Source organism: Lytechinus variegatus, chromosome 3 (assembly GCF_018143015.1).
Source record: "Lytechinus variegatus isolate NC3 chromosome 3, Lvar_3.0, whole genome shotgun sequence".
Classification (NCBI taxonomy): domain Eukaryota; kingdom Metazoa; phylum Echinodermata; class Echinoidea; order Temnopleuroida; family Toxopneustidae; genus Lytechinus; species Lytechinus variegatus.
The window spans coordinates 58,646,493-58,702,719 of NC_054742.1; the positions used below are offsets into that span (position 1 = coordinate 58,646,493).

A 56,227-nucleotide genomic window follows, 5' to 3' on the forward strand; every position below is an offset into this window, starting at 1 on the left:
TCATAACCTTGTTCATTGAATGAGTGCTCCTTGTTCATTGAATGAGTGCTCCTAACGTGCGTCCAAGACTGAAGAATAATTTCATCTCCGTCGAGATAGGCTACAGTACCCTTTGAAGATTACAGCAGATGATAATGATGATGATGCTATTGCGACCCCATTCTACCCCATTTTGAAGAGTTCCCATGTCTGCCTCATATTACATGTAGCCTGGAGGTGTCTTGGGAGTAAATTCATCTACCTATGTAGGTTACTCCCCTAACGCCTGGCTTTGCTTTATATGCCTCTCTGTAGCAGCGAGGGTTACCTGTGTTGAACCTAGACCTAAATCACCAATTTTATTTTTTGTTTTTCGCCCAAAGTTATGTACATGGGCAAGTTTTATGTTGACCCCCATTTTTTGCATTTTTTTCTTAATTTTCATTAGGCCTAAATAGTAGTAAAATTGAAAAAAGTTAAGAGCAAGTGCGTTCACTTACCCCGTCTGTTTACGTCGCCATTTTTATTTCTTTTGTTATCGATACCTAGATACACACGCGTGCAGAGCTGCAACTTAGATTTTAAAAATCCTTGCATTTGCCGATTAGAAATAGAATATCACGATTCGTAAAATATTTGTTTCGGTTGATAAATATCTTATATTAATTGATTAAACATTCAGACATTTTGCGATTCCTGATATCTATCGGCAGATGCAAGTATTTTTTAAATCAAAGTTGGCAGCTCTACAGTATAGAGCAGCCAACTTGGATTAGACGCCTCCAGGCTAATTACATGGACGAGTCTTGGGCTTCGCGGGCCGGAGCTCCCTGGGTGGCTAGGCGCAACGAAGTCGATGAAGAAGTACAAAACTACAACCACACACATATTTAACAACATGTGGGACTGAACTTAGTATTTTATATGTAAATGCCATGTTCAGCCAAATATATGATTGTATACGACATAATTTACAAAACGGTTTATCGAATTCAACTCAAAGGAATCATACTTACGACGAAACTGCAAAAAGATACAGAAATAACCATGCTACAAGACAAGTAAGTGTCGTCATCTTTCTTTCTTCTGCGCTGTGCTACGTCTCCTTGATGAATCTACCAATAGTGTCGCCGAAATGTCCAATTGCAAGAAAAAATATCTTAGTTTATCTAATTGATAAAGATGGAAAGGAAAGATATATGATTAACAAACACTATTCCCCACTTACATCTTTATAAACGATTTGGTTTATATGGAATTCTAAAAGGCAGATCAATTTATAAACTTTATAACAAATATCAGAAATATGCAATTCCCCTCAGGCCATTTTGGCAAGCCGACCAAAAGTGTACGCGTCCCGGACTCTTTGGAGTATAGTGACCACATCAAATTAAAAGTGTCTATTCTATGTGAAATGTAGGTCTACACAGATTCTAAAAAATATTTGGCCTACATAAAAAAAATAGCAGCTCGCCTTTCGCGTTCACTATTCATTTATAATTTACTTTTGGTATATGTTTCCATTCATGCAAATACTTTCATTTTAACGTCGCTATCGAACAGAATCCAAAAACAATGCAAACTTTACTTGGGGTGAAGAAAATGAATTAGAGCCTATTCTAATGGCAGTACGTGAATTACTATCAAATGACCTTAATAGCAAAAATTTTCCTATGTTGGAATGAGAGGAAAAGAAACATGATGACGATATAGTAAGTTTCACAGAGGTGATCAAAATAAATTGATAAATGCTTGTATTATAGTGATAATAGTCAACAAATGAACCGGTTTTGAATTTAATTGAATTGAATTCCTTAATTTAATTTCATATCTTCAATTTCTATCATAAAAATAAAAAATAAAAAATATAAATACAAGAAAAATTACATTAATCAATATACAAATCAATCAAGCTTACACTTTCAAATTTAAAGTAACAATACGAACAATAACAAATATCATTGATAAATCAAAACCTTCTAAAAACGTAATTAAAGTATATAAATGGTTGTCTTTGTATGCTGCAGAAAAAAGGAAATGGAAAGAAAAGAAGAGACCAGCTGAGAAGCGAGGCTTGTGCGACGGCCCGGTGCGACGCTGATCTCTCGAACAGAAAGCAAAACGTAAACATGGTAATACTAATAGGAGATTTATAGTGAGTGTATAAACAGAGTAAAATACATGGTCATGGATGATTAAAAAATATGACGGAACAAAATGAATGGGGGATCCACGAAGAAAGAATAAGATACAACAGAATATTAAGGGGGAAAGGGGAAAATAATAAAAACGTAAAGAGGAAAAAAGGGAGTGGGAGGAAAGATCAGAGGTGAGCTAGATCTGTGTAAATTCTAAATATTCTAAGTTTGTTGGGAGTAAGAGGCAAAAATTGATTTTTTTTTACTTAAGTTTGAATGTAATAAACTTAAACTTTCTTTTTTATTAAAGGAAGAGAATTTCCAAATTTTGGGTCAGTAAATATGAACGTATTCTGTGAAAGTGCTGTACGAGTCCTTGGCAGGTGATACAAATTAATAAGTCTGGTTGAGTAATTGTGCACTGTTAACCCCCCCCCCCCCCCCGATTTTACAGAAAAACAGAGAGAAGGTTTTGCAGAAAGCAATAAAAGAATCATTCTGTAAATTCTTAAAACATGAATTTTTCTGCAATTTAACAGAACAGGTCTGTTTAAAAAGGGAAAAAGGTGTTTCATTAAAGGAAATTTGTAAGGTTCCATAAAACCAGCATGCAACTTTAAAAGTTAAAAGTAGGCTGGACAAGTGACAAGCAATTATATCCCTCTCACTCTCAACTTCGGATCGACGCCCGTGAACTCAAGGTCAATGAACTTTGACCATGCTGTGGTGTCACCTTAAAATACGTTACTGAGATTAATATTTTGAATTTTCAAGATAATATTATATCGAATATTGACGTCACATTCCAATCAGCTTACATAATTAGGTATCGTCAAATCTAGAAACATTGTCAGGATAGAAAAAAAAGTAATTTGGGTCAACAAACTGACTTCAACTTAAAAAAGAGTTTAAATTTTAAAGATAAAAATATCGAAATTATGAGTTATCGAGGACTCTCTCGTATTACCCACGTACGCTGCTGAAGCCCCCCCCCCCACTTCTTTTTCTCCTAACTGCGTACATAAACGTAAAAAAATGACCATATGATTTTTGCATGGTCACCCCCCCTTTGAAAACCGTTCCGCGGTCCCTATGCGCTGCATGTTGAAGACGCTGCGCCGATCAAAAGCACTATACAATTATATAATTTATGTATTTATATAACATGCGAATATAGCCAGATATTCATTTTGAGCGGGCACTCGATTGAAATATACATGTATTTTCACGTGAAATTAAATAAAATATCCAATAAACGACACTCGTATTTCATATCTTTCAGATCATAACTAATTCATGTACATCTCTCCACTTAGCCTGGTAGGCATAATAATGACACACCCTTAGATGAAATTCATGCTAAACTTAAAATAAACGATGACTGTTTTTTAATCGACATTAATCATGATATTGGAGAAAAGAAAAAACTGATTACAATGTTGGCCACCCAATGCGCTACTTGGTCAGAACAAGAAGGTATAGCTCGGATATCTATTCCACAATGTAATCTGTAGACTACAAGTGCGCCTGTATCCCTTGTTTGTACCCAGCTCTAATCTCTGTCATCTCATTCTTTTTAACTCCCGCTACTGTCCCACTTTTCCTCTGGAAAGCAAACCGTGCTTCACACGTACTCTACAAATAGATAGAATCCCTGGTGATGGAAAAGCACACGCACTTGTCCCTTGATACCAGCGCGGCCGTATGGCGCCCCGTGGAGTTATAGCTTATGCTTCTCAGATATCGATAAGTGTGATCTAAACATGTTGTGCTCTTCTCCTCGGTCGCTATATAAACGCATGAGTATGCATTGAGCAAAGAGTCTTCGAGTAGCTGGCTAGCAGTTGCATCGATAAGCTTTCAGATGCCAAGCTTGTTGTCATGTTGCTTCTTGATGTACTTGGTGTGGTGTCATTGGTCATGGCTACCTACGTTACAAGGTAAGTAGCCTTCATTCATTTTCATAAGAGCCGCAGACTCATTCCGTCACGTGCGATCGCGGCGCCAATAAAGTGATTTGATAAGATTTGCTTCCAAACATTTAGTATGTCCCTCTAATTTGCCGGGATAATTTGTTTAGATATCGTATTATTTTTTTCTCATTTCAAATCGAATGTATCCTCCCCCAACACAACCCAACTAATAATTCTGGCGCCACCATTGCCATGCGAGTAGTTCTTAAATGTTTGATAAGTTTTATTTTAACAATTCATTTTCTCCTTTTTAAAGTAGTTTGAATTGTCTTACATATTTATTATTTGAATTATAGTTCCTTCCTACTAAAAATCCAGAGGTATATCCCTGAAAAGGCTGTTCAAATCCTTTTCCTAAACCTCCTGTATGAAATAAAACCGAAGGGAAAACTCGCTTTGAGCCTAGCTTCTATAAAAAAAAAGAAAAAAAAGAGAAAGAAAACAAAACAAAAAGAAACAAAAAAGCAGTGGCAAACAGCAATTTTTTAACTGGTTGCCAGCCAAACCCAAACTAGAAGAAGAAAAAGGAGGAGATAAATTTCCTTTCGCTCAGTTAATTCAGAATGCAGGCAACATGATTGGTGACATCTATTTATCGTTTAATCTTTATTGGATGTTGTTCTTAGAACATTGTCAGTTTAATGAAGAACCTAACTAGATTTTTCGACTGTCTGGGGTTGGTAGCAAATTGATTAAGATTAATCTCCTCCATTTATAATTCTACATTTTCTCATTGCTCATTGTCCACTTTGTACAGTCGAATGCATTTAGTTTGCGTTTTTCAATTTCAAACCGAGATTCCTCCTGGCTCTCCTCACTTTTCTGCATTTAAATCACTGTTAAGGAATAAAATACTTCCTCTAAAAGAACACGAAATCAGATTTTATTCGTACTCGTAAATCACAGGCAAATAATTTTAAATGATGCCATTGTCGAATATCGACTTGAATATCTGTTTATATAAAATTGCCCCTCTGGGAGAAATTGGTACACCCCCTGGCGTTAAAATCCTATTTATTCGTGATGGAAAACATAAGGGTGGGTCTCACGCAGACCTAAAATTAGGAGTCGAGATTAAATAAATTCTAATAAAATGTTGATGGATTTTCATTTTAAGATAATTTCCGAACTAACTATGCTTATATGCTGGAAGCACAATTCTATTTTTAGTTGTTGTTGTTTTTTGGGGGGTATAAATGTTTTTTTTTTCAATAGCTACAGGCAATTTGAAATGATATGTGATACGTCGTTCGGTTGAATTATTATTTCGTTTAAGAATATGGCAGCAATATAGCAAAGAAGCGTAGAAGATGTGATTGATGCAGTTTCCCCTTTTTTCAATTAGTCTAATCTTCAAAATCGAAATTTATCGTGGAAGCATTAAAATCCGTTGAGGATACATTTCATCACCGCATTTGCTTATTCTACAGGCACAGACCCTGATTGGAAACTTTGATCAACAATTGGGTCTCCACGCAAAGACTAGCACATACAAAACTTGCTGAGCGAGAGGTCCTTCAGTACGCAAGGCATTAATAGGCTGCATATTCAGACCCTAAACTCGAGTGAAGGGTTTGCACAGCATTTTTTTTTATTAACATAATTATGCTTTATTAAAGAGTAACTCAACCGATAAGAAAACTGTCCCTTTCAGTAACAGTATCATTCTTGAAATGGTATATGCTATTTATCAGATCTGATAAATAAATCAATCGCAGCTCTAAAAATCATGCGCAACTTGATTTTCAACCAATCAACAGCGCGCATTTGAGACTTGCAATTGATTTTTTGACATGCGTTTAAACGCAACTCTTTCTGCAACGGGCCCCAGGGGTTGCAGAAAGAGTTGCGCATGATTTTTAGAATTGCGATTGATTGCAACTCTTTCTGCAACGGGCCCCTGGCATCGTAGTTACCTATGCTGAATTGCATATGAATATAAAAATACCGTAGTAAAAATTGTACTGTGTCTTAGCAGTGGTATTATGCACATAATTAATAGGTACACGTATATATCACAAATACTGAACGCAATGAATAACCTTCTACTCCGGCTACTACTGTACATGTATAATTATTATGCCATATCTTTACGAATAATATGTAGACCACGTATACAGAATTAAAGCAAATATTAAATTGCTAATAGAAAAAAAGAAGACGTCGAGAGTGAGAAGGGAAGAAGAGGTGAAACCGAGGGCTCGTAACTCAAAGCTGAGCAATCGTCGTAGAACATTTTTTTACGACTGATTGCATTGACTACAGTGTACAATTAATCGTGAAAATCAAGCGTACGATTAATCGCTAACTTTCGTGTTACGTGACCCTTTCATTGGGTTGAAAAAAGTTAGAAAATGGGATAAGATGACAAGAAGAGAAGAAAAGGTATAAAGTCTGTGAAGATATAAAGATAGAGAAGAAGGAAAAGAAGATGAAGAAGAAAAAGCATGCTGGTGCTAGCTCCATGGAAGAAAGGATGAGGAAAAAAGAAGAAGAAGACGAGGAAGTAAAAGAAAAAGAATAATAATTAGATAGGAGAAGAAGAAGAAGAAGAAGACGAGGAAGGAAAAAAGACGAGGAAGAAATAGAAGAAGATAGAGAGGAAGAAAGCTGAAGAATAATCATGTTGAAGATGAATAATAACAATTGAGATAAAATTTCACGAAATATGCATCACAATAATAAGTATGCCTAGTATTGATATAATCTTGATTTATGGCTCAGCAAATTAAGGAGAAATATTCATTGCTGGTTTAGATAAATGAGAGAGAAATTAATACCCATGTATGGAGTTACTTTCAAATATGAAAATCAATAATCTGGGAAATTGAAACAGATTTTAAAAAATATAATAAGGGGTTAAGGGATTATTTACCCTGCTTGCCACAATAATTTGCAAAGTCCCCTTTAAGCAGAGGCGGAATGATGCTAAAAATTGAGGGTCATGCGGTTTTGTTGTTGTGCACTATATACTATAGGGGGATATACATGTATACTAAGCGAACTGAGCAAACGAGCCAAACAGTCTATATATTCAAATCAATTCATTAATGCTGTAATAAAATTGGTTCGTAAAACATTCAAATCAGTCAGAGCTTTAAGATTGTTCATGAAAATTTGTAAAATTCCCAGGGGGCAGTAGGCCTAGCCTCTCCCACTTAACTCATCACCATTACGCTAGTACCCTCAAGACTTTTAATGCGGCGGCATCCGGCTGGATCTCGAGACATTCTTATTAAACATTTATGTTTGGATCTATTCGTTATTGTAGATCTCATCAATATTTGAAATTACTCTGCAGATTAATGAAGGAGTTTGGAAGGGTCCATACTTTGAATGTTATCTTGCCTCGTTCCGTCCGGGATTTTTTTATTTGAAGTTGATTTATTAATTTGACACTATTTACATATTTATTCTACAGGTTATAAAGAAACAAATCGCATAAAAAGTTACACATAATGATACATATACTGTTAAAATGATATCTCTCAATATTGAGAAACATTAAATAAGCAGATCATATCATCTAAGTGATTATTTAGTTTTTAACCTTCAGATCAATGAATCACTGCCCGTTTTTATGTTAAGTTATGTTTTCAAACAGAAAATAAAATTTCTTTGCGCTTTTGCTGGAAGAGGTAAAATGAAAACAAAATCTTTTTCTAGATAAAGATGATCAGTTATTACAAATTCGTCTCCGATTTGAAACTGAATTACGTGATTCACATATAGGTGGCCATCGATATGACTGGAGGTCATAGTCAAGTCTATTTAAAAAAATGTATTTCAAATTGTGTTTGATGATTCTGTTTTAATTTCCCCCTTGAGCAATGGGGGTGGTGTTGATTAAGCGCATTTCTTAATGTTACGCGGGAAATCATGCAAGACTGGAATATGTGCTATGTCAGCTACATGATGGGGATGCATCATTTGCCCAGGAACATGACACCAGTCGAGTGTAAAACCACTGAGTTATAACACTTAATGGTATGTCATGCGTTACTTATACAAGCACCTTCATGAAATGGCCCCAGGTAAACTGTAAATTGCAAAGGCATAGCAGGTGGCATACAGAATGAGCGAGCGCCATGGACACGATGAAACCCGGGAACTCACGCTTCCCTGGTGAAACTATCGATATAAAATAAAACATTAAAAACTGGATAGAGCTACAACGCACTCTTTTGAGGCCACCGGAAACAGTCTTAAAAGTACACCAAAATGTAAAGCACGCGCAAAGATCCACACTTTTTTTCCTGTGCGCGCGCGCGTGTGTGTAGGTGTGGGTGAGAATTTATTATCGAGAGTACCAGTTATCGTAATCAATCTTAATGACCTCTACGATCTGATCCCTTATGTGGTAATGGATTAGAGTTCGGTACAATTATTTTGTTCAAGTGTTTGATTTTACCTAGTACTTTCACTGGAATGTATTATGATTGATATCTCTTCACAATATATAGACATGGACCTGGCCAAGGAGGATTATCTGTTGTTACTGGGGGTGCTGTGACAATGCTCGGCACCCCCAGTAACAATAGAATAATCCTCCATGACCAGGTCCCTGAATATATAGCCCTCAATAATACACCAAAATGAATAACAAGCAAGTTATGATACAGAAAATGGAAAATCAAAAATTGATTTGTAATTTTTACATTTACGCATAGTCATTAAGATCGAGAGAGAGAGTCTATATCCGTAATTGTTTTTTTTTTCAACATTAGCATATATTAACATCCAAGGGCGTCTAGGATTAACTTGCGGAGCTAAAAATATCTGACGAGCAGAAGAAATCCAATGAGGTCAAAGGTCACCACCCTGATGAAAAGAGGCACTTTTTCATTTCATAAAAATAAAAATATATATTTTTTTTAATTCCCACCCGCCCCGGTTTTGCCACTGATTGTCGCTCCTACCCTTTTTATCATAAGAACGAAACAATATGTATGAGTTTCATGATTTTTTTTTCATTTAACCCTTGATGTTCGGATGCACATGTGACCATAACACATAGATGAATCCACAAACTTAATTTTATTTATGTGACGTTTATGTATAAGATGGCAAATGCCTTCGGTTTGTACTTTCTTTGAATGCTATTTGGGTGTAAGGGAATTCTGCAGGTAGGAACAGCTGCTGCATTAAAAGGACTGTGCACTCTAGTTGTTCTTTACACAACTTGTCCTTTCTGTTCAATTTAGATCATTCAGCGTTAAATTGGGGACTTGGGAACACGAATACTTTAAGTGTGTAGTGTATTAGACATGTTAGAGAAAATGTCAAACATAGATGAATGGGTGGGGGTGTGATTACTGAGGTGCATCGTACTTTGTTGCATAATTATGTCTACCATCGCATCCCCCTTAAATAAAAGGGACTGTATTAACTACCATTTTTTGTTCAGTGTAATTTTTTTTATTGATTTTAATAAAATTAATTGCATATCAGCATATGTTGGTTACGTTTGAATTCAGAAGATGGTCTAATTCTCAGATCGCCTAATTCACTTGGTTTACTCTCACTTTGGTCCAGCTTATCCTTTGGTACAGTATTCACTTAGTCTTGCTGTAATCTATGCCCTTTTTTTATTCTTCGACAGTATATAATTTTACACTGTGTCAATATTCATGAATAAACAAAGATGAAGGTGTTCTGCCAGGAGTTTGTAAATTAAAAACTCTTATACAAAACGACGTGACTTTGTTTTTTTAATGATTTTATCAGTTGGGTATATTTGTTTTATATTACTAAGACTTGACCTTTGTTTATTTGTGATGTTGTCTTTCTAAGTGTACAGAATATGTAAAAACGACAACATGTAACAGCAGTTGTGGTCATCTCTGATCAGATATTTTGTTTTATAAACGGCTTAATATAGACAGATATGAGCAGTGTTATCTTTTTTAAATGATAAAACAGGGTTAAATAAAAACAGGGTTAAATTTTTGTATTTTTGATCACGAAAAGTAGCTCTTCATATTCCCAATTTCTAATTAGTGATCGAAGGAAAGGGGAGTACAACTGGTAGTTGTTTATGAGGCGCCAAATGCCTATACCTATTTATTACTCAACGTGTTATGAGATTTTGCCCTTCTCACCCCCCACCCCCCCCCCGATATTTTCGAATAAAAATTGCGAATTTTCACAAAATTTCTCCCAGAGTGTGTACCATAATTAATTTCAATCTTGTGGGGGCGTGGTGGTCTAGTCTAGTCACTCTCGTCTTTAAATCTGAGGGACGTGGGTTTGATTCTCAGCCATGGCGGGTTTTCCTTCGGCAAGCTTTACCCATGCAGGTGTGAGATGAATGGGTTACCGGGGTAATAATAGCCTTGTATCCTCAGGCACAAAGCGCTTTATAAATCCAGCTTTTATTATCATTATTTCATTATTATTATTATTATTATCACTATTTATAATTATCATCATCATTATCTAGAAACACAAAAATCCCAATCTCTCAAGCTCATGAAGAGATTATTTTGGGGGACTAGTCGTGAGTTGTGTTTGTTTCCAAAACGTCTGCATGCGTGTGGTTGACATACGTGCATTTATAAAATGCGGCGGAATAGAATGATGATTGTAACTGGCATTATATATTTATAGAGGCCTACCGTTGTCATGATGCTATCGAATAAAAGACAATCATGCATTATCATATCATTTCTGAAGGTATTTGGGCGTTTAGACCATACGGTAGAGTATAAGATTGTGTGGGATAGTTAATAATGTGTAAATAAGAAGCACTGTTACTCAACACACAGCAGATTTAGCAACGATATAGTAAAGAATACAATATACAATTAATATATATATATATATATATATATATAATATATAATGTATAATGCGCTTACTACGGGTGATTGTAAGCGCTTTGTGTTCTGTTTATGCTTATACTTGGGGGAAAATACATCTATACAATAAAACCTGGTGTTCATCTCCGATTGACCGACCCCCGACCGACCCACAACTGTGGATTACTTATTAAACAGGTAGGTTTTGAGTAAGGTCTTAAATTGACTGTGTTATAAAGCTTGTAATTACTATAATGTAGGCCTAATGCGTTATTAGATTCATTTTCAAATTGAGTGATAAAGGTATGAAAGTGAAAGAGAGAGGGGGCGAGAGAGGGAGACAGAAAAAGAAGCAGACAGAAAAAAGGTGATTTAAATTATGCCAAAAAATCAGTCAAGGAAGCCATTTGCAAGTGGAATCATCATCCGAGTTATAGTTTGCGCTTGATTAATATTTCAGCAAAGCCGGTCGTTGATCATGTTAGCCAACATCGAATCAATAGTGTTTCATTTATGTATTATTATTTATTTATTCTACATATTCAAAAAAAGTAGCCCAATCAACATGAACAATTGTAAAATACAAAGTAAATACAGACACATGCAAAGAGAGCAAACTTAGAACTATGTAATTATGTATTCAGTGTATTTATTCAAAATGTTACAAAATAGAATAAAAAGAGTTGTAGGTTCATCAACATTATAAAAGCAGTATGAAACATTGCATAAATTAAAAAAACCCAAAATATGTAATATCAAAAATGCATAACGATGCAGCAACCGACTACAATACATAACACACATACACACAAACGCACCCACACACTATCCCCATATTTTCCCTTGAAACATACACTCATCTACATAAAGAAAAATATCACATCATATTTTAGGCAACAATTTAATCTAAGTGTATTATTTTTGACACCTCATCAAAGTCGACACACATGTACGCCATAATAACCATGACAACTAGCAATCAATAAAGAGTATGCCAACGTCAGTTATAATAGCTCTGACAATCAACTTCGGATCTGAGATTTCCCAGCCGGGGTGGCGTGGGGGGGCATCTGCCCAATTATTCTTCATCATGTATCTTTAAAAGGTAAAGTTGGGTAAAATGAGTATTTCCAGATATATCCCAGTTAATAGTTTTTGTTACAGTGGGGTTTGTGCATGTGTCAAAAACTCATACCGGCAGGTGGGATGCAGAAAGTGTTTCCGCATTTTGTAGGCGAACATTGTATCCAATTGTTGCATATTAAAGCTTTAGATTAAGTATGCATAAGTTTTCCAATCATTTTGGAAATATATTTCGCAATTTCTAGGAAAAAATTGTTTTCCATCATGTTGACATGTCGAAAGATTGATTTGTACAGTTGTTTTGGGTTTACCAAGGGAAGACACAAACCGAACCTGTTTGAGGACTAGTAGCTAATGATTCCACTTGCAAACCTAATGAAATGGTTATGACGTTTTTATATATTTTTTACTGAAGCCAATCACCCTCAAACACAATATTTGTCGGCCGATCGTTGGCAGAAGAGCAAGGTGGAATAGCACACATTTTATCCCTTGATTAATTTTAGTATCATATTATCTGCAAACAGTCAATCAAACCTCGTAATGCTCTGATGATGAAGACCTGCTTGTTCGGTGTTTTGATAGATAACATCGCTGAAAGACGGGTTCTTTTAGCAATTGCGAATCCACTTTGGACAAAACTCTTTACGAGTCCCGAGAGGGGGAGGGTTACTCGCGTGTATATCGCATACGGGAATGTGCTGCTCCAGTGGGTGGTTTATTTTTGCAAAAAAAATCTTTAGACATGGCTCTTGCTATTGCAGGAAATCCTTAGCCATGGGTCATATTTTTCAACTGAATAATCATTAGACACGGATCCGTCTCTGAGAAAAAAAAACATACAAGAATCCACTGGAAAGGCCCCCGTAAAAGCCAGGGAAATGTCTATGTTAGTCCGGGTCGAGAGTTTGAGTAGCTACTAGCTGGGACCCTGGGACGAGCAGATTCTACATTTAGTATTTCCACATCTTAGCAAGATAGCAATGGACACCGGGGTACGTCACTTTATGCAGCAGCATTGTCTGCGTCACGGAGTCTTTGTTTTGAGTTCTGTCGACTGTCAAGTCACTTGTATTTATACGTCACAGAGCTCATAATGTATTTTTAGTTTTAATGCGATGGTCTCATCGCTAAAAAGAAGCAGGATTAATCTGAAGAATGGGTCTACTTTTTAGAGAAAATCCTTAGGCCTGGGTCTGTATTTTGAGAAAAATCCTAAAATCCTTAGACATCGGTACATATTCACGGTCAAATGACCCTTAGAAATTGGTAAGGGTTTCAAGCCTCGAGCCTGACACCCCCGTCCAATCATAATCCAAATACCCCCCCCCCGGTACGAGTAAATAAATTAGACAGAGGTGTTTTTCACTTCATATTCACCTATCAAACTGCTTTCGAAAATATCATAGAATACCACATATTATGATGGAAAACCCCAGAGTAAAGAAAAGAAAAACTGATCGGTTTAATCATTTCAGATTTTACTGACTAACTAATCACAGAATTCAGACTTTACGTTGTAATAATTATGTCCTATAATGTCCTATATAAATATAGGCCATAATTATGTTCCCGAGAACTCTATTTAATGTAGTAGGATTCAATGGAACAAAATTGATTAACCAATTTATTTCTCCTATCCAGACATCCTGCGATGGTATTTTCTCCATTTTATGCACTTTAATGACGTAATTGTTCAGACAAAATAGCAAAGAGATATGACAAGGCGACACAACACTCGTGTACCTCACGAGTGGGAAAATTTGCATTTACCTGTATGTTCATGGTTGAACAGTATCTCTCGTAGTGTTCAGCATTTTTAGAACTTTTCCTGATCTGTAGCAAAACGTCCCTAATTTCACTGTCATTGCCCAATAGACCATTCTGAAAAGAGCAAGGCAAAATCTGAGAGTTTCATTTTGAAAGCTAAAAGAAAAAATACTTACGTAAACACATGGCACGATTGATATGCATGCAATTTTTTGAACCCATAACGTTAAATCCCTATATGCTGTGATCAGTTATTCAGTTATCATGATTTGACGATCAGGGCTTTTTTGTTTTTGTTTACTTTGGGTTTTCTACCATAATATATTACTGAAAGTTGTAGATGAGTTCACGTTGTTATGGGCTATGCGCACGTGTGTGTGATGGGTTTACAAACGTGCATCAATCATATTAAAAAGTTGTAACCAGGGCTCGAACTTCGAAACTCTGCAATAATTCGTTATATTACTGGCGTTAATATCGATGATAACTACCTTATGGCGCTTGGAATGCAGGTGCTCGCTGCGATACCCAGTGCAGTATGCATGATGGCTTACAGCTCAAAATCAGTGATCGAAATGAAAAAAGGGCAGTAGTCCTAAATAACCAAACAGTGACGATTCACCAATCAAACTTCCACGTATTTCACGACAGAAAAGGAAATGTTAGGTGAATTTTAAGTAATCATTGAATCTTTCTGGTAAGATATAATAAGAAAAGCCAACCTTAATGGAATCACCATATAGAAATAAAATCTTTTTAGTTACACTTTTTTCCTTCGAAGCGACCTTTAAATGAGCTGGATTTGGAGGCTGCGAGATTACCTTCCTACAATTTGTTTTAGATTTAGAATATGATTTATTATTTTTTGCTGTGTAACTCTTTCATAATTGCATTAGTTAATAAACTTTTCTGTAAATATAACAGCACAAATGCATATTAAGCTATCTTTGGATTTTCATTCAATTCCTACAGAGGCGGCTGCAAGGAGCTCCCCCCGGATTACGACAAGAGCGCTCGTCCACATGCCGAAGGTAATATCACAAATTATAACCAATGATAAATACACAAGAAAAAAAATATTTACACTGATGTACGAAGAACACAAACGAATGTTCAGTTGTTGTTTTTCGATTCAGACCGTTCCTTGAATTCTGAGTGTTTTTTTTACATATATGGGTGGTTTATATGGTTTAGTAGCTGATTGTTTGAATTTGAGGAAATCGTGTTTTTATTTATTGATTGATGAGGTGATGCAGTGATGTATTGATCAATTGATTGATGGATGGATGATTGATTGATTGGAGAATGTGAGTTACTTGGTGGACTAATGTATTGTTTGATAAATTGGTTTATAGAAGGATATATTGATTGTTTGCTAATTTACTGGGAAACCTGCGGAAAGATTTCCTCGTATGGGTTTTTTGCACTCTAGCAAGATACCATTAAGAAGGAAGATTATTTATTATCTATTGATGAAATCAGGGCAACGATTGCTAATTTTATGCAATAGGTTCACGTTATGATCCAAGCATGCATGTCATATGACGTGATCAAATATAATAAACAATAATGAATAACTTGATAATAAACTACCTGAATAAAAATTGATATTTTTAAACTGCGCAATAATTGTTTTCCTTCCTGACACGTTTCACTCTGTATCATTAACTTATTTCGATTTTTTTTTGTAATAGCAAGAAACAAACACGAGAGGGCACAAAGATGGCTAACTTAAAGGACAAGTCCACCCCAAGAAAAACTTGATTTGAATAAAAAAAAGGAAAATTCAACAAACATAACACTGAAAATGTCATCGAAATCGGATGTAAAATAAGAAAGTTATGGCATTTTAAAGTTTCGCTTTATTTCACAAAACAGTTATATGCACATCTCGGTCGGTATGCAAGTGAGGAACTGATGACATCACTCACTCACTATTTCTTTTGTATTTTATTTTTTGAAAAATGAAATATTTTTATTTTCTCGTCATTGTCATGTGAAATGAAGTTTCATTCCTCACTGAACACGTAGAATTTCATTATTTTAATATTTTGTGCTTCAGGCAAGGAGGTCAAATTCGTCAAACTTATAAAAATTGAGATATTGTTTAATTCAAACTATAAAAAGCAAAAGAAATAGTGAGTGAGTGACATCATCGACTCTCTCATTTGGATGTAACTGGCTCGTTCATATAACTTTTTTGTTAAAAATAAGCGAAAATTTGAGATGTCATAACTTTCTTATTTTACATCCGATTATGATGAAATTTTCAGCATTGTGCTTGCTTGATTTTTCTACATTGATTCGAATCAACATTTTTCTGAGGTGGACTTGACCTTTAACAATGGATCATTGCGATTTAACGCTCACTATAATATCACACTGTGTAGACTTAGCTTTACAAGGTTGCAGTATTAATCATCATCATAACATACATTACACTTCCTAGAAGTTTGCCCATGGCCTCTGTACTAGTCATTAATATGATGCTACAGTAGATCAGCCGAAACCGACCTCGTAATGTCCAAAGCCATTACATAACCCCCAATGGCACATCATCAAAATCGGTTTAGTTTGTCTGATTGATTGTAGCATAAGAACGTCGTATGTCAACTACAAACCAATTAAAGAAATCATGAATCTTGAAATTATACACAATGTTCAGATAAAAAATAATATTGAATAAGATGAATAAAATTGCACGTCTCAAACACCAGATTATAAAGAGAATGACAAGAAAACAAGAAAAGTTAGAAATGAAGACGTTCGTAATAGTATATGATTCTAGACTTTGAAGGTTAATAATGACAAAGTGAAAAGACCATGATAATAATTATATATTTCATGTTATAAATTTTATAGTTAATAGTTAATGACCTTGAAAGCATTATTGAGCAACTACGATGTAGTTCATGTGTATCTTTCCGTCATTATTTAACAGACAAGTCAAGATTTTTCACATTTTTGGTTGCATTTAAATTCAAAGGAGAATGAAACTTTTGGAACGACATAGCTTGTGTGAAAACAGAAAAATCAAAGAAACAGATCAACGAAAGTTTAAAGATAATCGGACAAATAATGAGAAAGTTATGAGCATTTGAATATTGCGATCACTAATCCTATGGAGATCCTTATATTGGCAATGCGACAAAGATGTGTGAAGTCACTTGTGAACAACTATCCCTAACTTAAGTATATATTTCACTTAAAAAACTGCCTCTTTAATCACATCTATCTAGGTCATGTGTTCTTTCTATAGGAGGGCATGTAATACAGATTTTAAAAATACATCATGGATAAGAGTTTGTATCACCATAAGAAAAAGCAAAAAGAGACATTTTGGGGTATTTTATAGTCCATCAAAGGGAAAGTTGTTCACATATGATATCACACATTGTCGCATTGCCAACGGGAGGATCTCCATGGCATGATTGTAATATTCAAATGCTCGTAACTGTCTCATTATTTGTCCGATTTTTCTCAAACTTTATCTGTTCTTATTCTATGATTTTCTGTTTCGACACAAGCCTGCTTGTTCCAAAGGTTTCATTCCCCTTTAAGGCCGACAGATGATTTAGCAATATTGCTATCATGAACTTTTCTCTGTACTTTTAATTGAACATTGTCGGATGCTTACATTTAATTTCATAAAAGTGATAGGTCACGCTTATGGGTCAAAATGAGAGACACTTATTATGTGTCGCTTTCTTACTAATAATTTGCAACATTTACAGCGCTTCATACAATGATTTTTGAAACGGCTTGAGTACGGCGACCCTGACCGAGCGTTCAAGCATTCATGGAATCTCTTCCTACCGAGTACCCATTTACTACACCTGGGTTGAGAGTGACAAATGTAGATAAAACAATATTCCATAGGGCACGAGAGCTTACGTGGGATTTGATCCCAGGGCCATTTATCCGTATAGTTTGTACCAAATTAATATTCAATTACATCAGTGCCCTTTTTTTCTTCTTTTTATAAGTTATTTAAACGATCTGTTGTTAAATTTTATTGCCAGTTGTTTACAGAAGCAGTGAAAGCCATAAATAGTACGATATTGACTGTAGGGTTCTTGTTATTTAAACAAGTGATATACATTTATATATAGGTATATACATACTCATTCAAGTCGGCCTACGCACTTCTCCCTGAGACTAACTATTATGCGGGCAAGTCTAAATTGTAAATCACATAGCAAACTGGAACGTGACCTTAATTTATCACATAATTTTCGGTTTCTGTGACCAAATACCTTGTTAATTTTTAAAGCGGGTTATGCTGGGTTTTGAACAATAACAAATAAAATAAAAGACCCTACACAGAAAAAAAAACCCAACAGAGTACGTTGTGACCGCCTTTTCACACACTCAAAGCATTATTTAGAGCTGATTAGATTAAAGAGCATGAGGCCTTAACTAATCAGCTTTCCATAGGTTGAATCTTATCCATGTGTGAAAAGGCTCCTCGACCGGTGCGATTGATGATATGAATAGTCATTCTCATATGGATGAGGATTCCTAATTGATTTCCTAAATGATTATAATTTTATCGCTCCACCAATACAATAACCCGGGACAATAACACTTTCACAAACACACACACGAACACACTCGCATTCACACAACCGCGGCAGTCACCCACCAACCCTTCCAGTGAAGTTGAGGACGTGTTTTCCAGAAAAGGGATGTTACTACATAACCGAGGACCGTTCGACTTTAGGAATCTTTACAGGCCCGTTAGTATCTTTTTAGCGATACAACCGAGTTCTCTTGAAATGAACCTTTTGCAATGGGACCATGTACGGAGTACCGAGGACGCCCTCGGTGTGTGATGTGTGTCTTCGGTCCAAATATGAAGTTTATGTGTGTGTCCTTGTTTTCGATAATTGGTAATTGCACGCGCACATCAATACCCGCGCCGCCCTCACCCCCTTTATACCCACCCACATACACACACACACACTCTCCCACCGGCACCATCGTATAACCTATACATATTCTCTCACAATATAACTTAAGATTCTATAGTGATATTCTCCTGTCAAATGCATTATTAGTATGCACGCGAAGAGTGACCATTGAAAGCCTTTAAAATGCTTTTCAAGATCGATCTAATCACAAAATGCCACGAGCAAAATACGATATTTATCAGCTTTTCGCTTCATTGCATCTTCCGGAAAAGGAATAGAAAGTGTGATGTGTTTCGCGCCCATGATCGAAGAGGTAATGAAGATGAGGAGAGAAGAGAAGCGCTGACTGTCAGCCTGTTTCACACATTGTACAGGTTCACTTATAACGATCATTGTGACAAATCATGAGATGAATATTATAGATGCTTAGTTATCTGCAAAACTTAAAAAAATACATCACACGTCGCCATGGCTCCTGGCACGTTTCTGTTGAATCAGGCTACCTCTATACACGTCTCTCTACAAGAACCCTGTGCATTTCAAAGATAATGAAATGGTTGTTATGATTACAGACCGTACCCCCCCCCCCCCCCCCCCCGATTAGTTTGTAGAACTGGTATTGCCAGAATATTTCAGCATCCAAGTACTGTAAAAACAAATACACTTTTCCGTGTATTAACAAAAACAAAAGTCTGTTTCAACTTTCAATGGAAGATTAGCTTTTTTGTGAGTTTTGAAATATCGGCAATCGTTCACACCCAAAAAAAGCGGGTTCAAATTTGAACCAGAGTACAACAACCCTAGTACCTAGCACGAGGTCGGTAGCAGCACCCAAGTGGTGCAATCAATGAGTGCTAACACAGTCGGTTCATTGGGGTATTAGAAAATGTGTTCAATACCTTTGGTAGAACATTAAACGCGTGAAACCCTGAGGTAATGGAGCTTCCAAGGTACGTTTATGTTATATACATGTATATAAATGATACTGTCCATCGGTTAAAGTTGTAAATTAGACAAAACAATTTCATTATCCCATTTTCAATTAAATTTACCAGAGACATTATTTCTGTTAATAATTTTGAATCATAACATTTTTTGGAGTCTCTCCTCTTTTGTCTAAAGAACCAGGCACTTTAAAGGAAACCAAAACCCAAGAAGAGAAGTAATCTTATTGGAAAGAGTAAAATGAGAGGAACAATTTAAAAAAGTTTCATCAAAATCGGTTATGAAATAAGCAAGTTATGGGAGTTTAAAAACTCTTCTTGTACTTTCTATGGGCATCCTCAAATTGGCAAACGTGCTTCAAAATGGCTGATTTTGTGGACAACTCTCCATTTGTTTTGTACACAAATTTTCAGATTTTCCTCATTATCTCTCAAATTGCATCTTGCCTCCTCTGAGCATAACATATGTCATGGGAAAAGATAATCCACACCATATATGTCAAGGTCAGGAGGAGATAATGTGAAATATGTAAAATAAATGGGAAAATCTGAAAATATGTGTACAAAACAAATGGAGAGTTGTCCACAAAATCAGCCATTTTGAAGCACGTTTGCCAATTTGAGGATCCACATAGTAAGTACAACAAGACTTTTTAATCGTCCATAACTTGCTTATTTCATAACCGATTTTGATGAAACTTTTGTTAAATTGTTCCTCTCATTTTACTCTTTCCAATAAGAATGCTTCTCTTCTTGGATTTTGGTTTCCTTTAAGCCCCAGTGGGATCCAAGGTATGAATAGCGTTGGAAAACCTTCCCGCCTATGGTGGCGACGTAAGCATGACACCCCTCCCCCTCTCCGATCTGGGTGCTGCATGGCTGGGGGAACTGCCCAGACCCCATCTCCATCCCTGCTGCGTACAGCCATTCTTTTGATTTCAATTACCTGCACGTCTCATATCAAAATGACACATTAACCAGTGCCTAATTTGACCAGCATTCATGCATATTGTAACAATATCCTCTCACGTCTGAGAATGATAGGCAACTTCACGACACATTAAACATGGTTAAACCCCAGGGAAGGAAAGCCAATCTTTATAGATGAGGAAATGTCAACTGTCTGTCTCTTGTCATCGCGACACCAGAGCTCAAGACTTCTTCATGTTGTAATGCAGCGTAATAGGATACCTTCAACAACGACGTCTCCGGCTTCCTTGGACCCCAGTATTTATGAACGAGTCGTAGCAAAGAACGGTGAACTACACAGTGTGATCACATTGGCCCGTATTCTGAAGTTTGGTTTAAACTTGTGCTAAAATTATTGAAAGCCGAAATTGTATTTTACAAAAATTGTCAAAATTATGTTCACATTCTATGTTTATTATATTCACTGCTCTTTCGTCATATTGCGGCAATAGCGAAGCAAACTGATTCAGTCATTATTCCCCGATATTTAGGAATGACCTGGGTAATGGAAGAGTCTATAAATCGAACCTGTGCTGTTTAAGGTTTGTGTTCTAATTTAGAGCAGAGTTTTATTTCAACCGGAATTCGATATACAGACAATTGTTACTGCGTGAAAAGGCTCTAATTGAACTCAGAAGTCTTTGAGAAAACACCCCGAGAATGCGTTCAAACTGTTTCACACTGTGTCCATTCCAGTATATTGTTTAGCTTATATATTATAATTTTATGTCATATGGACGCTTTTTTGGTAAACTAAAAATATTGATGTAATTAGATAATTTCTGAAATCATTAATAGTTCATAAACAATGAACATTGCAATCCAAATTTTTTATATAATGAGGTTTTAGTATTTATTATACAGACCACTTAGTAATAATGCGTTACCTTTGCTCATGAACAATTAGAATTTAGGCAAAACCGTTAGTAACAAATTGTATACATTACGCGATTTCATACAATTCTTAGATAGATTCATGATAACAATTGTAATGTCAGTAATTTAAGTAGACAGTATATTTTATATAACTGATGAGGCCCCCAGAATGAATAAAAGTGAATATAAATATAAAAAATAAAGAAAGAAATAAATAAGCGTTTCCTACTTCATAATGAATCGGGGACACGAAGGACAATCCGTAGATCCGAAGGACAATCCGTAGATCTTCTCATGCAACCGGGTCCAGAAAGCTACACTAACCATCCGATTGATTGTGAGGATGGAGGGGGTCTTAGATGGATGTCTTTACACGTAAAGTACATTCCTTGCGGGTCGAGAAGGGGACCATCTGCAATGCTAACATTAATGATAATAATTTGTCCATTTATATAGCGCAGTTACTATGTGCATATAATCAACTCCGCTTTGATACTTGGTATCATATTATTACCCTGGTTGTAGCTGAGCCGCCATATTAAAAGGCGCTAAAGCGTTCAAGGAATAAATCCTACCGGGTACCTATTCACCTCACCTAAGTCGGGTGCGGCACAATGTGGATAAATTTCTTGCCGAAGGAAATTACGCCATGGCTGGGATTCGAACCCACGACCCTCTGTTTCAAAGTCCGAAGACTAATCCACTGGGCCACAACGCTCCATATAATTACTTAATTTATCTTTACACTTATCATGCAACTCGAAGAATATTCGTTTTTATGAATCGTGTATGATTAAAAGTAGCATACTTTACATTTCACCATTTCCCCACCCTTCAGCCATTTCTCCTTCGTAACATTTTGTCGTCGTAATTTATGCAACATCACTTTTGTCCTTTCTTTATATTTTGTCTTTGTTCCGCTTTCGTTATTTTGGGTGACTACCACATTAAACGAGCGATGCTTTACAGTGGATCCCCTTATTTCCATAGATATTTACATGTATCTATTTTCTATTGTTTTCTATTTACCCACACTGTGCTGCACTCACCCCAGGTGAGGTGAATGGGTACCTGTCGGGAAGAAATTCCTTGAACATGTCGAATGCTTGAGCGCCTATTTGGGCAGCGCAGCGAAGACCAGGAAAAGGCGCTTTTTAATCCAGCTATTATTGTTATTATTTCGATAAATATTGTTATTAATATTTTAATAAAACAAAATGATAAAATGTAAAATTCATTTCTTTTATTCTCAGCTATATTGTTGAATGGATTTTTTTTTATTGTTTTTAAGTTTGTATACATGCATTTTCTGTGCAAATGAATACATACGAATTTGAATTTGTAGTTATAGACCTAAAGAACAATATCGTCAGCTTTCCGATACAAGGCATCGTCCTCTGATATATTTTACCAGCATAACAGTGACAGTGTCAGCTATTCAGACTAACGAACGCTGTTTTTGACATGCTATAACGTTTCGTTTTAAACAGTTTATGCACAACACAATAAGTAATATGCAAATTAGAGTCGATGATATATGGTCAATTCCAGCGTAACGGACATGACGTTCAGACAAATTTTTGTAATTCAAAGGTTTATACAGTAGAATTAGCAGTCTTTTGATAATTGTTACTAAGCTTATCAGACACATTTAAGTATCAGTTACATACACATAAAATTTCAAATCGTTTCGTTGAACAGTTGCGGAGAAATTGCACTCTTTGTGAGCGTAACGGACATGACACGAAATGGACAAAGCATTTTTACCTCCTATTGCTTATCAAAATTCCTGTGTAATCTTAGATTGCATGCACCTGACGTTGGTGTTAATTTAACCGTAAGATCATGCTCTATCCATAAAATGGTATTTAACAACAGTTTTGCAGTGCATTCTGTATTCCTAGCTCAAAATGTAGCGTAACGGACATGACACACGAAGCGTAACGGACATGACAGTTTCGTCCACTTTTTGTAAGCGAATATAATTATTTTATTACAAGATATGGTACAAGTCTAATTGTTTACATGTTAAGGCTAGAGGTTAGAGACACATATCATAACTGGTAATCTGTAATATCTCCTATTATTTTGCAATTTGAGAGGGGGTCATTTTGTACAATATTTATAAAACAAAAAAATATTAAGAAAATTTTATTTTACACCGGTTAACAACAGTTAATGAGTATATTCCAGTTACTACAATCCATCACACCTAATTAAAGGAGAAAAAGTTGATAGAAAAGATTATTTTTTATTCATGCCCTAATATTTGATAATATACTAGCTTAACCCTTCTCAAAAAGTGGAGGGATATTAACGGACATGACACCCTTACGAAGTGAACTTCATCAGCACTTCTTAGTTTGAAAATGAAAGAAATATGAATAATGAATGTAATTATGCAACAGCAAAGTACCTTTACTAACTCTCTAAAGAAAAACATGTAGATATTATTAGCAGGTATCATTAATTTAATAGCTATAGCCTAAGTGATAATTTTATATTCAATACAATGTTTATCATACCACTACGGCACACTGAGAAGACCAAATCTCATTTTTTGTGCGAAGAAAACAAAATGTACCAGACCTGTATAAATCCAAGAAGAACATATTATGGAATGTATTGTATGATAAAGAACATGTACTAGTGTTAATGTCAGTTTTAAGATTACAAAAAATGGTATTAAAAAGTATTTTAATAAAAATTTAATAGCAGTACCTGGAAACCGGTCTTTCATTATCGATTATGTATGAGTTTAAAGGTAATCGGAATGTTTGTAAATAGCTTCTGAGATTTTTTTTCATTCAAAATAACTATCATCCTGAGTATAATCATCCTTTCATCAAATCTTGGATGTTCTAAATCTTACGATCTTGATTGCTGACAAATGTGGCTGTATCTAATTTTGTTGTATTGTCCGTGCTGCTTGTGTACAATTGAAGATACAGATACATCACTCAAATCGTGATTATGGCTGACCAAAATACTATGATGTCATAATTTATTGATCGCGCCACATTCTTTCCACGGCCCCTTTGCTTTGTGATACTGCAAAGAAATGCCACTGTAGATTCATGGATTCATAGAGCTACATCATGTAACACAGATATCCGAATACAAACTTGCTTTTAAATGTGAGCCCATGCCATCACTGAAGAAGTACATGTAGAGGTTGGTGAAAGTCGGATACTTTGAAGTAATATCATCAATGATCATGAATTCACAAGTTGGAGTTTTATCATGCTCCAATCTGTCAGTGCAAAAACCTAAGATAATCGAACGTTTGTTCAAACACAAATGATGCAGATTGTGATCTGAGTATCTAGCTGCATCTTATCCTAATATTATGTGGCGTACCGTTACTTCTCAGAAAAATCTACCAGAACAAGAGCTGAACTTTCATCATTCACCAACTTCTAAAAATAGCTTGAATGACATGCAGATTCTAGGAAATATTACATTCAGCTATCCTCAAACAATTGAGACTGACCTCAGTCTGTGACACTGAGCCTAATATTTTGTTTTTGTGAATGCTGCCATTTGCCATATATAAGGCGTCATGTCCGTTACGCGAATTGTCATGTCCGTTTTATGAAAATGAGAAGTGGTAAGGGAAAATGATTGCTACACTTGGTAGGGGGTTTAATTCTAACATAGAATCTGAATCTGCAGTACCTTTAGACAAATTTCCTGTAATTTGTGAAAACTTTAAGTGAAAAACGTAACGGACATGACACTGATAATGGTAAAGAAATCACACAAATCTGAAGACAGATTTTTCTAAAATTGATGAAGGGCATAAAATTTAACGATTATTTTCTGTTGATTTAAACATTAATCAACTATTCAGAAGTTAAAAGAGACCTCTGGGACCTTGTTTGCTTTTAGTAGAGACAGGAAAGATGAATTGTTTAAAAATAGACACATTTTTACGTTTTGCAATTTACTATTCTATTTTTTTGATGATGGAAAAAACTACAAAATTTTATCAATATTGCAATTTTTCTATTGGAAATTGAGACTTTATAGATTACTTTTTAAGAAAATTTGACTGCTTAAGTGAAATCTGAAACTTCATTTTTTCTCTAAAGTGAACATTTTCCATGGAATTGCCCATATATATCTCTCACACACATTCAAACACGCGCCCTTACAACCCCACACTGTTTTTTAAAATATGTTTTTTTTTGTGTGTGTGAAATGTAAAATAATTCAATTTTTCGAATGTTTAATTTAATAAAATACCTCCTTATCAAATCATTACAAGATTCACTGATGGCGACTACATAAATTCAAGATTGAATGAAACCTTATTGTAGAAAGGAAACTTGCAATGATTTAATGAAACAAAAGCAATAGAAATAACTAGTGTGAAAAATCGTTTGTTCTCTCATTTACTGTGGACACCTCGTCAGTGTGACTGTTCATAACGTGGTCACGTGGTCGACTATTATATACGTGAATATGTGATGCACACTGTTAAAATACTCAAATTTAACAGTGTGATGCTGATTTCACCTTGTGTTCCACACTGTGAACACAGTGTGGCACATACTGTGGGCCACTGTGCTCTTGGCAGTATGCACTGTAAAAGAAATGAAGTGCTGATTTAGCACTTACAGTGCTTGTATAGTGCCTGCATTACGAGTGCTTATTTTCTAGTTCAAATTTAAATTAGATAATCAGCACTCGTAGTGCAGTCACCATACAGGCACTGTGCTAAATTAGCACTTCATTTTTTACAGTGTGGAAGGTCTATTCATTTTATTAATTTTTATTCTAATGTACCTTTTGTGGACTTGGCCTTTATAAGTCTCGCTTCCTAATTTTTTTATTTACCCAAGATGTTTAAGGATTTACCATGTTTGATTTTTATATATACATGTGAGCGATGACATACATATCAACAAAAGTAACACAACTTTCACAGCATTGCAATGCATGTACAGTATTTTACTGTGCTGCTTGGTCGGCAGTTGCTTATGGTGAAGGTTATTTCCCAGTGTGACGCTTGTCATCAGTCCCTTATCACTCAGTAAATGATTTGATGACTTGTTTATAGGTGCTGTATATCAATTGTCAGCGACGGCGGTACCCTTACATACCGAGACGTTCACGTGTAGGCCTACTCTAATCCGTGGTCTAATTATTATACCATCATCACCTGGCAAGTTCAACTTCAAAAGGCACCAAGTCCATGCATTTCCAGGATAATCGTTAAGTGTGTGCGTGCGTCCATGCTGAATGGGGTGGGTGTGTTCGGATTGGGGTGGGTGAGGGTGTGTGTGTATGGTTAGCGCATGTGTGTATGGATCTGGGGGTCTATGTATGGGTATGCAAAAGTGAAGAATTAATACATGCATGCACATTGCATCGGTAGCTACATCACCTAAACATTTTCGGGCTGTTGCGGAAAACATTTGTCCTTAATATACCAATAATGCTAACAACCGGAGTAATCTCACTCAACAATTAATCAAAATCAATATTTCAGTCAATAGATGGCGGGTCTTTGTCGAAAATGATATGGTTGAACCGGAAAAGCAGTTTCGTCCAGTGTTTCGAGTCGGACCCAACGAAAATTCGCAAATGTGTCGTTTGCCCAGAGTCAAGGATTTAACTGGTGTTTTGATTCACCAATTATCGACAATCACTACTTTATTCTTTCCATGACGATCATTTGACAATACATTTTATCTGTCCTTGATTGCTCCGGATGTAGCGGTGCAAAAACCAAAAACTTCCTATTGAGAGAGAAAGAGAGCCGGGGGGGGGGGCAGGATAAATAAATATTTCATGCATTAAACAATTTTAATCATTTCTTTTAGTTCTTGGATGATGTAATTTGAATGAAAAGGGGGAGCCCTTTTCATTTTCTTATTCACTACATGAGAAAAATCACAGTGGCGACCCCCTGCCCCTTGTTGGGGCGCCCTCTCTGTGCACTGTGGATGATTGTCGACCGGCAAGTCAATAAGCTAAATGTGGCTTACTTTATCGAGAGAAGGAAGATGAAACTATCTAGGAAATGATAAAAATCACAACAACATAAGGTGGATCGAGGAATTGCATGTACTTTTGAGAATTCTATGTACTTTTGTTTTCTTGAGATTATGCAAATCAAAACGTGATGCCGCCCACCAACCACATTGTCTGTGAGACTGTTTCCAACTTCTTAGTAATGTCACAGTCACACCGGCCGATCGACTCCAGACCGACCAACTTTTTAACGCTATTAACAATGACAGACCATCGGCTTGAGTTGGGCCCAATGGTGTATATCTGTAACATACGAATGTACAAAAAAAAACAGTAGCAGGCTCAAATAGGAGCACCCCCTGAAACTAAGATGATAATAAAACATGATAGAATAATCTGGCCGTGATAGTAAATCGTAAACATTAGTTGGGGACCTAATACCAACATTTTGTTCATATTGGTTTCATTTTCAAAATGCTGTTTGCTGAATTCATTTCCTTGTGATCGTTTTCATTTTTTTAGATACCAATGTAGATACTTGAATTTAGACAGGAATAAATCATGCTCTTGGTTTCCAGGAGTTTTTTTTAAACAAGAGTTTCCATTACACCTCAAAAGGAAAGTAAATCAAAGAAAGATATATTTGGGTGTACTTTTCATACTCATGATGCAATTTTATGCACATTAATTGTTCAATTAATCTGAATAGTAAACAAACGTGTCATATTACGGGGTTTCTACCTAGTGAGGAATTTCGATTCAGATAATGAACTAAATTGATAGTAAAACTGATAAGTAAGGTATCAAATCTGCTCATGGCGTAAGCCAAGTTTTTATTTCCTGAAACTGATGTGGGCAAAACATTATTGTATACGAACATGACTATTACCATTTAAACGGGGTTTTTTTTATAAATATGATGCTAGTTTGGACGGAAATCATACCGATGTCCTCATGATCAGCGATAAATGAAGTCAAATTTTAAAGTGCAGATTGATAATATCGACTATAGAATCGTGTTAATATTGACCAAAAAGTGTAAAATAGAGATACATGCTCTTTGGCAATTTCGCAGGATTTACATCCCAACAGAAAGGTCCCGGTTTTAATTGAGGTCAACAACTGAAGTTGTGTTTGTTGTGTGTGCATGTGTGTTGTATCTATAGGGTGCGGATAAGTGTGTGCTTGTGCGTGCTATTGTGAGAGGGTATGTGGGTGAGTGAGAGAGAGGGAGGGTGAGTGGGTGTGTGAGAGAGAGTGTGTGTGTGTATTGTGTGCAGTGGATTATTGTTAGTGTTGGACAAAGAAGTCGAAGTAAAATTGAAATCATATTGATGTGAAGAATGAGGTTGCTCATTGATTTTCTATTTAGATATCATATTTTACTCCTACAGCACACAATTATGCCCTTTTATATTTTAACATGTATGCTCTTCATACTGTGTTCTGTAACGTACGATCACACTGACAGGCAAACCTTATTCTAATTTCTTTTCTCTAATGCATTCAGGGTTAAATTTATGTATGTAGGCCTATATTCGCAAGCTCGAACTGAAAATCCATGTAATTTATGTTGGATGATATAGGATTACTCACGAATTTGTTTGGTCGTTTGAAGAATCAGCTTATGAGCCTATCTCGGCAATCACAATATATTTATTACGGGTATATATGGTTAGAAAATAGCGATGCCTATATGCTTTTAAGTTGAGACATATAGGCTAAATAAATCAATAGATTGCACTTGAACGGGCAATGGAAGTACCCCGTTTCAATATTGTTAATGGATCGAAAAGGAAATGGCCTCTGCCTAATTTTCGTCTTTAAATGTGATTTATCAACTTTGAAGATATGACCTTCTGTCCTGCTTTCTTTAACCAAGGAGCTTCTTGCTTTAACCAGTGGAAATAGGCTTTTCCTTAGGGAACTTTTTTCTCTTATTCAGTCATGATCTTAAACAGCTCAATTCGATCAGCTGAACGTTTATGGCGGAAAATTGCGTCACGCTAAATTTCTCTCCTCTGATCGGGGTAGTTAAGTACTATCGTTATCTACCAAACGAGTTTTATCAACCTAAGCCCAATTTGATTTTTCGAATATTGATACATGAACTTTGGCAACAGTCGTTTTCCACACTTTTATTTTTTTTCCCTCTCAGCCCCGCTGATATTCGTTACCTTCTCATGTAGCAACGTATCTTCATTTTATTATACCTTTTTTTAAGTTACTTATTAACAATCAAGTAACATTAGAAGACATTGGTGTAAGTATATATTAAGTGTTCTATAGATCATTCAATAGAGCATTCAATATTTGACAACCTCGAAATTTTTAAATAATCGGGGATTAAGTGAATTATGTCGGTGAAATAAAAAAAAAATAAATAAAATTTAAAACAATCGAATTAAATTTAGACGATTTATATCTTTGAAGTAGTACTATATGCACGACGTATGATGAACAGTTCGTATTTTCTACTTTCCAATTATGCTGTCCTTCTTGTTGAAGCAGAGGACAGTTTCACGTCCGATCCGGGACGCTTCTTCAGCTCTTCTGAACTGTCCTCTGCTTCAACAAGTTATGAATAGATTTATTTTTTCCATCGATATTTGACTTCCTGGATGAATCAAAACATACATCAGTTTATGCTGTCCTTCCATCAAATTTAATTCTCCACCTGAATCACGCTTACAAACATTTTCCCTCATCCGTCATTAATTGTTAGTTTGAAAACTAAACATTGAATTAAATTTTCAAAAGACTTATCCATTGATGTCTTCAAATTATTTACATTAAAATACATTACACGTGTTTAAGGAGAAGGGGCAGATATCACCAAAAAAATATTCGTAATTGATTTGGTAATGAATTCATTTCAATAATTGATATGTTTGTGCAATGCATGCAGGTGCTCCGATAGAGGTACGAGTTGGTCTGTACATTGAGAGCTTGGGTGCAATCAAAGAAAGCACGATGGTACGTAAGTATACTGTGAAGAAAATCTTATTAATACTTTCACTGATATAACTGATATGTATTCATATCACAGTAGATAATTTAGTGCGCTCTCACTTGTTGTCGGCCTGTCGCGTGTAAAATGATAAAGCACCCTGTGTCCCTGTCAAAGAATACGTAGTCAGCGTATTTTCTGGCGAAAAGTATTTGAAAATAAAATTAGATGTTTTCAAGTACGCCTGAATCCTTTAACAAAAACTGAACCTCGGCCAACTTATCATTCTCACATACGATTATGAATATTTGTTTTAAGAATACTTTGTCAGCTTATAAGCCATATTACCACTTTAGCGTAATATTACTAAAGTATCATAAAAAAAAATACTGATTTTATTTTACTCATGTTGTATTCAGCTCATTTCATATAAAACTTATTTCATTTAATTTCATAGATTTCTTCATTTTCGTAAATATAAATTCATACATAATTATGTTTACAGAAAAGGCGTAGGTCCCTCGGAGTAAGAGCCTGAGGTGGGATACGCTTGTAAATATATATTTATATATATAAACATACATCCAATAGTGTTCATTTGGATGAAACACACCCAAGAAGAAAATCCGCGCAGATAGTCTATTCGTTACAAAAAAATAATTTACTAAATACCCGGGGCAATGGTAATAGTGTAAGGGATGAAATTATGAGAGTATTTCCGGTCACAAAGGGCAGTGGTATGTGGTACAAGATTGCATCCTAACAGTTTTCTGAAATATGAAATTAATTAATTCCGTCATAGCTGCCATGTATGAAGATTTCCAGGGTCTTATCTAATGCTGGTCGATATTTTACTTCAAATTTGGTCGATCATCACCAGCAAAAATATCGACGATAACACGATATTGTATAGCCGAGTCTGAAAAATCATTATACGCGTTCGGAAATGAAAACATTAAATGCTTTCGTCATTGCTTGTTCATGAAAAGCGAGGCATTTGGGTACCAACTTTAGAAGCTCTGAGTTGGTTTTAAAACAAATACAGGGCAGCGGTTTTGGTCAATAGATATTAATTAATTTTTCATAATTTTGTCATATTGTGTTACCGCGATATATCAGCATAATCATAAAACCGTTATCGAAAAATAAATATTTTTCCTTGTCCCATTCCTTATCATTTCGATGATATCAAAATATCGCCCTTACAAGGTTTCATCAGCTGAAGATATTTACTCCCGCCTTTTCTTTCAACATCCATTAATAATCAAAGACAGCGAGCTAGAAATGACAGCGCTTAGGGCAAGCAATTATTGGTATTGCTGATCCTTACTGGATTTATAAGAGGACCAAGAAAACATCGGAAGATATCCGTGTTTATATCAGCATGCCTCAATCCCTGTGCTGATGGGCTTATATAGTTGGATCCCGATTATGTTACAGTAATATAGCTCAATATTGATGGAACGATGATGTCTATTATTTATGAATACATGCACTCTAAAAATGAAATGTTAAATCAGCATTTGAAAGTGTTTTTTAAGTGACAATGATAAGTGTTTTATTTCACCTTGTATTAAGCATTAGAGCATAAACCATTCAGGTAAATACAACAATTAGAAAAGGATCTCACTCCTCCAATTTTTCAAAATGTTGATTTTGATAGTTCATTTTCTTGGTGTGTGATTGATTCATCTTATGCAACGACAAATATGATGATTAAAACATTTTCTTGTCTCTCATACCGAACAAATGTGAACAATTTCTAATTTGATGAGAGTGATAAATTTATTGCTTTACTTGTTCACGACAAATTCATAATTGATCTTACAAAATTACAACATGGCGTAAATGAAATTTCGTCGGCTGGTACACAGTTTGATCAGCCAAACCTTATCTCTTAGAAAATAGGGTTCTTAGAGTTTTCTATGCTTGTCCCGTATTCGGAACATTTAAATGTTCCCTAAAAATTCAAATACAGCTAGGGTTACACCAAAACCGAATCAGCTGCGAATTCATCCGAATACACATAATCGGGTGGTTTCGGGAGTATTCTGTTCTGCCTCCGCGAAAGTGAGAAAATTCGGGAGGGATTGGGGAACATTCCAATCCACCGAAACCGTCCGAATCAGGCCGTATTCGGGCTGAATCCGTCCGAATTTACTCGGGAGAATTCGGTTTTGTTGTTACCCTAGCTTTACCTATTTTTATGAATTTATGTTTACGAAAAATGTAGAAATCGGTAAAATGGACAAAAATAAATGTTTATTTGAATTGAACTGAACAGCCAATGCCGAACCTATTCAGGGTTTTTTCTTCTTATTTAATGTTCTTGAACACATAAACCGTTTTCTCGAGGGTTCAAACGCGGGACAAAAGGGTTCCAATTCACACCTTTTTCTCTAAGAGTTGAACTGATCTTGGTGGAAAAATCGTAAATCTAATATTTGTCCAACTTTCATACAGCGTATGACAAATTATCCATTATACTGATAAAATACCTGCGCTTCTGAAACCTTATTTTATCTTTCTTTATCAGGACTTTCGTTTGACGATGTACTTCAGACAAAGGTGGGTTGACCCCCGCCTTGCCATCAACAAAACCCATGAACGAATATTAGTAGCCAATGAAGGAGACATCATCTGGTCGCCCGATCTTTACTTCCTCTACGAGAAAAGTGGCCATGCCCACGTCCTTACCGTTCCTAACATCGTGACGACTATCCAGCCAGACGGAACGATTTTCCGAAGCTCAAGGTTAGATCAAGGAGATTTTAAGACTAACATTATTCCCTTTTAACCAAATCGCAAGGAGAGCTATGTTAAACCTGGGTTACACCAAAACCGAATTCTCCCGAATAAATTAGGACTGATTCTGCCCGAATATGGCCTGATTCGAATAGATTCGTGGATTCGGAACCTATTCGTCTTTGGTTCGGGAGCTCCCCAAATCAAAGCGGGAGGATTCGGGAGTAATTTGTTCTGCCTCCCCGAATGCGAGAAAATTCGGGAGGGGTTCGGGAACATTCGAGGAGGGATTAAGCTTGTTTTGAAATGTTCAAAACCAGCTGAATACTCTCGGGGCCTACAAAATACTCCCGAATGTGACCACGACAAATTTCATTCGGGCCATATTCGAGATGTATTCGGATGGAATTCGGTTGGATTCTGGGAAGCATTTTGGCAGTTCTTGGAAGTCATTTATTGGCAATCGTGCTCGGATTCCGGACCTATTCCGGACCGATTGGTTCTGATTCGGTCCCAAATTGTTCGGGAGAATTCGGTTTCGGTGTGACCTAAGGTATGCGCTAGCGTATAGATGGGAAAGATATGCACGGGACCCTGGCCCCTCCAAAAGTTCCAATCCGAAGAAACACCAAAAAGGACAAAATCGAGAAAAGGAATATAAGGTGAAATGCAATACTAAAATTGCACTGATTGTGTTAAAATTTATGATTGAATCTAATGGTTTATTTCATTTCTTTATCAATTTCCAACATACAAAATCAGATGTACAGAAATCAATAAAACAATGGACTTACAGTTGTAAAGGGATACAAATAAAACAAAATATAACACTTGTAAATCCCTACATCATTATTTTCTCAAAGTGAAGAAGTGAACATTTTAAAAGTATGATTAATTGAGTGTACGCTAAAAAAAATTGAAAGCAAGAGACCAGCCAAGAAACTACACATATTAAAATTTGATCCCTAGAACACGATTATTGTAAACAAAAGAATCATTACATTGCAAACTTTCATAAGGAATGAAGGGAAAGTATATACAGCAAACGCGGAGATTGGATTTTAGAGAGGATAAATGCATCTATTTCGCTCGCTCGAGACATTTAAGAAGTTTTGTCCCATTCGCCCGGTTATGCCCCCCTCAAAACTTGGCTGATAACACACGTGCAAGTTAGGTCTGTGTTGTCACCAGATATATTTTGCAGATTGGGGGACAACAAAATTCGACCACTATGCAGAATTCGTGACTTATTATTTCCTCTGGGCCTTCAATATAAGAAGTAAATAAGGTTTCCTGGGAGTTCAGGCATATGCGAAACGAAATCGGCCAAAATTTCCGGAAATGTGGATAACAATGTGAAGCCTCTGTATTTTGGTTTAGTGTATTTTTTTTACCATATTCAGATTTAAACAATGTATAGTGTTCAAAATGAGGAATTGCAAATGCGATTTTAACATAATATAAATACTGAAAGAGACAAGGGGGTATCACACTATCCATTGATACACTAAAAAAAGACCACCCAATGCTTGGTAAAATGGGAACATGCATGTTTGTTGGGTAAAAAGATGCCAAATATTTTGTAAATTTTACGCAACGTTGCGTTGAAATTTACCCTTCAAACATGCATTTTGCCCAATACGGGGGAAAATAACCCGGCAAACATGCATGTTCCCAATATTGGGTAAATTTTTACTTTTAGTTTGCAATTGTCCCCCAAATAACCTGAATATACAATTGTATGGTATGGTATTTATTGTATCATGCATCGCAGTTACAAAGACAGAATTGCACATGGATATACAATATTAAAAATGTCTTAAAACAGTGTAATTATTTACATAATTAAAAAATACACATATATCACACACTGAATGCAATAAATAAATAAACACTATTAGTTTGTCACCAGTTATTGGAATTGTGCCAAAACTTGGATTTAAGAATGGTAGAATTCTACTTTTTTTTCACGAATTGAAACTGATATAATACGAGCAAGTTGAATTTCTGGGTAGATTTTAAAGCTCCGGTACTCATATTTTTCTGTTTTTAAACAAGATAATTTCCCCCTGTGAGACTGGCGGCATCAACCATTGGACATATTACAACTGCAACAATATTTATTTTGTGAGTGTGTCTTTAAGAAATGCATGGGCAGCTGATTGAATTGATTTCTTTTCTGTTTGTAATATGGTTGGATGAACAGTATTCACAGTGGTAATCTATACCGCCGTTCAGTGAAAAAAGGGAGTAAGTCCGTTTTACCTCCTTAAAATCAAGTTCGCCCCAAAAATAATTTGATTTGAATAATTACATGCACTCTAAAAATGAAATGTTAAATCAGCTTTTGTGAGGTTTGATGGGTGACATTCTCTAAATCTTGCATTTACCGCTTTAAAATATGGTTCTACCCAACACTTCAGTTGTTGAATTCAGCTTTATGCAAGGTTGGATATAACATTGAAAAGCTGTCACTCCTCCACCTTTCAAATGTTGATTTTTCAGAGTGTGACAAAAAATAAAACAAGCATTCTACTGAAAATTTCATCAAAATCGTATCTCAGATAAGAAAGTTATTACATTTTAAATCAAATCCCATCTAATAGACATTTGATATAGCGCCTTTTCATTTTGGTTACAAAGCACTGCACACAATTTCATGCACTTCTAGTGCTTGGTGATGCAAGCGGTGATTAAAAAATAAAAATAAAAGAGAGTCGTATGATCCCAAATACAAACTGATGAAGTAATAAGGATGCCTCGCCTAGTCGGGATTTCTTTTGTAGTGTGAAAAAAATAAAACAAGCATTCTACTGCAAATTTCGTCGAAATCGTATCTCAAATAAGAAAGATATTACATTTTAAATCCAATCCTATCCAATATATAGCGCCTTTCATTTCGGTTACAAAGCACTGCGCACACACACCTACTACATGTTAAGTGAACTTTCAATTAATTTCAGGCACTTCTTGTGTCTTGTGATGCAAGCGGTGATTTAAAAAATAAAAATAATAGGGGGGCGCATGATCCCAAATACAAACTGATGAAGTAATAAGGATGTCTCGCCAAGTCGGAATTTCTTTTAGAGTATGAAAAAATATATAACAAGCATTATACTGAAAATTTCATCAAAATCGTATCTCAGATAAGAAAGTTATTACATTTTAAATCCAATCCCATCCAATAGACATTTGATAAAGCGTTCTTTCATTTCGGTTACAAAGCACTACACACAATAATTTCAGGCACTTCTTGTGCTTGGTGATAGGTGATACATGCGATGATTTAAAAAATAAAACTAACAGAGTCGTATGATCCCAAATACAAACTAAACACAAATTAAGGATGTCTTGCCAAGTCGATTTTTTAGAGTGGGAAAAAAATATATAACAAGCATTCTACTGCAAATTTGGTCAAAATCTTATCTCAAATAAGAAAGATATAGACATTTGATATAGCGTTTTTTTTTTCATTTCGGTTACAAAGCACTGCACACACTTCTATAAAAGCAGTGGCGTAGCTAGGATTTTTTTCCTGGGGGGGCACTGGGGGGTCCTAGCTTTTTCAGGGGGGGCACCGGCCATTTTATCCGGTGTGTTTGTATGTGTCACAAGGGTGGATCCGACTTTCGCTAATAAGGGACGGGGCCCGAAATTATCTTCACCTATATTTTCCCCGATCAGTCATTTTTTTAGTTTTATTCTTATAAAACAACATAAACATGAAATAATCTCATAAGCCTCATAAAAAGTGCGAGCACGAAGCGCGAGCGATTTTTTTTTTTTTTTACTTTCATGTATTTTGTCCTGAAAATTTAATATTCTGGGCAATGTTATATGAGATCCTGAACAAGATTAGTATGTAACTAGATGGTTACTGCGAACGCCAAGCATGAGCAGAAATTTGTATTAATTATTCTAGCAATATCGAAAAGGGACCTGTTAAGGACTGCCTTCAGTTACCCACGAAGACGGTATATGTTTCAATAATGCGAGCGCGAATCGCGAGCAATTTTTTTTTTACATTCCAACCTAAAAAATGGTCATTCTAAGCACTTTTTGCATAAATAAATGGGATAGGTATGTAACAAAACAATTGATGCGAGCGCGAAACTCTATTCATATTTTGTAAATCATAAATATGATATAGTTAATTGGGTATCATTAATAATGCGATCGTGAAGCGTGAGCAGACAATTATTGATATTCTGATGGTGAAACTGGATAGTTTAAGTACACTTTTAAATAAAGAACATGCAAGCTATCGCGCATGTTTTAGATTTAGATTTAGACCTAGAATCTGGGCATTCTGAATACATTCATTTAATGGAACATTCGTTTAATGGAATTCACATAGACAATATGAACTTGGCAAATCAAACACAATGTGACCACGCAGCGTGAGCTTAAAATGCTGATGTAGACCATAAAACGGACATTTCACAGAGCACTTAAATTTGTATATGAAAAAAAAATAATGAAAGCTCGATGTCCGAGCTACAATATGTTTTGTATATTGACTTCAAAACTTGCTCCATATCAGTCTATTAAGCAAGATATGAATCTCATCGAACAGGCAATTCTGGCGCGAAGCGCAAGCAAAAATTGTATATAGTAACATGAAAGATTTTTTTTTGCAAATCTTCCCCTAACATTATATCATTCACTCGTCTTCCTCCTCTTATTTTCCTCTTCTTTTTTCTTCTGTCTTTCTTCTTCTTTTACTTTTTTCTTTTCCTCTTTCTCCCTTTTTTTTTGCTCTCCCAATTTTTTTGGGGGGGCACCTGGGGGGCACACCAAATCTCAGGGGGGGCACGTGCCCCCCCAGGCCCCCCCGTAGCTACGCCACTGTATAAAAGACACAAACTTTCACTTGATTTCTGGCACTTCTTCTGCCTTGTGATGCACGCGGTGATTAGAAGAAAAAACACTAAAGAGAGTCGTGTGATCCCAAATACAAACTGATGAAGTACTAAGGATGTCTCGCCAAGTCGCCATGAACAACACTAACAAAGTATATTCCTCATTTACTCAAAATGTATCAGACGAGTTGCTACCTTCTGTCATTACTGACTCCTAGAATATGTTCAAGAATTAATCGGATTTTATGCCAGTGTATTTACCAGGGGTTGTCCAGAAATCGATATTTGGATAAGAGAAGGGAAAATGAATTTATGGAAAGAGAGATAGAGAGGGAGAAAGAAATTTAGAGAGAGAGAGAGAGAGGGGGAGGTCTGGCCAAGGAGCAAAGATTGATCACGTGCAGAAGAGTGCATTTTGTTTTTTTATCTACTAATTAATATACCAGCAAACCCTTTTGCCACGTTTGTTAGAACAAATTTCGGCGCAAGATGCGAAAGCGTCGGAAGAGACATTTCTGCATACTTATGTAGCGTAATCAAGGGGCCGCGGGAGGGGGGGGCTGAGCCAAAGGTGGGAGGGCTGGACTTGCATAGAATCATGGTGGCACCACCGTTTTTAAACTAGGGGTCAAAAGAACATTTTGGGAACAAAGGCGGACACGAAATTTTTGCCTGTTTCACAAAATCGAGCGCAACGCGCGAGCAAAATTTCGAACTTATGACCTGAAAGATTTATGTTAGTGACTAATATTGTTGGGAGCTCACAGTGACTGGATGAATAATAAAATCTAAATATGAAAAGTGAGAAATGCTGGGGAAGTTTGTTTTGTTGGCACTGCATATGAAATGGATAAGGACATAATAATACAAACAATCAATGCACAATATACAAGATCACATCTGCAGTTACATGACTCAACATGTAAAATGATTTTTTGAACCATCCGTGCTAACCACTTAAGTTTGTAATGCATAAATGTGTCGTTATGTTGTTTGATAACAAATGAGGCAATCAGAAGAAAATCATTCCTAGAGAATGATTACACAGTTAATGTAGGATATTATATCGACACAATGCGTGTTACTCATTTTTCGCTTGATAGGTTGAAGAATCAAACATGCACACGGAGTTTACTCTAAATTTCATTTTTAAAAGAAATCCCGAACGGTTGTCAAAATGGCCAGTTGAACTCTGAAGTTAGATATAAATATCATACATCTTAAGAGTAACACATTTGCCATTTACATATTATCATTGAATGTATAATCAAAATCTGAAGAAGTTGCTACTTAGAGACAGCCAGGATTTTCTTTTTTAAATCTAGGAATTTAGAATGTTGGTTTCTCTGCATGTGGCTACTGCTGTTTAAACCTTTTTTTTACGTAGGTGGTATGGATAAAGTTGTGGGGCAGGGATGGGATCCCCCCTCCCTCCCTATGGTTTTTCAAATAGTGGGGAAATAGGAGAGAAAATAACTTTAAAAATAGGGGAAAACGGAAAGAAAAAAAGATTATGAAATCGAGCGGTCTGAGTCGTATAACTGTATGATAAATGATTTCATAAAAAGATATCCAAAACAACATAATTCGCCTTTGCCCATTGAAAGTTTGTTTTTTGTGCTTTCTTTTCAGGATAAGTTTGACTTCAGCTTGCTACATGGTTCTTCATCGCTTTCCGTTTGATTCTCAGCGATGCACGTTAAACGTTCTGAGCTGTACGTATCTAAAGTTGTTTGATAAGAAGACTTGAATTTCAGTTATTAGTCATTCTTTCTCATTGGAATCACGGACACTTGAGTTGAGGGAGAGTTAAAAATACTCTCATTTATTTCTTTAATAATTATATAAATGTAAAATCATACACATATCATACATTTGATCACAAACATAATCATGTCACATTAAGATGAGTTTTATCAAAATATAATAAAAGAAAAAGGTGTCCTCAAAAGCCTCAAAAGCTTGAACACTGATAGAGTAACTAGGCTTGATTTAAGGAGATGTCACATTGTGGCGTTTTAACCAGCGTATAGTTCTATGCTGACGTGCGTACCTGTGGACAGCCATTTTCTAATTATTTTTTATTCCATTTTTTTTAATATCAAATATTCCATATCTTTTGTCATTTGAAGCTGTTTAGCATGCCGTTGCATAAAAAAATGAACCCTTGCAAAACATGCTGGTAATTTGAGCAGCATTTTGAATATCATTAATATGCAATCAATTAAAGGTAGGCGGTTGTCAGGTCAATGTTTATATAGTCATTTTCAGGCAAGGTGCCTGCACTTTCCCCCTCATTTTGTTATTGTAAATTTGTACTACTTGTTATCTTATTCGTTGCGTAAATGTGTGAACAAGTCTTCCACGTCATGCACTTTCAGTTCTTGTGAACACTTGTTATTTTTTCAATGTTAAACATGCCTTTATATACATTGACGTCAGTTGTAAATAATTAATGATCTAATTTAATGTTGTGAATGTTTTATCATGCATATTTGAAAATGGAAAAGATCAATAAAGCATAAATCATATTTAAACAAATAATAACATAACACGATTTAAATTGTTTATATGAAGAAACGTTTGACTGAGTTGTTAACAAAAGGCAATTATCAATATCAAGAAATATGGTTCAGAATAAAACCGGCGTACACTGGGGCGCTCAGGTGTACCATCCCTTTTAGTTTGATAAATTAACTTCATGATGGAGTTATAGTTCCAGTTTAAACTCTTTAACCAGTATATATCTTGACAAAAACATTCAATTGTACCCTTTCATGGCCATGTCTGGCTTCGTGACACACATGTTTGCAAGCAATAGCAATCGCATAATGACATTAGCAAGCGGCCAATCAAGATCACCGTGGCATGAGGATTTTGTTCAATGTAGTAGGTCCATGGTTCAATTGACTTACCAAAAACCCCAAGGCAGAAACCATTAATACCACCTTTCAAGTTTTAAATTAATACAGGCCTTGTCAATACAAAGCCTGAAGGTGGTTGTGTAAAATGGTAATCAATCGCCATCTTTAGGTGCGGATTTTTTTTTTAATGGCAAACCGTCCCTTAGCCAGGCACGTGAGAGCTGTACTTTGATATGAGTTCTCCAGGGCACCAACCTGTGGCCATTCTTACTCTCTAAAAAGACAATAAGTGAAATTTTCACTCTCCGCTTTTCACTCTCCTTGGTAGTGACGTCAAAGATGACTCATTTTGGAGTCAATTTAGAGTGATTGTTTCACATGAAATTTCGTTTCAAGTTTAAGTTTATTTATTCAAAACCAAAGACATCACATCATAATCAAAATAGATATACATACACTGTAAATGAGTACATGAACATACATCAATCAGACTATAGCATATACGAATTGGTTTTATGACCCCTTTAAAAGCAAAGCTTGTGAGTAGGGCCCTGGAATACTTATGGTTATTAACATAAAACATAGGATATACTAATCTACAAGATACATAGGAGAGAAAAAATGTATAATAAGGTTAAGATGCTAAATATAGAATGGAAAAACTATTACAAACACGCATATATACACAAACCCACTCACACACAACCACATCCACCCACACATGTACATACTAAACATATATTCTGAGTAGGTCAGCAATTTAAATGCAAATACATGTAAGTCAACTTAAAATACATATTGAAGGAAAATAATAAATAGATTTAAAAAGAATGAAAGTCACTGTTGTCTAGCGAAATTTATACACTCTCTCCGAGGTAGTGACGTCAAGCATCGCTCATTTTTGGAATTATTTTAAAGTAAACATACTCATGTTTTACACAAAATTTCACTTTAAAAAGGGTGGAGGTCGGTCTTATCGAATGAAATCGATTCACTTTTCCGAGGAGTAGAGTAGCTATAGGGAGTGACACTTGGAATTCTGAAAATAGGATTGTTGTCTTCGTTTGACCCATACCTGAATTTCAGATCTGATGAACACATCTGCCTTCCCTTTTCCACTTGGTATCACATTATCTAGCGAACCGCATGGGGAATCCTCGCCTCGTTGCAGATCTGACGCCTCAATTGTTGATTCTTTACCGCCAAAACCGAATAACACCAAGGTACATTGGCTTGGTTGAGAGCAATGTGGCGTGAGTTGAATCGTAATGACAGACGCCTATGTTTTTAGTGTATCTCATGGGGGGCTCGCCAGAGCGGGCCCATAACAGAAATAACTAAACAAAAATAAATCCGTCGAATATCGAAGGGAAGAGAAATATTTTGAGGATGAAAAGTTATTTGTGCATCTTATTCCTCTTAAGGGGGCGCAACGGCCTGAAATTCATGAGTAGAATAATCTTATTAGCTGAGTAAACTCAAATTGTACACAAAGACGTATTACACTACTATCTTGTATATTTTGATAAAATTTCAATGTTATGGATTATTTGTTAAACTTTGTTTCGCTGGAAACAATTAAAAACGTTTAGTTTATGATTTCACGTTTATTTATTTTCCATTTTCTTATTTAAAGGACAAGCCACCTCCAACAAAATGATTTTTTAATAAAAGGTGGAAAATCCAACAAGCGTTATACTGAAAAAGTTAATGAGAATCGGATGTTAATAAGAAAGTTATGACATTTGAAAGTTTTGCTTAATTTCACAAAACAGTTATATATGCACATCATGATCGGTATGCAAATCAGGGAACCGATGACGTCACCCACTCACTATTTCTTTTGTATTTCATTATAAAAATCTGGGCTTTATTTTCTCCCGATTGTCATGTCAAACAAAAACTTATTCCTCACTGAATATGTGGAATTAGCATTGTTTTTAAAATTTTAGTGATTCAATCTAGTTGGTTACTATTGTCAAATTTGTAAAAAAAAATGTAATATTGTATACTTCAGACAATAGAAAACAGAATAAATGGTGAGTTGTGGTCATCATCGACCAGGACATCGACTCTTTCATTTGCATATCACTGAGTTGTGCATTTAACTGTTTTTGAAAAAAAATCTAATTCTTCATCCGATTTTGATGAAACTTTCAGTGTTATGCTTGTTTGAGTTTTCTTTTTCGATGTAAATCAACATGTGTTTGAACGATATTTGTGAAACTCTAAAGTGTATAGCAATATCTCTCTTTACAAAAATAGATTAAAACAAACATAATATCTCAGATAATATCTCAAAGGAGTCCATCCTGTTTTACAGTATATCATTGGAGAAGAAAAATCGACAAATGGATTTTTTATATTGCGCATATAAAACACCATCAGCAGACTTATTTAATGACCATGACAGGCACATACATGTACACAGGGGATGGTTCAGGGGGTTACCCACCCCCCCCCCAGCTTTGACTTTTTGCGGGTTTTTTTTCTATTTTAGTTCGTTCTGATAGACGGAGGTTACCCCATAACCAATAATATTTTTGACGCAATAAAAGTTATCACAAAAGAAGGGACAGACCCCCCCCCGACCGCTGTGCTTTTCAGAAGAAAAAAAAAATGTAGCACGTGTCAGAGCTAGCGCTTAGCGAAGTGCTTAGAATATCTCAGGAATTTAAAAAAAAAAAAACCCTACCTATATCGATCGGGTAACCCATTTACTGCACTGAACTGCATGGGTAAGGAGTGGTAGATAAACGCCTTTTCAAAAGAGTACGGGTGCGATGGATTCCACTTAGACACAAATCATCTCGACATACCCCTCTAATATGTGTTGAAGCCTTTGTTATTTTCCTTATTGATATATCATTTTACTTCACGATAATGAAAGCAAAAATAAGTGCAACGAAATAATCAATATATTCGGTGTAACCTATGGTATCAGCATTAAATCCCATAGGGGTAAACTTGCTTTTGAGGTTTTGGGGAAGCCCACAATAATAATAATGATGATGATAATAATAACACTGATATAATAGGTTTGATGCAATGAAAACGTTATCATTTTGATTGGCATGTGCGTTCACTGAATCTCTCTCTTTCTCTCTATCTGTTCTGCTCTACAGATAGTTATACTACCAAGGATATGATACTCGAAACCAGTGATGAGTCTGTTGAGATACCGGATGGATTGATAATGCCTAGTTTTATTCTGCAATCAATTTCGACCAGGGATGACGACGTGCTGGTTTCACATGGTATGAAAAAAAATATTTTCTCAATTTATATATATACTGCAAACAAATGTATCAAAGCTACGCACCAAGCATTCTATCCCATGCTTCATTTTATGTTGATATCGATCTTATTTTTGGTGAAATATATTCAGAATTTATTTTTTTAAAAGAGTTGCCAAAGCTGTTGTTCATGTATAACTTCACTTATTTGTATACTTTCTCCCATACGTGTACTGTATCAACGCAATAGATTTGATCCAGCTGAGGCATGGCGGCTTGTCATTGTTCAAAACCCACCTTCACCCGACAAAGGAAATTATAATTGGTATAGTGTTGAAAATCTGTATATCTGACGGTCAGTCGGATCGGGGTCGCCCTAGCCACTAACCGTCTCTGTGGTCTAGTGGTTAAGGCACCGGCGTTCAAAGCTGGGGGCCCGGGTTCGATTCCCGGCAGAGGCGTTCTTTCGGCATCACCAATTTTCCCAAAGGGTATAGCTCTGAGGAACCTTGATTTAAGCTACACCTACCATTGTTTTCTTCCTCTATTTCTTTCACACAATATTCAAATAAAAGAGTTGCCAAAGCTGCTGTAGTGTTTTTTGTACCTCCTCCTCATACGAGCCACCACATGCAAGGATTTCAGTAGATCAACAACAAGTAGTGAATATCGTTTATTTGTTTCATGAATATTAATATTCCCCTCATCTTAACCCTTTTTTCACTACAACCTTGAATATTGTGCCAAAGGTTAATTATTCGTTCTGTCAAACAAATCTTGTTATTGAATTTTATCCTTTTTGATTCTGAAGGGGGTAATTTTAGTATGATCAACGTCCACTTTGAGTTCCAACGGCAAATGCAGTCCTTCCTCTTGACAGTCTACATCCCGAGCATGCTTCTCGTTAGTCTGGCCTGGCTTTCATTTTGTATCGACGCACAAGCAGCCCCTGCCCGAGTCTCACTGGGTATAACAACAGTACTCACCGTCACCACTATGACCTCTGGAATACAGGAATCACTTCCGGTTGTGACCTACGCAAAGGTGAGATATCATATGTAAATTTCAAAATATTTTATTGCTTGTCCACGGCGCGGCTGGTGCAATATGTCCCACACGAAATATATACATGAGGTCTAATATTTATCAGTCTCTTGTAAGTGTTTTGCTTTAATTATCCTCTAAAACTATTCATCATTATCATCCACAATCATCTCCTTCATCATCATCATCAACATAATCCATCATCAATATCATCGTCATCATTATCACCATCATCATTACTTTCGTCACCATCATCATCATCCTCATCATTATCATAATCATCATCATCATTATCAATACCGCCAACCCCAACAACTTAATTCATACTTAAGTCAAGAGATTTGTTGAAAAACATTCATTTACCGTCTGACCATTACTTGTTCATCAAAGGCAATGAACACTAAATATGTTTGTGAGGGTTTGTGTATGGGAAATAGTGAGTGTGGTGGTGGGTGTGTTTATGTCTTGCACTTTATTTTTTTCCAATGTATCATTGATTATTTCAATTATTTTCTGGCAATGAACCTTGAAATCCGAAATTTTAATTTTCATGTTGGTCTAGAAAACACTTAGTACTTTATATAAAAGCAGCTATAATCATCTTGACCGACATTGTTGATGGCATTTCAGGCTATTGTAATTGTAGAACTATCTACGAGTTTTATTTCCTCTAAATTGCCTGATTTTATCATGTACTGATATAAATTGACCCATATCTAAAAAATTAAACCATGATTAAAATAACTTTATATTTACATGTTTGAAAAATTACACAAGAAAGTTCCTACAACCAGCTTGAATAAATACGACAATTCTCCAGTAAGTCCATGTTGGGAGGTAGAGGAAATATTTTGACAGTTCCACATCTGAAAATGAAATCTGTTGCAGATAGAAATGAATATGAGAATGCTAATTATGTTATTCATGTTATCCATGCATGGTCGGAAATGAATCACATTTTATATTGGTATGTTTTCCTTCTCAGGCTATTGATATTTGGCTTGCTGCTTGTCTGTTCTTTGTCTTCATGGCCTTGCTGGAATACGCGCTGGCTAATTATCTCCTCACGCTAAACGTAAGTTGAATAATACGTACCGGTAAATATCAATAATTATAACATAGTGATATGGATCCTAATCAAATGATTGGTAGAAACCTATAGCGTGACCACGGTCATGAATGTTTGTCAACATGAAATTTACAACAACGACAAACTGCTATAAAATAATGAATAATTTTATTGATCAGGCTTGGTTTTGAGATGAGAATCGCTTATCAAATAAAAAAGCCACATCATTTTCTTATAAAAAAGAATAATTACAGTACACACCAATGTCATTCATACTGAAACAGTATGAACTTTAAAAATGTTCTATTGGCATCTTATGCGTGCAATTAATTCCTACTAATGCCCGCAATGATGAGTATTTTTTGTACAATAGGAATGATGAAATTAAATCATGATTAGCACAAGGACACCAGTTGCTCTTGCTCATCAACCGTCATAAAATTACAGTATTTTGATGAATAGATAATGACAGTCAATGAGGAAGAGTAATAACATCAAAGTCTGCGTACATGCTGCACACACACACACACATACACACACCCTCACGTATATATATATATATATATATACATGTGTATATATAGATATAAACAAATTAAATTGATAATTATGTATCAAGTTCAAGGAAAGTGCTCGATGATTTAACTAAAGCAGAGCTTTATAGGAATTGTCCTCACCTCTGGTCTACCAATGGTTTCGCGCCTCGGTCACAGGCGGCTCATCAGGACACTGAAGCTAGTTGGATTTGGTGGGGGCCCTCGGTTGGGGGCAATGGATGCATTTCACGGTCCGGCGGTTCTTTGTTCCTTGTTTTGTGGCATGTTCTGATTACTTCGGACCTCCTTTTGAGTGAATTTTTCTTGTGAGTTGCGATAATGAGTTTTTCGTCTAAGCATAGTTTGCAGATTTCACTTCCCCGCATTGCCGAGTTGAATTTTTTCATTATTGCCCATTTTAAATTGTATTGTTCCCTTTTCTTTTGTACATCCCATAGGTATTTAGATAATTCTGTTTCGTTTTGATATTTCTCGTTTCGGAAAAATTTTGTGTGATTTCTAAATCTTTAAAAGTTCTTCCTGCTAGGCCAAAATACACTTTGGTGATTGTATCTCTTTGGCCGTGTACGTGTGACAGGCAATTTACCCGTAGAGGACAGTCTTCCTTCACTCGGCAGTTGCATGTTTTTCCGGAGGGTTCTCTTTTGATTTTCTGATGACTTTTTCGTTGTGTGATTTGATGATCGAATTTATGTTTGTCATGCAGCTGTAGCTAATTTTTACAGTATTTTTGTTAAAAAGTCTTGTGCAGTTTGTGTCCCTTGGGGAATTGTTTTTCGACTAGGTTGATGAATTTCCATCCGATGTTGGCTTTGACATTACTGCTGTAGGGTGGATTGAACCACGTGACTTTCTTTGGCGTTCATTCCTGGTTTTGTTGGACTTTTGGTTTTTGGCGAATTTGATGTCACCATGGTAACTGTGTTGCTCAGGGCTTCGTTATATACCAGTGCTGCGATCTTAAATTTGTCTTCATTTGAAGATAAGTATGAGATTCTTGCTTGTACTGATGTGGGACTTTGCTTAGTGATGGTAGGGAGATGGTTGGAGTTGGGGTTCACATACATCGGGGTGTCGTTGGGTTTTCTTAAGGGTTGGTAGGAGTTATTCTCGAGATGTAAGGTTACATCTAGGTAGTCTACCCCTTTCAGGTTGGTTTGCACTGTTATTCTCAGCCCAATTTCTTTGATGAGTGTTTTTCTAGCTCTGTCGGCCCTGCTGCATGAGGTATGTCTAAAAGACAAGTGGCCAGTCCATCGTCCCTGTTTATTTTGGTTTCCAACTGCGATAGGGCATATAGGCCTACCAGTTCGCAGATTTCGGCCCCGTCTTAGGCCCCCATTGAGACATCGAATTTGCATTGTGCCTCCCTTTTTATTCAAGGTTTGTTGCTGTTGTCAAAGAGGAGAGTTTTCCTAGCATGCATGATGATGTCTCTTTCGATATTACTGAGAGGGGTGTACCTTTCAGCCCACTTTAAGCATTTGAGGAGGAAGTCTTGGGAGATAGAGGTGTAGAAGCTTAGTAGACTATGTCTTGTTAAACAAGATAGTTTAACTTGATAGTTATAATAAGTGACAATCTGATAAAAGGTATTTCAGTTTGAGTATAAGTTGTGTTAAGATTGAATGCTATCATAATTTTTATGAATAATAAAAACGCTGTTCATTTGAAATCTATCTTTTAGAGAGAAGTGATTTCAAGTCTTTCTATGTATATTTTCTCAATTTATCTAGAGAAAACGTAAAGAAGCCATAGAGGCCTTGGAAGCATCCCTAAAATCTGAGTCATCGGAGCGTGGCAGTCCGCCAACTACCAAAGAAGGAATTATGGAGGAACAGCTCAGCAGATACCAGGCTCAGTACGCCGCTCCAATCAAGGGGCAGTCATCGGGCAATAGTTCTGATGAAGAAACCCAGAATCCTCTTGTCCTTCCCACGCTGTGGACAGCCGACAGAGTTGACCGCCTAGCGAGATACATTTACCCAGTTGCCTTCTTTTTATTCAACCTCATTTATTGGCCTTTGTATATTTATATGGACTGATCGGGTGCAGGAGAGGGGTGTCCGTCAGGGTCCTTCGTTGTCACCACTTTTATTTCAATAGATGAGTTACATGGTTACCAAGACTTGGAAGAGTAGAAACATCCGCCTTTTTTTATTACAATGAAAGTTTATACGAAAGGACTGGACTACGGAATGAAAGGTGCATAAGCTGAGAAATCCACCCCCGGAATTTTGGAATCTAATAGCAACAAATTGTCTTGATGTCATCCAAACTTTGCAGTAACAAGATACCATGATCTGTAGTGAAACCAATAGAATAATCACTACAACGCTGAGTCGAAACATGATGGTTTTATATAATGTATTGATGGATCTTGATCTTGGGATATATATAAATACTGAATTATATGAGCCGAATTGCCTTATTATCATATGTTTATAGAATTTCAGTTAGAAGTATAGAAGAATAGAAGTAGCACAATTTTCTTTATTATCAACGGCAATTCTATATTGCATGTACGAGTAGTAGTAGTAGTAGTAGCAGTAGCAGTAGTAGTAATAATAGAAAGAGGAGGAGTAGAAGTAGCAGTAAGCACCACCACAAACACCATCAGCAGTAGTAGCAGCAGACGCAGTAATAGTAATAATATAGTAGTAGTATAGTAGTAGTATAGTAGTAGTAGTAGTAGTAGTAGTAGTAGTATGTAATAAAAAAAGATCTACTTACCCTAGCCACCGTACTTGAGCTCTTATCAACTGATCACCTAGAGGACGCTGTATATTATCTTTTTCATTCTTAATAATTAATTAGAAATTCAAATGATCATGACTGGTAGTTTTGCTCTTACTTAAGTCTTTAAAACATGTTGAATGTACTATGAAGTTTGTATTTGCAATAATGTGCTGCATATGCCAATGGTTTTCTTATTGTTTATCAACTTAATGAATTATATTTCTTTATCGCTTTCTTTAAACATAAGTTTTGTGTCAATATTATTAGCACAAATCATACGCTCTGCGTGAATCACGATGCATGGAAATTATGGTGTTCCTATGTTAAAAGTCTCAGGTTAAAATATATATGGCTAGTTAAATTAAATCGATGTAAATGTATATTTTCATATTTTGTGTTTTTATATTGTGTTTGTACTTTTTGTTATGTAGGGGTTGGTATCCACATGCATGAGTTGGTATGCGACTGTTAGAATAAGATGGGGGATCGAGGAGGGAATTGGGAAAGTTAAAAGGATAGAAGAGCAGACTAGATACACCTAAATAGATTTGATCAAAAGATGTTGATATATAATAATTACATTATTTCGTCCAAACAAAATATGGGTAAGGATTGACCAAGGAACAATGGTTGAGAAAAATGTCATTGGTTGAAAATTCGCAGACTGAGGTTTGAATGACTTTTACCACACTTTTGGTCGGCCACAGTAATATTAACCATCTCGATGGGTTTCTCTTTTGTATAGTTTTTTTTTCCAGAGATTAAGTGATAATCATAGAAGGAAAAAAGAGCGACTTTTGGAAAGAGGGTGACCCTATTAGTGTTATGCCACAGTCACATCGGTAGATCGACCGACAAAAGGACAAGTCCACCCCCCCCCCAAGAAAAAAAAATGTTCATTTGAATAAAAAAAAATCAAACTAGCAAAACTGACAATGTCATCAGAATCGGATGTAAAATAATGAAATGAAATAAAATTTTCACAAAGCAGTGATAAGCACAAGTCAAATGGGACAGTCGATGATATCCCTCACTATTTCTTTTTTTATTGTTTGACTTATACATCATTTCATTTTTTATAGATTTGACAATAAGGACCAACTTGACTGAGTCATATAGTCTTAAACAATGAATTTGAATTATACATTATTTCATTTTTTTTTATAGATTTGACAATAAGGACTAACTTGACTAAATCATATAGTCTTAAAGGGGTGGTCCAGGCTGAAAATATTTATTGCTTAATACACAGAGTAGAACTCACTGAGCAAAACGCTGAAAATTTCATCAAAATCGGATAACAAATAATAAAGTAAAGTAATATTTTGTGAAAACAGTCGTCATGAATATTCATTAGGCGAGCTGATGATGTCACATCTCCACTTTCCATTTTCTTATGTTATTACATAAAATCACATTTTTTTTCATTATTTCATACTTGTGTGAATAAAATGTCTCCCTTATAATGAAATAAGTTGCAGCAATAAATATCTAATGCATTAAATCAGTTGTCAATCCAATTTTTCTAGTTCTTGGAGGAAAAAAATTGAATAAACCTAATTTCATATAATAAAATACAAAAGAAAAAGTGGAGACGTGATATCATCAGCCCACCTAATGAATATTCATGACGACTGTTTTTACAAAATATTACTAAACTTTAAAATTCAATAACTGTGCTATTTGTTGTCCGATTTTAACGAAATTTTCGGCATTTTGCTCAGTGAATTCTACTCTATTTATTAAGCTATAAATATTTTCAGCCTGGACCACCCCTTTAAACAATGCTCATTCCACATGTTCAGGGAGAAGTATTCGTTGTTTACAAATTTGTTATTACAAATGAAACGAGCTATCTGATTGGCTAAGAGCAAATTATTTCAAATGAAACGAGCTATCTGATTTGCTAAGAGCAAATCATTACAAAGGAAACGAGCTATCTGATTGGCTGAAGGCAAGTTTTTTCACTGACAAATGAAACGAGCTATCAGATTGGGTAAGGGCAAGTTATTTCACTGATAAATGAAACGAGAGATCTGATTGGCTCAGAGCAAATTATTACAAATGAATCAAGCTATCTGATTGGCTAAAAAAACTGACAAATGATTCGAGCTTTCTGATTGGCTAAGAGAAATTTTTTCACTGACAAATGAAACGAGCTATCTAATTGGCTAAGGGCAAGTTATTTCACTGACAAATGAAACGAGCTATCTGATTGGCTAAGAGAAAAAACTTTTACTGACAAATAAAACGAGCTATCTGATGGGCTAAGGGCAAGTTATTTCACTGACAAATGAAACGAGATATCTGATTGGCTAAGAGAAAAAACTTTTACTGACAAATGAAACGAAAGATCTGATTGGCTCAGAGCGAATTATTACAAATGAAACAAGCTATCTGATTGGCTAAGAGCAATTTTTTCACTGACAAATTAAACGAGTTATCTGATTGGCTAAGGGCAAGTTATTTCACTGACAAATGAAACGAGCGATCTGATAGGCTCAGAGCAAATTATTACAAATTAAACAAGCTATCTGATTGGATAAGCGCAAATTATTACAAATGAAACGAGCGATCTGATTGGCTCAGAGCAAATTATTATAAATGAAACGAGCTATCTGATTGGCTCAGAGCAAATTATTACAAATGAAACGAGCTATCTGATTGGCTAAGGGCAAATTATTTCACTGACAAATGAAACGAGCGATCTGATTGGCTCAGAGCAAATTATTACAAATGAAACGAGCTATCTGATTGGCTAAGAGCAAATTATTACAAATGAAACGAGCTATCTGATTGGCTAAGAGCAAATTATTACAAATGAAATGAGCTATCTGATTGGCTAAGAGAATTTTTTTCACTGACAAATGAAACGAGCTATCTGATTGGCTAAGAGAAATTTTTTTCCCTACAGTACTTTTTAAAAATTTCTTTCCCTTTTTTTCTTTCTTTTTTTTTTGCTCCGCCAATAGAGGGGCCCGGGCCCCTCGCCCCCCCCCCCCTGGATCCGCCTGTGATAGTATAATTTGATATTATAATGAATAATATTTTCTTCTTTCTCACCACGTTTCTCTTCCTTTTCCCCGTTTTTTGGGGGGGTCAGTCGATGGGTGGGGGGGGGGCACGTGCCCCCCATGCCCCCGTAGTGACGCCACTGTATGTCCCTATGGCAAATACCCCCCCAATATTATCATCTTTCTACCCCATGATGGTTTAATGGTTTTATTAGAGATTACATTCATTTTTTTTAATATTCCATCTTACTCCCTTCCCAGAGACTCCAACATTGATGAGTTGGAAGAAACGGGGTTTCTCTTCAATGTTATAACATGGACATAAGTATTTCTTTTGGAAATGGTGAACTGGCACTTTATTTGCATTTTATGATTCCATAATATTGTTTTATTTGTTAAGTGGTATTTCAGGAAGAATTTTCACCAATAAAACATTTTATCTCATGTGATTTTTTTTATTTCCTTCGTAAAAAATGGGGCGATATTTGTACAGGCCATCCCCCCCCCTCCTCGAAAAATGGGGGGATATATCCCCCCATCCCCCGGGATTTACGGCATAAACTCCCATGACTGGAATCATTTACTATTATCACCCCGATGACTGTCAAATTCCAATACTCAATGCTTCAAAATTCTCGACAATGCCCACACAGACTTTCAGCTCATAATAAAAGAAGGGCTCTTCATCAAATGGAGAAACCCCAACTCAATCAAAAGGTATACAATTATCAAATAATGCTTTCTGTTTAATCAACCCACTCACACTGAACTATCACTGACGCAATTTTTACTTTCATTCCTTTTTAAATTCACCCTGTTCCACATATCATTGTATTTTGTAACTACATTCTTGAAATAACCTTGATATCCCAAATGTATAAATACCAGTTACTCTGTTCTATGATTTTAGGCTGATGATGAGATGTGAACCTCGGAACATGTTCCCTTTAATAAAAATAATATTAAGTTCTTTTCCTCATTGTCTCTCATGAATTACACCTGTATAGGACTACGGGTGTATATCATAGGGGTCAAATAATTTGTTTTTCTGATCAAGAAATTATCTGAACGACTGGTCCAAGATCATCCATATTACGTTGGAATAATCCAAAATTCATTATCGAGAGCAGCAAACAACATGAAATAGGTTTTTTATTTTCTTTCCTTCTTTTTTTCTTTGTCTCTCATTTTCCACCTAGCCCTCATTCCGCTATAACTTCTTTGATTCTTTCCCCTCTCATCTGTCTCATCATTCTATCCATCTTATTCTTCCTAAGCTGACGAAAGCCATAGACTTACTCTCACACCATTCCATATTTCCCTACAATGATCAAAGATGACAGCGACATAATGATTAAGAAACGACCCATTAAACTGGTTGATTTGGTGTACAGTCGGCTTCTTATGTCGGTTTCTTTATTCATCCAAACGGATAAAATACCTTCTCCCCTTCTCGCACATCGAAACGAATTCCATCTTTAGGTGACATCACCCATGGATAATTGTTGATGCTAGGAGGAACTTCTTGCATGGCAAGGTCTTCCCATGGTCGAAGATTACGTCTGCCTGCAGAGGTATACTTCAAAATTATTTTCTGTTCAGCCTAATTTAAGTTTGGTTTCACAACATGCCCTAGGATACATAGTTGACTTTTAATGGATTAAAATAGTTTTTTTTTATGAGCATTTTAGTTTACATTGAAGAATAGGCCCTATATGATACAAGCGGAAAATCTTTTTATATGAATACTAGGAAAGGGCCGAGGATCGGTTTTGAGAGTGGGGGTGCAAAAGATCACAATCAGATGGTCATGTTTACTCTATTGATACTATTTTGGAAAGAAAAAAGGGTAGGAGGCTAAAGCCCCCCAATCTTCTCAAATTGCATTGTCACTCCACGACGCTGGTCGCCACCCTCTTGTGGCCCGGCGAAGATCAACGCTCTGGATAGCTGGTGATATCGAGGAAAAAATGCCCTTTTTCAAAATGGAAAATACCGTTTTTTTTTCAAAACGAAATGTGCCCTTTTTCAAAATGAAATACCCTTTAGGTTAGAAAATCACATTTTTTGGCTTGGGCTTCGCGCTCTCATCAATCATTGTTTAGTAAGGTACTCATTCTGTTCCTGGTTACAAAAAATGCTTAGAATGTCCACTTGTCAGATTAGAATATCACAATTTTTCAGCTCGCGCTGTCATTATTCGATTAGCGGTGAGAATTGTATCCTTTTCATGAGTCACCAAGTACAGTCTTTAAAAGGTCTATCAGTTAATTCTTTAGTGAGATACATATCTTTTCCATGACTACAAAAAACTGCTCGGAGTACTTTTTATGTATTATTACATTAAATACCCAAAATTTTGAGCTTGCGCTCAAAACATCTCGCAAGGATATGCCCTTTTAACATTAATTAGCGCCATAATTGCCAAAAGGCGAGTTTTATGACTTCAGATTTTAATTTTTTCAAACCACTCGCTCGATACGCTCCCTGGTAGAAAAACAAAGCTTCAATAATTATATATCTCATTAATCAGAAATCACTTTATAAAGACTGCCTAACTTTATTACTACAAAACACACTGACTTCTTAACGCAATGATAATCTCATGATGAAAATATCCGTTTGCACTAAAATGCCAATTTTGACATATAAGTGCCCTTTTTTGGACTTGCCCCACCCCCCCCCACGAAAATACATTCCGCCGCCCCTGGTGATATCGACATCCTTGAAGACTGGTCTTGGGTCTGGGGGACTGGGAACAAGTCCTGCAATGTACTACTGGGCTGCATGATAATTGGGGTCCACTCATACAAAAATGATCAAGATAATATCTACAATATAAATCTATGTAAAAAAAAAAAAACAAACAAACCAACCAACCCAAGGAAAGAAAACCAAAGATATAAGATCCTCTATTTTCATTGATATGAAGCATATGCAAAGAGGACTGGGAGCATATAGTTGATAAAAAGGTTATATAGGTTTTTTGCCTATAGTTACCTACAGTATACACGAAGCTCAGCGAATTTATACAAATAAGAAAAAAAATCACCCAGTCACACCCCCCCCCAAAAAAAAAAGAAAGAGAGAGAGAAATCTGTGTAAGAATGGGGGGACATACACAGGCAAGAAAATTATAATTGTTGAATAATCAACTGCTTAAATTTCACTCTCTTCTGAAACAAAATATGCAATCTTGCTGAAGAGATACGGGATAGATAATCAATTCACTTTTTGGCCTGATTTAATCAGTCTCAGGTCCATATAGTTTGTCATTGATAACTGTCCAATTTTGTCTTCGTCTTTACTTATGTATAACTTAATATGAATTAATTCATCATAAATATTGGTAGGAGTACGAAAAACGTTCTATCAGGGTGAGTTGTAATCTGGGTTTGTAACCCCCCCCCCCCCCCGATCCATGGGAACGATTTTGGTGCTGGTTTAAAGTTGACAAGCAAAACAAAATTGGGTCATTTTGGTTTCATTAAAACTCCCAGATTTGCTGCCTATGGAGAATAACACACGCAGCACTCCCGGAGCACTCCCAGATAAATCTTCGGGGTGCTTAGCACGTACCCCAGCTGCTGCACCCCACTCCCCCTTTGCGCTTCACAGGCATGCCCCCCTCCCCACGGAGTACAGATCAGAGGTGGAGGGCGGTAGGCTAGGGGTGCAGCAAATCATCGGATTAAAGGGGATCGAAGTTCACCCTGACAA

The 56,227-nt window shown here is 36.0% G+C and overlaps 2 protein-coding genes across 2 annotated transcripts in view; one reads left to right on the forward strand and one right to left on the reverse strand.

The window, feature by feature from the left end:
- The window catches only part of LOC121411489 (SUN domain-containing ossification factor-like), a 19,086-nt gene extending 17,788 nt beyond the window's left edge, over positions 1 to 1,298 (reverse strand). Inside the window, exon 1 of the mRNA XM_041604255.1 lies at positions 996 to 1,298. Coding sequence (XP_041460189.1) covers positions 996 to 1,054 — 59 coding nt within the window. The 5' untranslated portion in view covers positions 1,055 to 1,298. The remainder of the gene's footprint in view (positions 1 to 995) is intronic.
- A 2,431-nt stretch (positions 1,299 to 3,729) lies between these two features.
- LOC121411490 (glycine receptor subunit alpha-1-like) lies at positions 3,730 to 50,327 on the forward strand. The gene is made up of 9 exons (XM_041604256.1): positions 3,730 to 4,057; positions 14,716 to 14,774; positions 30,336 to 30,403; positions 32,914 to 33,131; positions 39,617 to 39,699; positions 43,974 to 44,105; positions 44,896 to 45,128; positions 46,114 to 46,203; positions 48,491 to 50,327. Exons 1-9 carry the CDS (start codon positions 3,999 to 4,001, stop codon positions 48,797 to 48,799), a joined length of 1,251 nt encoding a protein of 416 aa, XP_041460190.1. The 5' UTR covers positions 3,730 to 3,998; the 3' UTR covers positions 48,800 to 50,327.
- Positions 50,328 to 56,227: the final 5,900 nt, after the last annotated feature.

Coding starts and splice junctions, on each gene's coding strand:
- LOC121411490 (XM_041604256.1), top strand. CDS start 3,999: ATGTTGCTTCTTGATGTACTTGGTGTGGTGTCATTGGTCATGGCTACC. Junction 44,106..44,895: donor CGACGTGCTGGTTTCACATG/GTATGAAAAAAA, acceptor TTGATTCTGAAG/GGGGTAATTTTAGTATGATC. Junction 45,129..46,113: donor CGGTTGTGACCTACGCAAAG/GTGAGATATCAT, acceptor TTTCCTTCTCAG/GCTATTGATATTTGGCTTGC.